At 37.7% G+C, this 72,089-nt stretch overlaps 1 protein-coding gene across 1 annotated transcript; it reads right to left on the bottom strand.

Moving 5' to 3' along the window:
* Positions 1-32,879: 32,879 nt before the first annotated feature.
* On the bottom strand, positions 32,880-33,635 carry LOC145052506 (uncharacterized). The gene has a single exon (XM_079000331.1). It carries the CDS (start codon positions 33,598-33,600, stop codon positions 33,133-33,135), a length of 468 nt encoding a protein of 155 aa, XP_078856457.1. The 5' UTR covers positions 33,601-33,635; the 3' UTR covers positions 32,880-33,132.
* Positions 33,636-72,089: the final 38,454 nt, after the last annotated feature.

Below are 72,089 nucleotides of genomic sequence, written 5' to 3' on the forward strand. Positions count from 1 at the left end.
CTAAGAGTCCCTTATAGCTCCATTAAAGTCCTTCTTTAGCCATTTCCAAGCTTGATTATGAATTAGGGTTTGTGGTAAGTTGATTAACCTTTAGATCTAGGCATGATTGAGCTCCAGGAGGTCGGATCTACTGCCTTTATGGAGCCATATTGCATGAAACCCTAGATCTACTCTTTTAGTGCATTTTGAGCCCTAAAACCTTCATTGGTGTTTATTTACACGTAAAGTTGGAAACTTTACGTGTTAATCAAGCCCTAAGAACTCAGATCTATGTATGGAATGAGCTGGATTCAAGCAAAATCGAGTATATAGTAATTGCATGTGAAAGACTCAGCGAGTCGTTCATCGGACTCGGCGAGTCGAGTCGCGAGTCCCCGAGTTTTCCCTTTTTCGTGTTTGCTGAGTGGGGTCGTGAGTCATGGGGGGGTGACTCAGTGAGTCGGAAGCCAGAATCACTCATGGAGGAAATCTTCTTGCCTCAAGAACAGACTCGGCGAGTTGTTCATACAACTCGACGAGACTCAGCATAGAATTTTCTTCGGATGAAGATGAACTCGACGAGTTGTTCATACAACTCGGCGAGTAGGATGAAGGACTATTGGTCATCAGTTTAGAAGGAAAACTCGTCGAGTCAATGCCTAACTCGATGAGTAGAGACGGGATTATGGTCAATCGAATGGATAGAGACTCGACGAGTTGGCGAACCAACTCGGCGAGTCGGGTCAACTGGAAGTTGACTTTGACTTTGACTCTTGGCTTGGTTAGGGGTAGATGGTCATTTTACACTGAGGTCGGTTAGTAGTATTTGACTAAGTGTTTTGTGGGAATTATAGCCAGAGGATTTCCGGGGCAGCAACAGCAGAAGGCAGTCAGTTCCCACGCAGATCAGCAACTATTTTGAGGTGATTTACCTTCCAGTAGCGGTGGGTCTACGGCCACAATGTCGGCCCACCAGTAGGGGTTGTATGATAGATGATAGTCTTTGTGATATTCATCTAGGGTTGCTACTACCTGTGATGTGTTTATGTTCTAGTATGATATGATGCTTGTTGTTAGTGACAGTAGGGGGAGATAGTCCCGAGATTACCGATCGATAGGACCGAAGGGGCGGTCATGCCCAGCCATGCTAGATAGATTATGTGATATGTGTTATGAGGTAGTAGTAGGGGGTGAAATAGTCCCCAGCATCCGGTCGAGAGGACCGAAGGGGAGACCAACACCCAGATATGCTAGTCAGCATCCGGTTGAGAGGACCGAAGGGGAGGCCAACACCCAGATATGCTAGTCAGTATCCGGTCTAGAGGACCGAAGGGGTACGTCGGGCACCCAGTTATGCCTGAAAATATATGTATGTTATGTGGTTATATGGTATGTGGTACAGTGGGGGAACTCACTAAGCTTCGTGCTTATGGTTTACAGTTTTGGTTTCAGGTACCTCTTCTTCGAAGGGGAAGGAGCTGGCGCGGTAGTTGCACATCACATACATGCTTTGTATTCCGCACTATGAGATCTTCCTGGGGATTTGTACTCTGACATTATTATGTTTTATAAAATGGTTTCCAGACACGCGACATCTTTTATGAAATGGTATGATCGGTGAATGTTTTATTTCTAATGTTTTGCAAAGTATATGTTTTAAAAATGAAATTTTTGGCTCGTATTTTTGGGATGTTACAATTTCCACTACCAACCAAGTTGAAGCAGAATTGATGATTGAAGATACGCATAGAAGAAGTCCTAGTAGAGTCTAGGGGAAAATTTTCTGATTGTTTGGACACATTTTCATGTGTTAAAATTGTTTTCTTGATGATAACTTGCAAAACTGCAAGACAATACTTGGGACGAGTATGAGTAGGTGTGAAAGGTAGTAGAGGCCTATACTACCGGAAGCACAGGACTCACACTTAGATCAGGGAAAGTCACAAGGTTACCAGGAAGCTAGTAATTTTGATTTCGTTTTATTCAAGTATGTCGTTACCATTGTTTCGGTAATAACTAAGAAGATTGTTGTTATCCCGACCCTAGTGGTCATATCACATTGAGTCCGACTACGATGAGTAGGTTACGTGATTCAGAGAACCAAGTTTGATGTAGCGTCTGACTTAAACCAAATGATTGAAATCAAGGCGATCAATAGAAGTATCATGCTCGTTGTTAAAGAAGTTGGTAGCTAGAAATGCTACATGTTAAAATGTGATTATATCACATTAGACCATGAAGGAAGGCATATTCCATTCTGGAATTTGACTCTAAGAGACCTGAGTCTAAGCGTTGCTACATACGATGATAGGTCATTAGAATTGACACATCGGTCAGTTGTAGTAATCAAATTAACTTATCCTAAGTTTGTTAAGAAGAAGGAGTCTCTGATAAAGAATGAGGTTGTGACACAAAGGTCATGATTGAAAGTCTAACGAGCAGGTGCAAGACCGAGCACCGCCTACAGTCAAGGAGTCCAAGAGTTAGATACTCCTTTGAAGCAACATAGAAGTTACAATTATTACCTAGGATGAAGAGATAACGTATGGAGTCATTATACAATCCTGTTTCGTTGATGATTACGAGACGTAATCATCCTAAGGAGGAGATAATTGTAACGCCCGTAGATCCGGGCTAGTCAATTTAGAGGCAATAAGTGTCAAAAACGAATTTTCGGAAAAAGATTATTTATAATAAATAGTCTTAACCAAGTTGTAGAATATGTCTCAAGGTTTCCGTACATATAAAGAACGCCGAAATCCGAGTTTTAACGAAGAAGTTATGGCCCGTCAAAGTTTTATGGCAAAACCAGCACGACGTTGGGAAGCGTAAATAGTAAATTTACGATGGAGCGAATTTTAGCCTTAGCAATCTAAACAAAAGTTGTAGTATATGTTAAACCGTGAACATACAAAAAAGAACGCCCAAATCTGATTTCGTATGAGGAGGTTATGAATTTTCTAAGATTTAGCATAGCAATGCACGGCCCGAAACTCGAATTTTAGGTCGAGCGGTTTTTGGCTTACGCGACCTAAATGAGAGTTGAATATCTCATTAATAGGAACTCAACGGTAAAAAGATAGACAAAAACAAAGTCCGTATGAAGGAGTTACGAATTCTTCGCGGTCATTTAGCAGTCTAAACTCCTTCTACTGTTAAATTTAAGATCGGTCGAGAATTAGCCGACGGAGTCTAAATGAAAGTTGTAGATCTTGTTTTTACCTACGTGTGAAAAAAAAAACATCGAAAACGGAGCTCGTATGCGAGAGTTATGATTTTTCTAAGTTTGAAGGCTGATACGCGATAGGGGGTGACGTCGCACCACCAGAATTGGACACGTGGCACCACCAAAAGGCTGCCACATGCCCCAACTCGGTGAGTAGGTCCTCCTACTCGACGAGTACATCAGTCAGCACCCCTATAAATAGAGGTGTTGGGTTGCCTCACTTCCTCACACCTTCAAACCCTTCTTTCTCTCTCTAGTTTCTCTCTCTAAAGCCCTAACCCCCTCCTAAAGTCTAGGTAAACCCCCTAGCACCCAAAGGAAGCCCCGAGGCTCCCGAAGCCTCGAGAAAAAAGCCTTTCGGCTCAGAAACTCTGCTCCGGCGGAGCCCGGTTTCCAAGGAAACCCGTTGTAAGTGAGTTGTTCCTATCCTATCTTTAGTATAACTTATGTTTCAATATAGTAAAGTTATTAGGACCTTATAAGGAGTATTTGGGCTATTATTATGGGTTATATAAGTATTGTTTAACGCTTATATAATAGTAATAATAGCTAGACTATTAAATTAGTCTCGTCAAACGTTAGACTAAACTCTAGTGGTAATGATACTAGGTTTCGTCAATAGATAATTGTTTTAAGAGTAACGAAGTGTTGTCCGAGTGCCGAGTCACCACCTTACCAGGTGAGTGCATAGTTACTTTCATCTTACACATAGATATGAAGTATTTAATATAAATTACGTGCTATGTGTGCATATTTTCTGAATACTTGCTGTCTATGCTGGGTGAGAGATTTTTATACATGTTTTAAATGTTTTAAACTGTATACGTATTTTTATATCTACTAAATATGTTGGGTAAAATATGGGTAGATGAAGGACGAGGGGTGAAAGCTGAAACAAAGGAATATTAGTGGTATGGACCTAGTGCCCTATAGGTGAACATTGGTAGCAATGGACCTAGTACCCCATAGTTGAGCATTGGCACCTGTGCCACAACCCGTAGATTTTTAGATCTACGGTAAGCGTCCTAACAGCTACGCTCTAAGGACAGTATCGGCAGTTGCGCCTAATAGGGAGCCTTATGACCAGGACAGTAACGTTTAAAGGTCAATACCGGTAGAAGCGCCTCATAGAAAATGTCCCAATTCTAGCAGCGGCGCCTAAGTGATAGAACTAGCAGCTGTGCTTGACAGTTGTGTCAATGACAACGATGGACTTCATACCTATTCCTTAGGAAAATCCTTGGCAATGAATGAACGAGAAATAACTGATTCTTAGGGTAGATCTTTAAGATTAAAGAAGATAATGAGGATCGGTAATTGGATTAACTGTTTGATGATTAAACATAATAATTGTATTATTATGGGTTGAAAACTCTAAGTACTCACCAGGTTTCCCAACCTGACCCACTCAGTTTATGTATATCACAGGTGTCGATATGAAGTCACATTAAACTGAGAGATTAAGGAGATATAGATCACTAGTGATAAATAATGTAAGTTCTGTTTATGCTTATGTTTCTGTATTGATGATGACATCCCAATGTTTTAAATGAATAAAAATACATTTCTTTGGAAATGCTTTGATAACGAATTTATCATGTTTCACTGTGAACAAATTCCGCACATTTTTATTAAAAAGAGGTACTCTGATTTTTATAAAGCATAAACAAAATCGGTCTTTTCTGGCCGTGAAAATGGGGATGTCACAGATCGGTTGACCAAGAGTACCCATTTTATATCGATCCAGGAGAGCATATCGGCCAAGAAGCTGGCCGACATTTACATTCGAGAGCTGGTGGCTCGGCATGGAGTGCCAGTCTATGTGATTTCCAACAGAGATGTGCGGTTTACTTCCAGGTTCTGGAAGAAATTCCACGACGATTTGGGTACTCGTTTGCAGTTTAGCAGCGCATTTCACTCGCAGACAGATGGTCAGAGTGATCGGACCATCCAAACTTTGGAGGATATGTTGTGAGCGTGTGTGCTAGATTTCGGTGGTAGCTGGGATGCTTACCTCCCATTGGCTGAATTCTCCTACAATAACAACTATCATTCGAGTATCGATCTTCCTCCCTTTGAGATGTTATACGGGAGGAAATGCAGGACCCCAATATGTTGGGGTGAGGTTGGCTAGAGGGTCATTGGAAGCACCGAAGTGGTGCTCAAGACGACAAAAAGAACTTAGCAGGTCAGGAGCAGGCTTCAGACTGCACATAGTAGGCAGAAAAGCTATGTCGACAAGCGCCGTTCAGACCTGGAGTTTCAGGTCAGGGATATGGTTCTCCTGAAGGAGTCGCCTTGGAAAGGCGTCATCCGATTCAGGAAGCGGGGCAAGCTGGGCCCCGGGTATATTGGGCCTTTTAGGGTTTTGGCCCAGGCAGGCAAGGTGGCATATCGGATGGATCTGCCAGCAGAACTCAGTCAGATCCACGACACTTTCCACATCTCCCAGCTGCGAAAGTGTCTGGTGGACGACTCGGGAGTAGTGCCCCTAGAGGATATTCAGGTTGATGACAGCCTGAATTACAATGAAAAGCCTGTGGCGATCCTCAATCGAAAGTCAAAGGATCAGAGGAACAAGAGGGTCTAGCTGGTGAAGGTGAAATGGCAGCACCGGAAGGGCTTAGAGTGGACGTGGGAGCCGGTGAACGAGATGATGGAGCATTACCCAGAGCTTTTCCATGAACGAGCAACAGACTTCTAGGACGAAGTCTAAAATAAGTGGGGAAGATTTGTAGCACCCGGTTCCTAGTATGTATTTCATTTAAGTATTTTTCATAATTTAGACTGAGACTCTGCGAGTTGATGGCCCAACTCGTCGAGTAGTAGCGACTTGGACCCGGGGGTTAAGTGGCGGACTCGTCGAGTCGGCGGCAAGACTCGACGAGTAGACTCTGGCAGGGCAAAACCCTAATTTTAGGGTTTGCACCCTATTTAAACAACCTTATACAGCCTCCATCGCCCCTTTATGCTCCTAGAACACTCCATTTCGAACCCTAGTTGTGTTGTGAATTATCTAAGGGCTTTTTGGTGGTTTTAGTGCTTTGTGGTGACAAGAAGGAAGGAAAAACCAAGAGGAATCAAGAGGAGACCAGAGGAGTCAAGCTTGTGCATTATCTACAGTCCTTGGAAGGTATAAATTCGACACCTTGCTCCTTCTTGTATTATATCCCTTTTTGGGGAGATTTAGGGATTTTATAAGCCATTCTTGGTGACCAACCATGATTTCAAGCATGGTTGGGGGTTAAGGCTTTAGATCCAGGCTCATTAAGGGATTAAAAGGCAGAAACGGACTGCCTTTGCACCCATGGAAAGCCCCATGCAACTCAATAGCTTCTTTTAGGGTCTTTTTAGCTCATAGTCCCATGCATGCACGTAAAGATCGTAACTTTACGTGCTAGATCGATCTTAGGAGCCTAGATCTATCATTTGGACAAGTGTTGTACACCAGTAATCGAGAAATGAGATTTGGACAATATAGATTTGGCGAGTCGTTCTTGGGACTCGGCGAGTCCAAGGCTTGATGTCCCCAAATCTGTTGAGGGTCAAGCGGACCCAGTTGAGTGTTAGAAAGGTTTTAGAGGGTCCAAGGAAGTGGCCCCATGTATTGGACTTAGCCATAGACCTGGAGTTCATAGGACTCGACGAGTGCATGAGCAGACTCGGCGAGTCCAAGGCAATCTCCCAGCTTTCAAAGATGAACTCGACGAGTTGTTTATACAACTCGGCGAGTCAAGGACATGACTTGTTCATAGGATGAGGATGAACTCGACGAGTTGTTCATACAACTCGGCGAGTCCGATGAAGGTTCATTCGAGGTTGTTTTAGAAAGAGAACTCGTTGAGTCGTTGCTAAACTCGATGAGTAGAAGCGTGAAGAAGGACAGATGAAAGGATAGGGACTCGACGAGTTGGCGGCCCAAATCGGCAAGTCAGGTCAACTGGAAGTTGACTTTGACTTTGACTTGGTCAAGGGTAAAATAGTCATTTTGCCCTAAGAGTAGTTATCAGTGTCTAATTAAGAGTTTTATGGATTTATAGCCGGAGGATCACCGGAGCAGCAGTCAGACATCTGTCGATCAGCTTTTTAGCACTCAGCCTTACGAGGTGAGTTACCTTCCAATTTAATTGGGTCTAAGGTACCAATGTCGGCCCACCGGTAGGAGTCGTATGTTAGATGATTGTCTTTTTGATATTCATCTAGGTTTGTTACTACCTGATATGTTATGTGTTGGTATGATATGATGTTATATGCTAGTAGCAGTGGAGGAGATAGTCCCCAAGATTTCCAGTCGATAGGGCCAAAGAGGGTAGTCATAACCAGTCATGCTAGATAGAATATGATCATGTGTTACATGTTATGTGGTAGTAGCATAGGGGTGAAATAGTCCTCAATGTCTGGTCGAGAGGACCGAATGGGAGGCCAGCACCTAGGTATGCTAGGCAGTATCCGGTCGAGAGAACCGAAGGGGAGGCCAACACCCAGGTATGCTAGGCAGTATCCGGTTGAGAGGACCAAAGGGGAGGCCAACACCCAGATATGCTAGGCAGTATCCGGTCAAGAGGACCGAAGGGGTAGGTCGGGCACCCATATATGCCTGACAGTATATGTATGTCATGTGATTGTATAGTATGCAGTACGATGGGGGAAATCACTAAGCTTCGTGTTTACAGTTTTCAGTTTTGTTTCAGGTACCTCTTCAGCAAAGGGGAAGGAGCTGGTGCGGTAGCTGCACATCATACACACACACGTTGGATTTCCGCATTATGAGATTCTTGGGATTTTACTCTGACATTGTTACATTTATGGTTTGGTTTTCAGACATGAGATATTAGTTTTATGAAATGATATGTCCTCAGTATATTTTCTTATGGAAATTTTATAAATCAGTTAATTAAAAATGAAATTTTTTGGACTTGAAAATTGGGATGTTACACTTAACTTGAAGCCTAATAGATATTTTAACTTAAGAGTTCCTTATGAAGAATTTGTTATGGATATCCTTTACCACCAAACCTGTAACATCCCAAATTTCAGAAGTTGAGTTAAGGGCTAAAAGTGTGAATTGAAGAAGGGACTCGACGAGTAGTTATACTTACTCGCCGAGTCGGAGCGGGTTTGGGTCGCGAATTAAGTGACCAACTCGCCGAGTTGGTGCTGGAATGAAAAAAAATCTAATCTTCGGGGTTGCACCCTATTTAAAGGACTCAATGTCCTCCCCTCAGCTCCCTTATCCCCCTTTGAGGTCCAGTAAACCCTAGCTCGTGTGTATAAGGTCATTGGAGGGAGATTGAAGCTTTGAGAGGTGTTCTAGTGGAAGAAACATAAAGATCAAAAGAGTTTGCATCAAGAAAGTAGTGTAGATCCAGAATCTACTGCAGCTTTGGGCACATCTTGGAGGTAATGAGATGTTACCTTTCCTTTGTTGCTTCTAGACCTATTCTCGAATGAGATTTGGGGTCATTTTGGTATGATTGAGATCCATTTCGGATTTGAGTTCAAATCTGAGGTTGCTACTCCAGATCTAGACTTATGATGACCTAGAATGTCATAAAGTATCATTCTTTGGTGTGTTGGTGAAGAAAGAGTACTTAGGAGCTTATGGTCGTAAACTCCTAGTTCATGGCCGTAAACTCCCATTGATGGTCTCTTTCGTGGTTAAATCCATTCCTATGCCTTAGATTAAATTTTAGCAACATTTCCCATGTGATATTTGACCATTTAACACCTTAAAACCCATCAACCATGAGTTCACGGCCGTGAACTCATGTGGTCATGGTCTTAGGGCCGTAAACTCCCTAAGGAGTTTACTCTTGAAGAGCAAACTCAATATCCGAGCCCTATACGTCTGTAGATGTCACCCGGGTCACTCTAAACACTTGATTTGAAGTGTTTTCGTGTCTTGGAGTGTATAATCATATCTAATTAGTGGTTTAAAGTCTAATTAGATACATTTGTATACCATTTCATATTACTTAGGAAACTCATGCGTTATCAAGCCCCAAACCGACGCTTAGCCTTCAAACTGTCACGTTTTCTCGCCTGGTGAGTTCATATCCCTACCCTTTTTCAATGTTTTTCATTGTTTTCAGGGGGAGAATACAAGCAAAGTACAAGGAATACTTGTACTCAAAACTTGTTTTACATGTGTTGTGTTTCATATTACATATGCTTTTAACATTGATAATCATATCTGATAACAGTATGAAATTGCAGAACACATTATCAAATTATTTGTGAAAAACATTATAAAATGTTGTACTTTATATTTTTCACAAATGGTTTTCCACATTTTATCAGTTAAAAGCATAACATTTGATCTTTGAACATGTAACTTAGTACACTGTATTGTCCTCGGTAACACTCCACAAAGATACGCGAGTGGAGGATCATTGTTTGTAACAGTAACTTTCAGTATTATTACTAGTAAATTTGTTATTCCTATAAATTGGAGACACGTCCTCGGAGAACACTCCACAGAGATACGCGACTGGAGGACCGCACCCGTAACCAGAATCTCTTAGATAGGTAGCGTGAATTGAGTGTATAGATCTATACGGGGCTGACAACCCCACACCTGGCTGCTAGCTACAGCCGAACCATAAAGGTTCAAGGGTGACGAAAGTCATAAGGTGATGTGGACTACTTATTGCCATATCTAGTCTATCGTATGGTAATGGAACTCAGAATTTGGATAACATAGATTTACTTAATAGTAATAATGAATAAAGTATCTAGTTTACTTATACATATTAGTTTTATATACGTGTTAAAACTAATACATTTCATAAGGACAACCAGGTTTTCAGTATACATCTTTCACATTTCGGATTGGTAACCAACTTTTAGGAAAATATGGGATTTTCCTGGGGAAACATTGTACATAACCAGATCCGTGTAACAAATCAGATAACTAAACCTTACAATTCACAAGAGTAACCATGTTTTCAGTGTACATCTTTTACATTACATTTTGGATTAGTAACCAACTTTTAAGAAAATATGGAATTTTCTTGGTGCATAACTTTTCAGAAACAGAAAGGAAACAAATACATTTTCAGAAAACAAAACCGCTTATGAACTCACCAGCTTTATGCTAATTTTCAAACTGCTTGTATTCTCAGGTCCACATTAGACAGGTACCCGATGATCCTTTTTGGTGAAGACGGAGCGCATAGAAGACACGTCTTACTTTTGTCCATATATATATATATATATATATATATATATATATATATATATATATATATATATATATATATATATATATACATATGTATCACACTTGTAATACTTTTTACCTTAAAACATATGTAAATTCTAATATGTAATGTAATGGTTGTTTACTTTGCTTACTATGTACATTGGATTTGATACTCAACGTGGAGTCCGCCCCGGAAATGTTTCCGCCTTGGGTTTTCGGGGAGTGACAGATTGGTATCAGAGCCCATGTTTATAGTGAACTAAGTATACCAAACCTTACATGGTATAAGACTATAAACATTAAGGGGCCTAAGTGCTCTGAACTAAAAGTATACTTTAAAATATAAGTATTTTCAAAAAGTATATAAGTATACCTAACCGTCGAGATCCGTAACTACAAGTAGAACAAAACATAAGTAAATGGGTGTTGTATGCTGCGGTTAAACGTGGGCAGTTATGTAGTCGTGTCTAGGATCAATATAGCCTGGCCAACTATATTCATTCGAGACACGGTCAACATGTGCTTGGGAGTGACTGTGATGTTCAGCATGCCGAAAACTTACCTTAATACCCCAAACATCGAATCATCATCATAAGGAATCATGAAATACTATGGGAGTATTTCTCGAGTCAATCCGTTGTAGAAATCCTCATTAATACGATACCCCTTGAACATTCCTCTAGCGATAAATTGTCTGTTTTGATAACTCTTTCCTGTTTTATCGCTTATTCGGAATATATATAACTGCCATATCTCTTGATTCAATTCGGAGGACTTATCATCCCCTCTTTACTGATCTTATTAGATCAAGATGCCTCCAAGAAAGAGACCCAGCACAAACACCAACAACCCTCCGCCACCACCTCCTCCTCAAATTGATCTTGTAACGCTTCAGGCAGTTGTTACTGCCGCAGTGACAGCCGCCATGTCACAAATGAACCCAGGTGGTTCAGGAGGTGGTCCTCAGCCTCAAAACCAAGAAAATAGCCAGGGACACCGAAAAGAAGGTTCCTATAAAGATTTCATGAACGCAAAACTCACGTCCTTTGATGGCACTGGAGGTGTCATATCCCTCACTAGATGGTTCGAGAAAATCGAATCTATCTTTGAAATTTGTGCCTGTTCGGAATCTGACAAAGTAAAATTTGCAGCTTGTACCTTTATTGATAAAGCCCTGACTTGGTGGAACGGTCGAGTCAAATCCCTAACCCTACCTGTAGCCAATGCCATGGGTTGGGAAGCCACGAAAGAACTTCTTCTAGCCGAGTACTGCCCTCGGGGCGAAATATAGAAGTTAGAGCACGAGCTCTGGAACCTGAAGATGAAGGGTTCCGATATTGTTGCATACACTTCTAGATTCGATGATCTAGCACTACTCTGTCCGAGATTGGTCACCCCGGAGAGTAAGAAGATAGAGAGATTCATATGGGGATTGACCCAACCAACCAAAGGAAATGTTTTATCTGCGAGGCCAGATACATATGACAGTGCCAAAAGCTTAGCCCAGACTCTGATTGACCACAGTGATGACCACGAGGAAGCAACCACTACTACTGAACCGACCAAGAGGAGTGGTGAGAAAAGGAAATTTTGGAAGAATAAGAAGGGTCAATAATCCCAAGGATCCTCAAAGAAACAGCAGACTGTAGCAGTCCATGCTGCTACTGTCCCTGTTGTTGTTGCTTCTGTTGTGGAATCCACAACTCAAACGCCTACTAGCAGGTATGCTGGTAACCTTCCCCAGTGTGAAAAGTGCAAATACCACCATAACCCCGGCCCCTGTCGTGAGCTGATATGTACCAACTGTGGTAAAAAGGGGCACACGGTCCGATTCTGCAAAGCACTAGCCCAATCTGCAAATCAATCTTCTGGAGTAGGTGTTGGTCAAGCCTGCTACAATTGTAGAGAAGTCGGGCATTTCAACAGGAACTACCCCAAAAAGATGACAGCTGATAATATCGGGAGAGTCCTAGCCATGGGACGGGAGGAGGCAGTCGCCGATCCCATTGTTGTTTCGGGTACGTTCCTTCTCAACAACTCTTATGCTAGTATTCTTTTCGATTCGGGTGTTGAAAGAGGCTTTGTTAGTCATACTTTCAAACATAATCTAAAACCTAATTCCCAACCATTAACCGAAACGTTTACTGTCGAGATGGCTAACGGTGAGAAAAAGAGCGCTAGCGATGTATTCATAGGTTGTACTCTTACCTTGAACGATCATTCATTTCCCATCGATATTATGCCGGTTTCCATAAAGAGCTTTGATGTCATCATTGGCATGGATTGGTTGAGTCCCAATCATGTTGATATCCTCTGTTACGAAAAAGCCATCCGTCTCAACCTTTCTTCTGGCCAGACTCTCATGATCTATGGCGATAAACTCAGCTCCAACCTTCGTATCATTTACTGCATCAAAGGTCAGAAACTCTTGCAAAAGGAATGCCAAGCATTCCTAGCCCATGTAATCAACGAGAAACAGGAAGTTAAAGACCTCGCGAGCATCCCCGAAGTCTGCAATTTTCTTGATGTCTTTCCCGAAGAGCTTCCAGGAATTCCTCCTGAACGTCAGGTCGAGTTTCGCATTGACCTAATTCCTGGAGCTACCCCCGTAGCCAAGTCTCCATATCGCTTAGCTCCAGCAGAAATGCAGGAGTTATCCAGCCAACTCAACGAGTTACTCAGCAAAGGTTTCATCAGACCGAGTTCCTCACCCTGAGGAGCTCCGGTTTTGTTTGTGAAGAAGAAAGATGGATCCTTCCGGATGTGTATCGACTATCGTGAGTTGAATAAGTTGACCGTCAAGAACTGATATCCTCTTCCGCGAATAGATGACCTCTTCGACCAACTTCAAGGAGCCAGCTACTTCTCAAAGATAGACCTTAGGTCAGGGTACCATCAGCTACGAGTTCATGAGAGTGATGTTTCCAAAACAGCTTTCAGGACTCGGTATGGACACTACGAGTTCGTAGTGATGCCCTTCGGTCTAACCAACGCACTGGCAGTGTTCATGGACCTGATGAACTGGGTGTGTCGTCCCTTCTTAGACAAGTTCGTCATTGTGTTCATAGATGACATACTTGTCTACTCTAGAAGTGAAGAAGATCACAAACAGCACTTGAGGCTAGTATTGGAAACCCTTAGATCTGAAAAGTTGTACGTAAAATTTTCCAAGTGTGAATTCTGGATTCAGAAGGTAACTTTCCTTGTTCATGTGGTAAGCGAAGAGGGTATTCACGTAGACCCATGCAAGATCAAAGCGATAGAGAATTGGTCGGCACTGAAGACACCCACAGAAATTCGTCAATTCTTGGGTCTCGCCGGCTATTATCGGAGATTTATCCAGAATTTTTCCAGAATCGCCAAACCTTTAACCACTCTGACATAGAAAGGTGTACCCTTTTGTTGGAGTGAAAAGCAAGAAAACGCATTTCAGACATTAAAGCGAGCCTTGTGTAGCGCACCGGTCCTGTCCCTGCCTGAGGGAACAGAGGACTTCGTTGTTTATTGTGATGCGTCTAACCAGGGCTTAGGCTGTGTACTTATGCAAAGAGGAAATGTGATTGCATATGCCTCGAGACAGTTGAAGGCACACGAGGTCAACTATACCACTCATGACTTGGAACTAGCAGCCGTAGTCTTTGCACTGAAGATTTGGAGACATTATCTCTACGGAACCAAGTGTACGATGTTCACTGACCATAAGAGCCTGCATCACATCTTTGATCAGAAAGACTTAAACATGAGGCAACGGCGATGGGTAGAACTACTCAGCGACTATGAGTGTGAAATCCGCTACCATCACGACAAGGCCAATGTGGTAGCAGATGCCCTTAGCCAAAAGGATAGTTCAAGCCGAAAAGTGAAGACCCTAACGATGACTATCTATTCTCATCTATTCATGCAAATCCGAGAAGCCCAATTAGAAGCCCTTAAACCTGAGAACGTGTCAAGCGAAGCCTTGAGGGTAATGGACAAGAAATTCGAGATCAGAGGTGACGGAGTTTACTGTTTCATGGACCGAATCTGGATCCCAAAGTCCGGAGGATTCGGAGAGATTGTCATGGAGGAAGCACACAAGACCAGATACTCTGTTCACCCAGGTTCGGACAAGATGTACTTAGACCTCAAGAGACAATACTGGTGGCCCAACATGAAAGCCGAGATCGCTACATTCGTGGGAAAGTGTCTGACTTGCGCTAGAGTGAAAGTCGAGTACCAGAAACCCTCAGGTCTGCTCCAACAACCCGAAATACCCGGGTGGAAATGGGAAACGATTACTATGGAATTCATAACCAAGTTACCCAAGTGTCCGAGTGGGTATGACACCATTTGGGGAATTGTCGATCGTTTGACAAAATCCGCTAACTTCATCCCGATCAAAGAATCATTCAAGATGGAAAGACTTGCGCGAATCTACATCCAAGAGGTAGTCCGACTGCACGGTGTACCTGCGTCCATTATCTCCGACCGAGATAGCAGGTTTACCTCAAGGTTTTGGTAGTCCCTTCAGAAAGCTCTTGGAACTAGGCTAGACATGAGTACGGCCTATCATCCTCAGACCGATGGACAAAATGAGAGAACTATCCAAACCCTGGAAGACATGCTTAGAGCATGTGTCATTGATTTCGGCAAGTCATGGGACACACATTTGCCTTTGATCGAGTTCTCGTACAACAACAGTTACCACACTAGTATCAAGGTTGCCCCGTTTGAAGCCCTCTACGGTCGCAAGTGCAGATCCCCTCTATGTTGGGCCGAGGTAGGAGACACGCAGCTAGCCAAGAGTCGATTCCCTGATAGTGCTCTCACTGGTCCTGAAAGCATTCACGAAACCACCGAAAAGATCATCCAAATCCGGGAACAATTGAAAGCTTCATGAGATCGCCAAAAGAGTTACGCTGATAATCGACGGAAACCTATGGAGTTCCAGGTAGGAGACTGTGTCCTGTTGACGGTCTCGCCCTGGAAAGGCATAATACGCTTTGGGAAGCGTGGGAAACTTAATCCAAGATACATTGGACCCTTCGAGATCCTCGCCAAGATCGGTCCGGTAGCCTATAAACTTTGATTACCCCATGAACTCAGAAACATTCATCCCGTCTTTCATGTCTCAAATCTCAAGAAGTACTTATCCGATGAAACCCTAGTGATTCCCTTAGACGAGATTGAGATCAACGAAAACTTGAACTTCGTGGAGGAACCAATCGAAATCATGGATCGAGAGATCAAACGCACGAAACAAAGTCGCATCCCGATAGTGAAGGTTCGCTGGAATGCCAAGCGGGGACCGGAATTCACTTGGGAGCATGAAGACTCGATGAAGCAGAAGTATCCGCATCTCTTTTTGGATCCATGATTTGTATCTTAATTCTGAATTTCGGGACGAAATTCCCTCTAGCGGGGGATAATGTGACAACCCAAAGTTCGTTCCATTATTTGTAACCCTTTTCGTTAATACATTCGTCGTTTTCAATTTCGTTTCCGTTTACGTCATTAAATTAAGTCATAATTGTGGGATTTCTATTATGACTTAATGGGTGTCCTAACGCGTTTAGAACTCATATTAACACCCCATTCTAGTAATCGGAAAAATTTTAAAATCGACCATATCGGGTTACGGCAACTTAATCGGGTGCGACCAAAAGCCACGTCTAACGTCGGTATCTGGTAGAATTCCACTGCGTCCCGAACTTGGAACATATTTAAAGTGGATTTAGCTTCCATTTGAAGCTTTTGCACTCTCTCACTACTCTCTCTCTAACCTCTCTCCTTAATCCAACTTAAGGTCCAAAAATCATCCAATTTCAAGCTCCAAAACATCAAGGTAATCACCCGAACTTGTTATTCAACCTTTTCAGCTTCCAAATCCGAGTTCAAACTATGATTTAGGACCATATTCATGAGTTTACGGCCCTGGAACATGCTTGGGCCGTAAACACACATAAAGGGGGGGGGGGGGGGGTTGAGCCTTAAAACCCTTCCAAATCACCTTTGGGACTTCGATATGACTTATTGGCCTATCAAATCGAACTTAGAACACCTTGAACATCATTTTTGAGGAGTACACATGAGTTTACTGCCCAAGAACATGCTTGGGTTGTAAAGTCATATTCATGGAGAGTAAACTCAAATTCAAGTGTTTAAATGCCACTTAAACACACCAATAGCCTTGGATTAAATTCTAGAACCAACCACAATCGACTTAGGGGCCATAAACATGATGAAAACCACCTCTTTGAGAGTACACGGTCGTAAACCCCCCAAGAATGGGTTCCTGGGCCGTAAACTCACAAACACAAGTCAAATGATGCCCTAAATTCATTCTAAGGCTTGTAAAATTGGTTTGAATCACATATGATTAATCTAGGGCCATCAAAGCATGAAAAGAAAGAGTACTTAGGAGCTTACGGCCATAAACTCCTAGTTCACGACCGTAAACTCCCATTGATGGTCTCTTTCGTGGTTAAATCCATTCCTATGCCTTCGATTAAATTTTAGCAACATTTCCCATGTGATATTTGACCATTTACCACCTTAAAACCCATCAACCATGAGTTCACGGCCGTGAACTCATGTGGTCATGGTCTTAGGGCCGTAAACTCCCTAAGGAGTTTACTCTTGAAGAGAAAACTCAATATTCGAGCCCTATACGTCTGTAGATGTCACCCGGGTCACTCTAAACACTTGATTTGAAGTGTTTTCGTGGCTTGGAGTGTATAATCATATCTAATTAGTGGTTTAAAGTCTAATTAGATACATTTGTATACCATTTCATATTACTTAGGAAACTCACGCGTTATCAAGCCCCGAACCGACGCTTAGCCTTCAAACTGTCACGTTTTCTCGCCTGGTGAGTTCATACCCCTACCCTTTTTTCAATGTTTTTCACTGTTTTCAGAGGGAGAATACAAGCAAAGTACAAGGAATACTTGTACTCAAAACTTGTTTTACATGTTTTGTGTTTCATATTACATATGCTTTGAACATTGATAATCATATCTGATAACAGTATGAAATTGCAGAACACATTATCAAATTATTTGTGAAAAACATTATAAAATGTTGTACTTTATATTTTTCACAAATGGTTTTCCACATTTTATTAGTTAAAAGCATAACATTTGATCTTTGAACATGTAACTTAGTACACTGTATTGTCCTCGGTAACACTCCACAAAGATACGCGAGTGGAGGATCATTGTTTGTAACAGTAACTTTCAGTATTATTACTAGTAAATTTGTTATTCCTATAAATTGGAGACACGTCCTCGGAGAACACTCCACAGAGATACGCGACTGGAGGACCGCACCCGTAACCAGAATCTCTTAGATAGGTAGCGTGAATTGAGTGTATAGATCTATACGGGACTGACAACCCCACACCTGGCTGCTAGCTACAGCCGAACCATAAAGGTTCAAGGGTGACGAAAGTCATAAGGTGATGTGGACTACTTATTGCCATATCTAGTCTATCGTATGGTAATGGAACTCAGAATTTGGATAACATAGATTTACTTAATAGTAATAATGAATAAAGTATCTAGTTTACTTATACATATTAGTTTTATATACGTGTTAAAACTAATACATTTCATAAGGACAACCAGGTTTTCAGTATACATCTTTCACATTTCGGATTGGTAACCAACTTTTAGGAAAATATGGGATTTTCCTGGGGAAACATTGTACATAACCAGATCCGTGTAACAAATCAGATAACTAAACCTTACAATTCACAAGAGTAACCATGTTTTCAGTGTACATCTTTTACATTACATTTTGGATTAGTAACCAACTTTTAAGAAAATATGGAATTTTCTTGGTGCATAACTTTTCAGAAACAGAAAGGAAACAAATACATTTTCAGAAAACAAAACCGCTTATGAACTCACCAGCTTTATGCTAATTTTCAAACTGCTTGTATTCTCAGGTCCACATTAGACAGGTACCCGATGATCCTTTTTGGTGAAGACGGAGCGCATAGAAGACACGTCTTACTTTTGTCCATATATATATATATATATATATATATATATATATATATATATATATATATATATATATATATATATATATATATATATATATACATATGTATCACACTTGTAATACTTTTTACCTTAAAACATATGTAAATTCTAATATGTAATGTAATGGTTGTTTACTTTGCTTACTATGTACATTGGATTTGATACTCAACGTGGAGTCCGCCCCGGAAATGTTTCCGCCTTGGGTTTTCGGGGAGTGACAGATTGGTATCAGAGCCCATGTTTATAGTGAACTAAGTATACCAAACCTTACATGGTATAAGACTATAAACATTAAGGGGCCTAAGTGCTCTGAACTAAAAGTATACTTTAAAATATAAGTATTTTCAAAAAGTATATAAGTATACCTAACCGTCGAGATCCGTAACTACAAGTAGAACAAAACATAAGTAAATGGGTGTTGTATGCTGCGGTTAAACGTGGGCAGTTATGTAGTCGTGTCTAGGATCAATATAGCCTGGCCAACTATATTCATTCGAGACACGGTCAACATGTGCTTGGGAGTGACTGTGATGTTCAGCATGCCGAAAACTTACCTTAATACCCCAAACATCGAATCATCATCATAAGGAATCATGAAATACTATGGGAGTATTTCTCGAGTCAATCCGTTGTAGAAATCCTCATTAATACGATACCCCTTGAACATTCCTCTAGCGATAAATTGTCTGTTTTGATAACTCTTTCCTGTTTTATCGCTTATTCGGAATATATATAACTGCCATATCTCTTGATTCAATTCGGAGGACTTCTCATCCCCTCTTTACTGATCTTATTAGATCAAGATGCCTCCAAGAAAGAGACCCAGCACAAACACCAACAACCCTCCGCCACCACCTCCTCCTCAAATTGATCTTGTAACGCTTCAGGCAGCTGTTACTGCCGCAGTGACAGCCGCCATGTCACAAATGAACCCAGGTGGTTCAGGAGGTGGTCCCCAGCCTCAAAACCAAGAAAATAGCCAGGGACACCGAAAAGAAGGTTCCTATAAAGATTTCATGAACGCAAAACTCATGTCCTTTGATGGCACTGGAGGTGTCATATCCCTCACTAGATGGTTCGAGAAAATCGAATCTATCTTTGAAATTTGTGCCTGTTCGGAATCTGACAAAGTAAAATTTGCAGCTTGTACCTTTATTGATAAAGCCCTGACTTGGTGGAACGGTCGAGTCAAATCCCTAACCCTACCTGTAGCCAATGCCATGGGTTGGGAAGCCACAAAAGAACTTCTTCTAGCCGAGTACTGCCCTCGGGGCGAAATATAGAAGTTAGAGCACGAGCTCTGGAACCTGAAGATGAAGGGTTCTGATATTGTTGCATACACTTCTAGATTCGATGATCTAGCACTACTCTGTCCGAGATTGGTCACCCCGGAGAGTAAGAAGATAGAGAGATTCATCTGGGGATTGACCCAACCAACCAAAGGAAATGTTTTATCTGCGAGGCCAGATACATATGACAGTGCCAAAAGCTTAGCCCAGACTCTGATTGACCACAGGGATGACCACGAGGAAGCAACCACTACTACTGAACCGACCAAGAGGAGTGGTGAGAAAAGGAAATACATTTCACAAGGACAACCAGGTTTTCAGTATACATCTTTCACATTTCGGATTGGTAACCAACTTTTAGGAAAATATGGGATTTTCCTGGGGAAACATTGTACATAACCAGATTCGTATAACAAATCAGATAACTAAACCTTACAATTCACAAGAGTAACCATGTTTTCAGTGTACATCTTTTACATTACATTTTGGATTAGTAACCAACTTTTAAGAAAGTATGGTGCATAACTTTTTAGAAACAGAAAGGAAACAAATACATTTTCAGAAAACAAAACCGCTTATGAACTCACCAGCTTTATGCTGATTTTCAAACTGCTTGTATTCTCAAGTCAACATTAGACAGGTACCTGATGATCCTTTTTGGCGAAGACGGAGCGCGTAGAAGACACGTCTTACTCTTGTCTATATATATATATATATATATATATATATATATATATATATATATATATATATATATCACACTTGTAATACTTTTTACCTTAAAACATATGTAAATTCTAATATGTAATGTAATGGTTGTTTACTTTGCTTACTATGTACATTGGATTTGATACTCAACGTGGAGTCCGCCTCGGAAATGTTTCTGCCTTGGGTTTTCGGGGTGTGACAGTGACTCAGTGAGATGGGCAGGATGAGACTCAGAAATCGTTGAACTCGACGAGTCGGCGGGATGACTCGACGAGTTGAGGCGTGTTATGATAGTTTCAGAATAAAAGGACTTGACGAGTCAACGAGTTGACTCGGCGAGTAGAGTCAGTCAGGAAGTTTGACTTTGACCAGGACTTTGACTTTGACAAGAGTGGACTTAGTTGACTTCTAGAGTCCAGTTTGGATCTAAGTGATATATATATATATATATATATATATATATATATATATATATATATGATATTGGTAGCTCGGGGTGCTAGTGGAGCAGCAGTTCAGAGAATTGTCGGACAGCAGCCAAAGAGTTATCAGCATAGTTCAGCAGTGCATGTGAGTTTCCTTCCAGTAGGAACGGGTCTACGGCCACAATTCCGACCCGTCTAGTTAGCAGTAGTTTCCGTACTTCGGTCCGATGCAGTAGTTCAGTGTGCTTGATGTCTTTGTGATTCATGCAAGTTTTTGTTATGTGATCCAGACTTCGATCCGAAGCAGTATGCAGTATATGTGTTTATGCTAGTTGATATGTGTTTTGCTATGCTATGTTCAGTGAGTCCGGGCTTCGGCCCGATGCAGTTAGCCGAACTTCGGTCCGATGCAGGGGGCAAGGCCCCAGTTAGTCTGAGCTTCGGCCTGATGCAGTTAGTCGAACTTCGGTCCGATGCAGGGGGCAAGGCCCTGGTTATTCCGGGCTTCGGCCCGATGCAGTTAGCCAGAATTCGGTCCGATGCAGGGGGCAGGGCCCCAGTTAGTCCGGGCTTCGGCCCAATGCAGTTAGCCGGACTTCGGTCCGATGCAGGGGGAAAGGCCCCAGTTAGTCCGGGCTTCGACCCGATGTAGTGGGCAAGGCCCAGTATGTGCTTATTTGTTATTGTTTGGTATGTGGTAGATTAGGGGAGCTCACTAAGCTTCGTGCTTATAATTTTCAGTTTTGGTTTCAGGTACTCGGTTTTCAAAAGAGGAGCTCGGGAAGATTGAAGTGCACACACCATAGCTAGCCAGCCTGGGATGTTTCACTCTGATAACAAGAATTTGTTTTGAATTAACACTCTAAACTTATGTTATGAATTATGATATGGTTTTTATAAATATGGTTTTAGCAATGTTTTAAAGAAAATTTTTGGACTGTATTTTTGGGACGTTACAAGTTGGTATCAGAGAGCCTTGGTTTGAGGGATTCGGGCACACCTTCGGGTGTGTCTGAACTCAAACTAAGGAGTTGATATAGGAATTTCAAAAAGGAAAACCAATTTTTGAGAAAAGAAAAAGAGTTTTAGAAAAAGCGAAAAAGAATTTTTGGAAAGAAAGAACTTTGAAAAGAGAAAACGGTGTAGTGCATGCAATCAGCCGAGCTCAAGTAAGTACTCCTAAATTACCCATACAAGTTTATGTTATGAGTTATTAGTTTCAGTTTCAGTAGAACAGCATGCTAGAATAGGACTAAGGGTCTAGGAGGATGCCTTATGTGTCTGCTATATGTGTTTCGGCTTTATGAGAATTACATACTAGTATTGAGTAAATAGTAGTAGGATAGCCTGTTTAGGTTATGCCTGATAATAGGAGCTTAGCATTGTATGCTAATACAGTTTTGCGTTATGAGAATAGATTTGCTTGAGTAGTTTCCTGTGTCCGAATGCTGCTTGCTTTGTGCTTTGTGGGACTCTGAATAATGGGAGTTAGCCATTAGGTGAATGTGTCACGTCACATGTGATCAGGGTTGAATAATCTCAGAGTGTTGGATTTGGCCCTATTACGCAGCTCTCGTTTGAGTCTAACCGTTGTAAGGACGAGTCTTTTACTCAAAGGATTATATGAGCCTCGTCACATGTGATGGTATTCAGGTGATGGCTAATTGGCATTACAAGGAGGCCTTTAGCAGCTAAGGATTAGTTTGGGTGGAGTCAGAGATTTTCCCTAGGGCAATCCTAGGATGAGAGAAGGAAAGATCAGTAGCAGTAGTAGTAACTTGGTGGAGTCGAGGCGGTTCTTGAGGAAAGTACGAATAGATGTGGAAGGTAGTATGGGCCCGTACTACTGAAAGCAGAGGATCCGTACTCGAATCAAGGAAGGTTGAGACGAGTCCAGGAAACTTGTAATGTGTGTATGCGATCCCTCAGCAGTGATGAGTATTCTGATGGTTATTGTGATATGTTTTCAGCATGGTGACGTTGCCCGAGATACCAGTTGGCAGTTCAGGTACCGAGGAGGGATCTGGCTCAGGCTCTAGAGCCGGACAGTTTGATGATCAAATGAGAGATGTCATTTCCGCAGAGATTATGTGCAACATCATTGATCAGACTCCTGTGATATTAAGTTCAGTTAGGGAGGCTATCGTGGAGCTTTTGGACAGTCGTCTTGGGGCCTTTAAGGCCGGAATAGTTTCGAGACAGTTTGAGGCTCATGTAGAGCCCGATTCTGATGGATCCGAGGGATCCATCAGGGAAGGGGATCCCATTTTTAGCTCTTGTCATCAGGGGTTGGGAGTGAGTGGGTCACCCTATCCCCAGGAGAGTCCCCTGTATGATTTGGTCGTTACGGAGGTTTCACGAGTCGTTCGCAAGGAGCTACCCGACATCGTCGAGAGGGTCACCGATAGTTTGACCGAGAAGCTTCAGGATCATTCAGCGGTTGTTGAGACGATTGATGGGGACGACAGGGTAGCGCATGAGCGAGGGATTGACCGGGAGTTAGAAAGGAAGAGGAAACCGGATGAGGTTTGATGGCCCACAGGTTCGGGTAAAAGAACCAAAGGGCCGAGTTCGAGATCGAGAGACTTTCAGAACCACAGCCGATGCGGGAAGTGTGGCAGGACACACTTGGGTGCATGTAGGAGTAGTAAAGGTGGTAATCCTGGCTGTTTCAAGTGTGGTCGGACAGGTCATTTTAGCAGAGGTTGTACTACTACAATCTCCCAAGGGCTTGACCCAGTATGTTTCTGTTGCAGTCAGAGGGGATACAAGAAGGCCCACTGTCCGAGTTTGTATACAGCAGGGCAGGTGCCAACTCCTGTCCCTGGGACTTTAAGAACCACCAGCAGACATCAGGGTCGGGCAAGGGCGCCCACGGCTCGGAGCAGAGCATTCCGGTTGGTTTCGGCAAGGATTCAAGCAGCACAGGATGTTGGAGGTCACTACTGATGCAGTAACGTGAGACTCGGTAGTATCTCACTACCTTCGGGACGGTGTAGTTTGGATATAGATCGGTTATATTCCAACACGAGGAGCACTTAAGGGAAGTGCTAGAGACTTTTAGCAGGGAGAGATTTTCGCAAGGAACTCCAAATGTGAGTTCTAGTTGTGCAAGGTGCAATTTCCTGGGTACCTTGTCAATTAGAAGGGTATTCTAGTCGTCCCGGCTAGGTTAGGGTCCGCGATACAGAGGGAGTTTCCGAGGTTTCCAATTGAGATTCGGAGATTCCTGGGTCTAGCAGGTTATCACCAGAGATGTATTCAGATTCTTGGAAGTGATGTGATCTTTGGATTGGATAGTAGTGACACGCTAGCAATGGCAAAACATGGCTTTCAGCAGATTGGTCATAAACTGGTAAGAAGGATTGAGAATCTTTCCAGCATTGCGTACTATAAGACGTTAGTTGAATCAAAGTGGGGTAGAATCATCTAAGGATTCAGAAGTAGGAGCAGTTTTGAAATTGGGATAAATTTCGCATCCTTATCAGAAAGGAAGACAGCCTAGGCAGCTGTGTGGTTTGAGGATAGTGTGAAATGGAAGTTGGGAAAACTTGCCAATAAGGAGATCGCATTCTCGTAATGTTTGCCAGCAAGCCTTGGGGAATCAGGTTGGTGATTCCAGTCAGGACATGGGTTCAGTCTTGAATGATAGGTCGTACATATACTCGTTGTCGGATGTATCCAGATCAGTAACCAACGAATGAGATAGTGTTAGAGTGGTGTAAGCCTGCGGGTGTAGTTGTAGCATTCACTAGCAGCCAGATAGTGTTAGAGTGTTGTAAGTCTGCTGGTGTAGCCGTAGCATTCACTAGCAGCCAAATAGTGAGTAGAGTGTTGTGAGACTGCGGGCTTAGCCGTGGAATACACTTGGATGGTAGGCAGCATGAGCGCGTTGTTAGGACGCGGAAGGAACATTAGCCCCCAGCTCAGGTGTAGCAGTGAGGATGTGGAAATCCACGAGGCGGGCTTCAGAATTATCTGGATGGATTAGACCTAGTTGAGCCAATGATAAGACTGTAGGAATGCCACTACAATTTTGAGATCGAGGAAGCAATGGATTGCTTCAAATTACTTGTTATATAAGGCTACATTTGGTCATGTAGCAATCACGTCTAACCACGGGTTGGTAACATCAGGATGCGACGATCGGATTAAATCTATTGGATCAGGAGGTTGTTAGAGCCTCAGTGACATGATAACTAGTTCCAGGGAAGGTTTTGTTCAGAGGATGTGTTAGGCGATTAAAATAGGGAGTCCTTTGGCTCCGCAATCGGGTTGGAACTCGATATTTCAGATGGTTGACGAATGAATTGAGACCAGGAAGGTCTCGAGAGATGTTGGAAAGCAGCTAAGTAGCAGTCAGTGTTTCAGGAAATTTAGTGTTCAGGCAGTTCAGTGTTTTAGACAGTCAGTGTTTCAGGCAGTTCAGTGTTCAGACAGTTCAGTGACTCGGGCAGTCAGTGCGTTAGGCAGTTCAGTGTTCAGACAATTCAGTGTTTCAGGCAGTCAGTGCGTCAGGCAGTTCAGTGTTCAGGTAGTTCAGCGTTTCAGACAGTCAGTGCTCCAGGCAGTTTAGTGTTTTCAGGCAGTTCAGTGTTTTCAGACAGTTTTGGGTCACCAGCAGTAATCGTATTTTGGATTTTCATGGATAGCTTGTGGAGTGACAACTCACTCATAGCACGATTGTCCGAGTTATGGTCAAGTATAAGTGAATCATAGGGATAAGTGGATCTGTGAATTCTGTGGTTCTACTGGGAACCTGGGGTAGTTAGTATGAAAGGAACGGATTCAAGAAGAGGGAAGAATGATTTCCAACCGTGCGAGTTGCTCGGGTTATCGTCATATATGGAAAAAAAGGAGGATAGTTTGACATTGGGAGAGGACCCAATAAATTTTGTAGTACATAAATTTTGTAAGTCACGAAAGTGTGTTCCTGCCAGGAAGGGGACAGTACCATCGGGTGATACTTGGTTGTTATGTGTTGGCATTGGGGCCGGTGGTCGTCCGGAGATATATTCACCAAGCAAGGGTGATGCGAATGGATTGCAGGACAATTGGCCATAGCGGACTTCGAGGACGAAGTCAAATTTAAGTGGGGGAGAGTTGTAATATCCCAAATTTCAAAAGTTGAGTTAACGGCTAAAATGTGAATTGAAGAAGGGACTCGACGAGTAGGTATACTTACTCACTGAGTCGGAGCGGGTTTGGGTCGCGAATTAAGTGACCAACTCGCCGAGTCGGAAGCTGGACTCGACGAGTTGGTGCTGGAATGAGAAAAACTCTAATATTTGGGGTTGCACCATATTTAAAGGACTCAATGTCCTCCCTCAGCTCCCTTAGCCCCCTTTGAGGTCCAGTAAACCCTAGCTCGTGTGTATAAGGTCATTGTAGGGAGATTGAAGCTTTGAGAGGTGTTCTAGTGGAAGAAACTTGAAGATCAAAAGAGTTTGCATCAATAAAGTAGTGTAGATCTAGAATCTACTACAACTTTGGGCACATCTTGGAGGTAATGAGCTGTTACCTTTCCTTTGTTGCTTCTAGACCTATTCTTGAATGAGATTTGGGGTCATTTTGGTATGATTGAGATCCATTTCGGGTTTGAGTTCAGATCTGAGGTTGCTACTCCAGATCTAGACTTATGATGACCTAGAATGTCATAAAGTATCAGTCTTTGGTGTGTTGGTGAAACATGTTTTCCCTAAACCCTAGCCCTAGAGTGTTTTAAGCCTATAGCTCCTTGGTTTCACGTAAAGTTTGCAACTTTACGTGAGGATTGGGCGTTAGAATTGTGGATCTATAGTTTGGAGCCCCTGCATGGCTCGAAAAGTCACTGTATGGATTAAGAACTGAAGCTACTTGATGAGTCACATGGTTGGACTCGGCGAGTTGTATGAAGATAGGCAGGAACTCGACGAGTTGGAAGAACAACTCGGCGAGTCTGTTGTAGATTGTTTTAGACTCGACGAGTTGGATCGCAGAACCCCAATCCTTCTGGTTAAGACTTAGATCGGTGAGTTGAGCGGTGACTCGGTGAGATGGGCAGGATGGGACTCAGAAATTGTTGAACTCGACGAGTCAGCGGGGTGACTCGGCGAGTTGAGGCGTGTTATGATAGTTTCATAATAAAAGGACTCGACGAGTCAACGAGTTGACTCGGCGAGTAGAGTCAGTCAGGAAGTTTGACTTTGGCTAGGACTTTGACTTTGACAAGAGTGGACTTAGTTGACTTCTAGACTCCAGTTTGGATCTAAGTGATATATATATATATATATATATATATATATATATATATATATATATGTGATATTGGTAGCTCGGGGTGCTAGTGGAGCAGCGGTTCAGAGAATTGTCGGACAGCAGCCAGAGAGTTATCAGCATAGTTCAGCAGTGCAGGTGAGTTTCCTTCCAGTAGGAACGGGTCTACGGCCACAATGTCGACCCGTCTAGTTAGCAGTAGTTTCCGGGCTTCGGTCCGATGCAGTAGTTCAGTGTGCTTGATGTCTTTGTGATTCAAGCAAGTTTTTATTATGTGATCCGGATTTCGGTCTGAAGCAGTATGCAGTATATGTGTTTATGCTAGTTGATATGTGTTTTGCTATGCGATGTTCAGTGAGTCCGGGCTTCGGCCCGATGCAGTTAGCCGGACTTCGGTCCGATGCAGGGGGCAAGGCCCCAGTTAGTCTGAGCTTCGGCCCGACGCAGTTAGCCGGACTTCGGTCCGATGCAGGGGGCAAGGCCCCGGTTAGTCCGGGCTTCGGCCCGATGCAGTTAGCCGGACTTCGGTCCGATGTAAGGGGCAAGGCCCCAGTTAGTCCGGGCTTCGGCCCGATGCAGTGGGCAAGGCCTAGTATGTGCTTATATGTTATTGTTTGGTATGTGGTAGATTGGGGGAGCTCACTAAGCTTCGTGCTTATAGTTTTCAGTTTTGGTTTCAGGTGCTCAGTTTTCAAAAGAGGAGCTCGGGAAGATTGAAGTGCACACACCATAGCTAGCTAGCCTAGGATGTTTCACTCTGATAACAAGAATATGTTTTGAATTAACACTCTGAAATTATGTTATGACTTATGATATGGTTTTTATAAATATGGTTTTAGCAATGTTTTAAAGGAAATTTTTGGACTGTACTTTTGGGACGTTACAAAACCACTCAGATAATGTTTGTCCCGTTGCATCATCCTGTTATAGGATTCAAACTAGAATATTCATTTGCTTTAAACAACTAAAATAATGTTACAAAATACATTTTTTTGGTAAGCCTCTTTATGGTCCCATTAAGAAATTAACGCTAAATCAGACACATTCAAAGCATTTAGTTCATTAATTTTCCACATTTGAATAGTTCAACAAGGCTCTGATTCGCTCTGATTTGTATGGGGCGATGAATGAAAAAATAGGTTGTCTTGCCCCTATGCTCTAATACATCGGCTCCCCCTTTCTTGCTTCTTCATATGCCGAAAGAAAAGCATGTACTATACCCACTTCCCACATCCGTCCTCATCCACCGTTGTTTGCCTCCATCGTCGACACCACCCTTACTTAGGTAAGAATCTTACTTTTTGAACTTCGAATATGCAAAATCTAAACTTCGAGTTTGAATCTTCCATTCGTACACACCTAAGGTTTCATATTATGACAAACTATGCTAAAATTGTTCCTTGTAGTAACATGATCGCCATTGCACAATTTGATGTGACTTGGAGAACAATTGGTCTTGTATTAACATAAAATTTGTGTTCTATGTTCTTGAGAAAATTGGCTTCAATTAGATGGAATGGTTGTCATTTCGGTCTAAGTAAAAGTGAACCAGACTCAAGACAAGAAGTCTAGAGGTAATTTTTTTATAGTTTGGCATCACCTATAACATTGCATGGTCGTGTACTTTTCAAAATAAAATTTACACGGGTCATTTAATATTTTTCATCAAAGCTATAAATCTTTTATTTAAAGTTTTATAATCATCCAGTTGCTTTTAATTTCTCTATGAACATGTTATTATTACATACAAGATAAAATAATTTAAGTATTGGTGCTAATTTTAGTTAATCATATATGTATATGTGCATCTTAATCCCGAAAACACATGTAAAAGTCTTTGGGGTATGGTATACACATTTGAAGTGAGTACATACTACTTTAAGCACTTGTTCATATAATTCCAAAGTACTTTCCAACCATATAATAATTGATGAATGATGATTATCGAGCTGATTCATTTCCACATATTTCTCGTGTTTCTTATTATGTGTCCGGGGTCAACATAACAAATAATACTTTACCTACTTGATTGCTTCCAACATCGGACCAATTCCCATCGGGATGACTTTCCCAAACATTTGGTTTTCAATTAGAATATAAATATGTATGTAACCGCTCGCCTATTCCCACTTTAGATTAAAGGATTCACAACAAAAAAACATCACCATATTGGAAGATGAACCAATAAAACTTACAAATATTGTTTGTCGTTATCATCATTTATTTGCATAAAAACATTTGTTTGAGAACATTATATTTTCCAATGTATCTGATTTGTTTCTAAGCTTAACTTGGAAGCCACCAAATAACCAACCATATAGAAGTTGATATCAAAAGACATATCCACACCATAATATGTGTACTTTGATGTCATATATTACATGATATTATGTAGCATCTGAATCCTTGAGGTACTTAATTTATTAAATTCTCACATTTTGTAGGAGGGTCACGACGTGAGCAATAGTGGTTACGACATGAGTGACCATTGACCATTTGACCCGCATTGTTGAAGTCTCACGGCATGAGCATGAGGCCTCATGAAGTGAGCAAGGCCTAATGACCCAAAACCCTAATTTTCGAGTATTTAATGAAACAAGAGAGCTAGGGTTGCCCATCCTCAGCCTCTCTTACTCTCTAGCCTCCTGAAAACCCTAGATTCAACCTCCTTGAGACCTTTGGCCATTGTTGGTGACCTTGAAGAGCTTATTTGGCGATCTTTGGTCCATTGATGTGGAAGAGGACTCTTATGGTGCTTCATTTTGGCAATCTAACTTCGACCTCTTGGTCTTTTTGAGCTTTTGGACCTCTGTAAGTCATAAACTCTTACCTTTTTGCCTCTTGCATGCTAGATACAGGTTTTGGAGCTTTCTTTGCATGGTTGGGTTGTATAGCATGCATAGGATCCATAAATTTGGAAACTTTACGGATCATTGAAACATCTTCTGTACATGAGGCTTTGGATATGAGTTTTGCTGTTGGTTTTAGACTCCAAGCATAAGTCTTGATCTTATTACCTTTCTTTTGAGCTAGTTAGGTTCTAAGTCATGCATTAGACATGTATGACTGAAAAGCTATGATTTTTATATTCCTTAGGGTCGAGGAAGGTCCTCTAAAAGGCCCCAAAGAATATATTAAATGATTAAGAGCTTAATGCTCAAAGTTGGTCAAAATAGGTCTCATGACATGAGAAATAGGATCTCACGACGTGAGAAATGAGCTTGTCTTGATCTGAAAATTTTCGTTGGATGTGTTGTAACTAATTCAAATCATTGAGTGGGGCCAGGTCGAGTCCATACTCACAATGTGTCCAGAAAGCAGGTCACAACGTGAGGGTGAGCTGATGGGAATGTTGACCGTTGACCTTAGGTGTTGACTTTTGAACAGAGTTGACTTTTGGTTAACTCTTGTTTTTGAAGGGTAGACTAAGAGTTTGCCTTGTATGATTATCTAGGTGTGGTGTAGCACTGATGTACCTGATCGTGAGAGCAACGGAAGTTGATTATCGATCGAGAGGTGAGTTTGCTCACTATATTATAGGACACTACAATATGTTATGTGGTTGTAGTCTTTGTGACTCATGTTGTATGTGTTATATGCATGTGTGCCTGTTTGCTATATGTATGTGGGGTGAAATAGACCCGGTACAACCTTGTGTTGACATATGAGTTGAAATAGACTCGGTGGTGAAATAGACCCTGAGGTGAAATAGACCCAGTACGGCTTTGGGCTGACACATAAGTTGAAATAGACTCGGGGTTAAAACAGACCCGACATAGCCTTGAGCTGGCATATATGTATGGTATGTGGTATTTTGTGGAACTCACTAAGCTTCATGCTTACGGTTTTCAGTTTATGTTTCAGGTACTTCCGGATCAAAGGGGAAGAACTAAAGATGATCGCATCACACACACCATGATTCCATTTTATTGACCCTAGTGTGTTGAGATGATTGATTGATATACTCTGATTTTCCTTTATGGTTTTATGAACACATCTTGGTTAATGGTTTTACTATTATGAAAACGAAATTTTTTGTTTTAAATTTTGGGACGTTACACATTATTGATTAGCTCCTACAAGCCTCTAGTACAAAGAGGGACTCCAAAAAAAAAACATATCAAATGAACTCATTTTAAACAAGAGAAGTATGTATGGAAGGAGTTTGAGATAAACATGTTAAATCCTTGATCCATATATAATGAGAAAAACATAAAACTATGAAACCTATGTTGTCTCAAATGAATTTAGTTTAAAACTTTGGAATGTCTAAAAGCCCAAAATTTTGGATTATTGATTATTACGTGTCACATAAATGCATCTGAAATATACGTTTCAAATAAAATAAGTTTGAAATGTACGAAATGTCTAAAGGTTGTATACCACACCACTTTACGTCACATATAACTAGGGGTGTTCAAAAATATCCGTATCCAAAGATTTGATCTGAAAAATCCGAAAATTTGATCTCAAATTATCTGAAATTTCAGATATCCGATTTTTCGGATTCGGATAGTAGTTTTGTTAAATTTCGGATATTTCAGGTATCTGAAATCTGATTTTGTTTATATATTTTATTTGTAATTTTAGCCCCATATATATGTTAATAACTACAATATATTCATAATACACTTAATTAAACATCTTTACTACACATATGCCTTTGAATTCTCGAAATGTAGTAACAGAAATGAAAATGGAAGCAGTGGCATATGATTTTGTCTTTAATTTTGATATATTATATTACCTAGGAATATAACAACTATAATTTAGAAAGGTGGGTATAGACAACGGCGTTATTGGATGTTATTGCATGTTATAACACGTGAACACCGTCCCCTTTCTCCGTTATTAGGTGTTATGAGACTGCGCGTTACTCCCCGTTACCACCATAACACGTTATAACGTGTTTTTTTTTGTTGTTTTCTTAATAACGTGGTTGCCTACACCTACCAGTCTTAAAGATAAAATGAATGAGAATGTCATCTTTTTCTACACATAAAAGACAAACTGTCCCAAGTCGCAACTCACATATCATATCGTAGATTGAAAAAGTTAGTTCAGAGTTTAGTTAACACAAAATATACCATTTAGGACATTAGGTGTGCTTTTTTAAATATGACATTTATTCATAACTATTACATTGGCTTCTATAATAGAATCGATTTTAATTTTGGACCAAAATCTAAAATTTTCTGGATATCCGATTTTGGTATCCAGATTTTTGAATATCGGGTTTTAAACACCCATACATATAACTTGTCAAACTATCATTTCAAAACAAAATTAAGATAGTCCAAAATGCAAATATTTCGGAGAGGGTCATTTGGTAACTCAGCATATTATTTACGTAAATGCTAATAAGCATACTGACATATTTTTTAGTATAACATAAATTAAAGTTTGGTCGAATAAGTTGTTACATTTAAGATATATTGAAAAACTTTATTAGTATAAGATATTTCCTATTAGAATATATGTTTAATAAACAATACATTTACTTTTGGGCACTTGCATTCTTTTGAATTTGAACAAGTCATGTTCTTCAAGAATCTAAACTGATAGTCTTGTGGCCATGCATGCAATTCTCGATCTTTTTTATTTAACCAATATCTTTATCACCAATATTTTATATTTTTAGAAACCAAAATTTCCGTTCTTTTACCACTTAATTTTTGAATATCTAATCATCGTATTTGTATTTATAAGATAAAAAATACTGAAATTTAGTTTGATTTTCAACTTATTATTTGGAAAGAGTAGTTGAAAAAAGACGTTCTTCAACTGAACCCCGAATAAACTTGGATTTATTATCAAAACTAGCGATGAGTTATACTGCTTTTGACTACCCATAATCGCTAACAAACGAACGAATCTATGACAAAATGACAAAAATACCCAAAGATCACCACTCAGAAAACGAGTCACTGAAAGTTACAAATTTTCATATAACAACATTCGAAACCGTATCACCAAAACGGTAATTTCTGAATCACTAGAACAGTAATTTAGTAAATTACCGTTCATGTGGTGGGCTCCAATCAAACTTTGCCACGTAACCAGGAAAGGGGCTAGCGCGTGGAGACCTCATGGGAAGCTCGTCTCTACGGTTGCCATCTCTATCGTAATAGATTACACCGGAGAAATCCAACGGCTGACATTTATCACCCATCAGAATCTCCTTCTGCCACACACCATCGTCTGCAACGCCGTCACCTCTCGTGTTTCCTGATTCTCCGGTTCTGCTTTTCCGGCGGCCAAACTTCATATCCTTGTTGCTTATGGTGGCGATGAGTTTCTTCGGCCACTGAATCATGCGCGAGTCTGATGAGATCTTTGAGTTATCCTTTAGCTTTCGAGAAGCTATGATAGCTCGTTTGGCGCAGATCAACCATAGAGCTGTAATTGATCGTAAAACTCCGGCGGAAATTTGCTTAGTCTTGCCGCCGGGGGAGTCGTGGCGACGAAGTGTTATACTCGTCATGTTGGACGCAGGGAGCGATTGCAAATTGAGGAAGGAGGATGTGAATTGGGATATATATAAAGGTGAGAGAGATTGATAAAGGTGACTGGCAACAGCCGGTGAACATATAGGGTTTGACTGGCTCAAACTAACATTAATATTTTTATTTTTCATATATCTTTTCAGTTGTATTACATCATCAAATATATAAGTCGATAAGCTCATGATTTATTTCGTCTATATAATAGTTATCATGCTTTTCTTTTCAATTATTTTATGTATAATTCATTATGTCATGTATTATTCCATGTTGACTTCTATATATGCGAATAAATATCGTTCAAATTAATTGTTGATAAAATATTCGTAATCGTAATATATATATATATATATATATATATATATATATATATATATATATATATATATATATATATATATATATAGGGTTAGGTTCATTTGAGATCACCTATATTTTGTGAGACCGTGAGACGTATTTTTTTTATTTTCATTTTTATTTTTTTTAATTTTTTTTAATTTTTATTTATTAATTCAAGTTCTGAAAATAATATTTAAAAAAAGAATTTTTGGATTTTTCTATTTATTTTGCATTTTAAAATTATTTTTTAGAATATGTACAATGTAATATTCTATTATAATATTTCACGTATTTTTCAAAAAAAATGGAATTTATTTTTATTCTTTTTTAGTTAATTCAACTTCCGAAAATAATATTTAAAAAAAGAACTTTTAGATTTTTCCATTTATTCTGCATTTTAAAATTATTTTTTAGAATATGTCAGTGTAATATTCTATTAGAATATTTCACGTATTTTTCAAAAAAAACGGATTTTATTTATATTTTTTTTAGTTAATTCAAGTTCCGAAAATAATATTTAAAAAAAGAATTTTTGGATTTTTCCATTTATTTTGTATTTTAAAATTATTTTTAGATTTGGTCTCACGGTCTCACAAAATTAGAATGGTCTCAAATTAACCTGAATATATATATATATATATATATATATATATATATATATATATATATATATATATATATATATATATATATATATATATATATATATATATATGGTTAGGTTCATGTCAGACGGCTTAATTTTGTGAGACCGTGAGACGTATTTTTTTTTTTTTTTTTTTTTATTTAATTCAAGTTCCGAAAATAATATTTAAAAAAAGAGTTTTCTGATTTTTCCATTTATTTTGCATTTTAAAATTATTTTTTAAAATATGTACAATGTGATATTCTATTAGAATATTTCACGTATTTTTTAAAAAAAAAGAGATTTTTTTTTTAATTTTTTTTAGTTATATCAAGTTCCGAAAATAATATTTAAAAATAGAATTTTTAGATTTTTCCATTTATTTTGCATTTTAAAATTATTTTTTAGAATATGTCAGTATAATATTCTACTAAAATATTTCAGGTATTTAAAAAAAAGAACGGGATTTTTTTTTAGTTTTTTTAGTTAATTCATGTTCAGAAAATAATATTTAAAAAAAAAATTTTTGGATTTTTCCATTTATTTTGCATTTTAAAATTATTTTTAGATTTGGTCTCACAGTCTCACAAAATTAGAATAGTCTCAAATGAACCTGAACTTATATATATATATATATATATATATATATATATATATATATAGAGAGAGAGAGAGAGAGAGAGACAGAGAGAGAGAAAGAGGTGGGTTCAATTGAAAAAATAAAAAAGTTTGAGAATGAGGAATCATTCTCAGCCACTCATTTAATTAGCCTCTAAATATAAAGGACACGGTGGCAAACTTGTAAATATGATATAATAGCCTTCAATCACAAATACGTAAGTGTAGAGAATTAAATAATAGTTGAAATTCATTCTAATCGATCGTTTATCATCCAGATTTCTCTTCCAACCTTCAACAATCATCCAGATTTCTTCAATTAAATCATCGATCAACATCATCCTGTGTTAATCAATCATCGATATTCGTCAATAACACGTGTTGACAACAAAAATTCGTTTTTTGCTCTTTCAATCTAACCTTCAATTTTGCTTGAATACGAACATATCTTCAACATCTACGATTAATTATACTCCTAGCATCAGTAGAACAACATCATCGATAATCAACAAAAAATTCAATTTGTATCATTCATTCAACATCGATCATCAAATAAAACATCAAAATTAAGGTTAGAAAAAGATCAAATGATTTTTTGTTTGAAAATTTTCATATATTTCTCTACCAATATACTATTTTGTAATATTTAAATAGTCAAAGTATCATATTTATCACATTTTTAAAAAAGTTAACTTGTATGCACTCCAACTGTTTGATGAAATGCATAAACTAAATTACCATGTTATATTCACATATGAATATGTTTTTTCACCTGAATCAATATGTGATTATTAAAACACAAAACAAATATGCAAGTCTGTATGTTATTCATATGTGAATAACATATAAAAATTATATATATTTCTAAAAACACCTTGTAATATTCATATATGAATATATTGTGCAATATTCACATATGAATATACCAACTATTATTCATAAGTGAATATATTCACAAGTGAATATACTATGTACTATTCTCTTCTGATATATCATGTAATATTATATAATATTCACATATGAAAATAGCATCTAATATTCATAAGTGAATATATCATCTAACATTCATAAGTGAATATACTATGTAATATTCATAAGTGAATGCATCGTCTAATATTTAAATATGAATATACTACGTTTATTATATGTTATATTCACATATGAATGATACTAAACTGTAAAAAAAATTAATCATACTTTTTACTCATAAGTGAATAACGATATACTCTAGTAAAAAACTGATTCGTTTTTATTCACTTATTAATAACGAAAGCTGAAACTATAAAAAAAAAATTATTTTATTTTAAAACTATATCAATATAGATGTCTATTTATAGAGAATAAAAAATTATGAATTTTGATATATTTACAATTATTTTTCGATAAAATTAATTCCTTCAAAAATAAAAAATAAATAAAAAAAAACTATGTTTTTTTATATATTAAGGTAATGATTAGCATAGTTTAAGGAAACATATTTTGTTGGAAAACACATGTGCATTCATTTCTCATTTCCGCCGGTACGTTGGAGGTTTTTATGGCAAAAATAAATGATTGGCTGATAATGATTCTCCGTTCATTTTTTTTTTCTCAATTGAACTCTCATATATATATATATATATATATATATATATATATATATATATATATATATATATATATATATATATATATATATATATATATATATATATATATGGTAAAAAATATTTGATAGGTAAGATAAGAAATACATAATTTGTCTTTAGATAATGTAAAAATATTATGATTTGTAAAAAAAATTCCAAAAATAATCTTTTTCTATTATTTATCTTAAGGCAATTTGATATTATAAATATAATCAAATATTGTTTGTGTTCTACATAAAGTTTAAGGTTGTTTTAAAGTGAACATCGTGTAAGTTATAAGTCACTTTATGTCCAGGGACGATAAATGTGGTGTTTGTATGTAAAATGATGATTGATGACCATCAAAAAAAAAATGTTGAATGGGAAGTTATCTAATAATTTCTTATTATTTTAACAAGTTTCTATCGAAGTTAATATCATTTAAGTATAAATATATATATTTTTTAATATTTTTGAACCATTTATTCTTACCAACCGGATAATTTTATATTGTGTTATAATATTTTACCACTGTCATTTTAATTTTATTTTTTATTTGATTTCTTTTTTTTAAGCATGTTAATTATATTTTAAAAGTCTAAATTTTGTTATATTTTACTAAGGCTATGTTTGGCGTATTAGCTGAAAAGCTAATTGGTAGTTGATAGTTCAAAAATTAGCTGTTAAATAAAAAGATAGATGATAGCCGATAAAAAATGATGTTTGGTAAAACTAGCTGAAAACAGGGGCGGACCTAGGGGTGGTCCACGGTGGCACCGGCAACCCTAACTTTTCCGGCCGCAGTGGAAATTTTTTTGAAAATTTTCAAAACTTTTATTATTTTCTTCTACCGTGCAACCCCTAACTTTCCCATGCAACCCTCACTCTCCCGTACAACCCCTACTGTAAAATCCTGCGTCCGCCCCTGGCTGAAAAGCTAGTTGAAAAATATGAAATGACATAAAAGGACATTTAAAAGAATGTGTTTTTTATAATTAATTAAGGAGTATACTTGAAAATTTAAAAAAAAAAAACCTTCTAAAAAGCTAGTCTAAGTATCTTTTTAAAAAGCTAGTTTATAAGCTACTTTTTGGCTTGCGAAATACGACAATTTAAAAAAGCTTGAAAAATAAGTGTGACATTTCCATTTTCACGGCCAGAAAAGATCGATTTTGTTTATGCTTTACAAAAATCAGAGTACCTTTTTTAATAAAAATGTTGCGAAATTTGTTCCTAGAAAAACATGATAAATACGTTATCAAAGCATTTCCAAAGAAAAGTATTTTTATTCATTTTAAAACATTTGCGATGTCATCGTCAATACAGAAACATAAGCATAAACAAAACTTACATTCATTATCACTAGTGATTTATATCTCCTTAATCTCTCAGTGTAATGTGACTTCATATCAACACTTGTGATATAAATAAGCTGAGTGGGTCAGGTTGGGAAACCTGGTGAGTACATAGGGTTTTCAACCCACTTTAATATAATTATTATGTTTAAACAATCAAACAATCAACCCAATTACCCATCCCCATTATCTTCTTTACTCTTAAGGATCTATCCTAAGAGTCATCTATCATGCATTCGTTTATTCCAAAGTCCCTTGCTTCCAGGGTTATAGGACTGGCACTAAATCCATAGCTGCCAATGCTCGTTCGTAAAGCACTAATTCCATAGTTGTTATAGTCTATTCATTGGTTACTAAATCCATAGCTACCAATGTTTATCTAATAAGTACTAAGTCCATAGCTACCAATTCCTAACAGGTACTAAGTCCATAGCTACCAGTGTTTATCTAGTAGGTACTAAGTCCATAGCTACCAATTCCTAACATATACTAAGTCCATAGCTACCAGTGTTTGTCCAATAGGCACTAAGTCTATAGCTGCCAATGTTTACTCACATCATCTTTTATCTTTCATCATTCATATACCCATGTCATGCCCAACATATTTGTATATATAAAATACATATACAGTTTAAATCATTTAAAACATATATAAAACATTCATCCAGCATAGACAACAAGTATTTAGATAATATGCACACATAGCATGTAGTTTATTTAAAATACTTTGTATCTATGTGTAAGATGAAAGTAACTATGCACTCACCTGAAAAGGTGATGACTCGGTACTCGGACATCACTTCGTCATCTCAAAACAATTTCCATTGGACAAAACCTAGTATGATTACCAGTAGAGTTTAGTCTAATATTCACCGAGACTAATTAATAGTCTAACTATTATTACTATTATATAAGCGTTAAGCAACACTCTTATATAACTCATAATAATAGCCCAAATAATTATTTTAAGGCCCTAATAATGTTAGTATATCAAAACATAAGCTATACTAAGGATAGGATAGGCGTAGCTCACTTACATCGGGTTTCTCTCAAAACCGGGCGCCACTGGAGCAGCATTCCCAAGCCAAAAGGCTCTTCTTCTTGGAGCCGTCGGGCGCTCCGGGGTTTCCGCCTCGTGCTAGGGAGGTTCCCTAGGCTTTTCGGGGGGTTTCGGGGCTAGAGAGAAGTTCTAGAGAGAGAGGGAAGTTATGGGAGGTGTGAGGAATGAAGAGGGCTTCACCTCTTATTTATAGGTGGCTGGAGGGTCACTCACATCGTGAATTTTTTATATTCACGTCGTGAGCCAAGCTGGCTACAGCCAGCCACAGCCTGGTGCTGACACGTGGCATCGCATACAGGGTGGAAATCAGCTGATTTTCAAAAATACATAACTTTCGTATACGAAGTCCATTTTCGACATTTTTTGTGTCCACGCGTAGGTAAAAACAAGATCTACAACTTTCATTTAGACTCTGTTGGCTAATTCTCGACCGATCTTAAATTTAACAGTACAAGGAGATTAGACTGTTAAATGACTGCGAAGAATTCGTAACTCCTTCATACGGACTCCGTTTTTGTATGTCTTTTTACCTTTGAGTTCCTGTTAATGAGATCTTCAACTCTCATTTAGATCGCGTAGGCCAAAAAACGCTCGAACTAGAATTCGAGTTTCGGGTCGTGCACTGCTAAGCTAAATCTTAGAAAAATCATAACTTCCTCATACGAAGTCAGATTTGGGTGTTCTTTTTATGGACGCTCTCAGGTTCACATATTCTACGACTTTCATTTAGATCACTAAGGCTAAAAGTCACTCTATCGTAAATTCACTATTTACGTCTTCCCGGTGTCGTGTCGGTTCTGTCGCGAAACTTCGACGGGTCATAACTTCTTCGTTATAACTCATATTTCGGCGTTCTTTATATGTACAGAACCCTTGAGACATATTCTACAACTTGGTTAAGATTATTTATTCTAAATAATCTTTTCTAAAAAAGTCATTTTCGACCCCTATTATCTCTAAATTGACTAGACTGGATCTACGGGCGTTACAATAAACTAGCTTTTCAACTAGTTGTGGCGCGCCAAACACAACCTAAATGATTTATTTGGTTTAACCAATTTTCAAAAATAGTTTTTTATTTGTTGAATAAGAATTTCAAACTGTAAACATTATTAAAATTAATAAATTATTATATGTTTGTGTTTCTCTACAATATCTTTGTTTTGTTATATTAGACCATATGGTATATTTGTATCGAACCTCCTTGTGGTCTAGTTGGTCACAAACCCACAAACCGCGAATGTGAACACCACCCCAGATGTTTGTGGTAGTTAGTGCTTGCAAAGTTTTGTGGTCATTTATGGTGGGGAGCACTAACCACCACAACCCACTATCTTCTTTCTCTCTCTATCTCTCTATACATTTTAAGTAATAAAAAATATCTATTTTAGTGGTTGTGTGTGGTGATAGGGTGACACCCGCCACATGGTTAGTGGTAGGTACTCAGTATGACCTTATGTACCCATGACGAGAACACCATAAAATCTTCACCAAACCTTAACCCATATCTATCTATCATTGTCTATGCAGATTACGTGCCCACACCGCCTTCTCCACCACGTTTTAAAACCACAATCAGTATCAGGGCCAACCATATGTACAAATGAGTAATGGTAGGGCTTATGGCCCCCAATTTTAAAGGGGACCCACTTAATTCCAATAATCCAACTTCACACGTTCACAGTTCACACGCATGATTCCCCAAAAATCAAAAAAGTATCAATTCTTTCAATTACAATCGACGATTACTCTTATGTTCTTCTTCTCAATTCTCGTACGGTTACACTAATGTTCTTCTCCATTCTCGAACTCTGATTCTCAATTCTAGGCTTCTCCAATCTAGATTCTTCTACACTAAAAGGTTAAACCGCTAAAATACCTTTTTTTCTTCGGTTCTTCTTCTTCCTTCTTCATTCTTGATTTCTCCATTGTTCAAAAATCATTGATCATTCAAGGCTTTCACTGGACATTGAAACGGTAATGTGTTCATGTTTTCACTTTTCACTTTTGATTTTTTCATTAACAGATTATCTAGTTAGGGTTAATATCCAATTAGGGTTAATCTTTTCAATTATATTTTTGATTCTAGATTCCATTGTTCATTGTTGATTGATTACTACAGACGTGAATCAAGTTGGAACAAAATTTGAGTTTTCAATTTTCCAGATTTGAGTTTTCCATTATCTCAGGGGCGGCATAATCCTAATCTGTATCTTCAACACTTATACTAGTTGTCTTGGTGATTGTTAATTGACTCATTGTTATTATTGATCAAATAATTAATAATCATGTCAAATAGAAAATATGAATCATGTGCTTCAAAAAGGAAACAGAAAACCGAACAAGAAGCTTCTATAGGTTAAAAAAAAGGGACGTATTTAAACTACAAACAAAATGTTGATAATGAACAAGAACAAACTAATGTTGATAATGATCAAGAACAAGCTAATGTTGATAACAATGATCATGAACAAACTAATATCGAAAATGATAATGAACAAACTAATATTGAAATTAATAACGGATAAACTAATAGTGAAAATGATAACAACCAAAATAATAGTGAAAATGATAACGAACAAACTAATATTGAAAATGATAACGAACAAACTAATATTAAAAAGGATAGCATGCATTTAAACATATATGATCCAGGTAGATGAAATATTATTAATACTAATTTAAGAGATTTAATCGAAGAAAAATTTCCTATTAAGATTTATGATTTTAAATTTCCAAGGGATCAACATTTAAGAAGCTTTAGTATATCTCTTTATATGCAAAAAATACCAAATGGAGAAAAATACGAACGAACATGGTCGGTTTATTCAATAGATGTAGATAGAGTTTTTTTTGTTTTTATTGCAAATTATTTAATGTGAATATATATATATATATATATATATATATATATATATATATATATATATATATATATATATATATATATATATATATATATATAGACACACACACATACATGTTCATTGACACATAAAGGTAACAATGATTGGAATAATATTTCTAGTATACTAAAAAGAAATGAAGCAAGTAATAGACACATTCTTAGTATGGGGTCATGCATTGACTTACAAACTATATTTGCAAATAATAAAACAATTGACAACCAAACACAAGAACAAATAAATAAATAAATAAATAACAATGGAAAGTGTGCTAATAAAAATCATCGTTGTAATAAAAAAATTAGGAAAAAATAATTTATCATTTCGTAGAACAAATGAAAAGATTTATGAAGAAAATAATAGTAATTTTTTTACTATAATTGAAATAATTGCGAAATTTGGTCTAATTATGCAAGAACATATTAGGCGAATTAAGGACAAGGAAATTCATAATCTTTATCTCGGACACAATATTCAAAATGAACTTATTAGTTTATTAGGAGAAGAAGTGCAAAGTAAAATTATTAAAAAAGTAAAAGAAGCTAAAATACTTTTCAATAATACTTGATTGCACTCGTGATACAAGTCATAAGGAACAAATGTCTATTATCTTATGATGCTTAGATCTTTCAGCAACTCCTATACTTTCTAGAATGTTTAATTATAGATAATACAACCGGTAAAAGCTTATATAATGTTATACTGGATGAAATTAAAACTATAGGACTAGATATAAATGATGTTAGGGGTCAAGTTTATGACATTGGATCAAATATGAAAAGAACACATCAAGGCGTACATAAATGATTATTAGATATTAAACCTAGATCACTCTACACTCCATGTGGTTGTCATAGTTTAAATTTATTAATTTGTGATATGGCTAATTCGTATGATAAAGCTAGTGAATTTTTTTGGAGTTATACAACGTATATATTCGATATTTGCTTCATCAACTAAAAGGTGGAAAATATTACAAGATAATATACCAAACCTAACACTTAAATCATTATCGCAAAGTCATTGGGAAAATAGGGTAGAAAGTGTAAAAGTAATTAGATTTCAAGCACCACAATTAAGAAATGCACTTTTAAAATTATCCAAAAATTGTGGAGATCCAAAATTAAAAGTGAAGCTAAATGTTTAGCTACAAATGAACTAGAAACTATGAATTTTTATTAGGAACTATTATTTAGTATGATGTTTTGTTTGCTATTAACAATGTTAGTAAAAGATTGCAATCAAATGATATGTGTATCAATGATGTTATATATTAACTAAATGGACTTTTTTATTTCTTTGAACAATATAGAGAAAACATATTTGAAAAGGCTTTAGATTATGCAAAAGAATTGACTTTATAAATGAAAGTAAAAGCTGAATTTCATGAAAAACGCATCATTCAAATAAATAAACGTTATGATGAAAATGTTGCTAATGAAACTATTAAAACTCCTCTTCATTTATTTAAAACTGATTACTTTATATATATATATATATATATATATATATATATATATATATATATATATATATATATATATATATATATATTAGATAAAGGTATTACTTCACTTAAAAGTATATTTGAGAAATTTAATGAGTTCAAAAATATTTTTTGTTTTCTATTTAGTTTAAAATCATTTAATAAAAATACTTTAAAAGAACATTGTTTAAATCTTGAAAAATCTTTAAAGCATGATGATAGCTTAGATATTGATGGTTTAGATTTGTTTCATGAACTAAAACTTTTAAGACATATTGTACATTTAGGATGTGATATAATTACTAATATACTTAATTACATTAAAAAGTTTAGTTATTTTCCAAATGAATATGTTGCCTATAGGATTATGTTAAATATTCATGTAACCGTTGCCTCAACAGAAAGAAATTTTTCTAGATTAAAATTGTTAAAAAAAAATTATTTAAGTTCTACTATATCACAAGAAAGATTAAATAGATTAGCTATTTTGTCAATTGAAAAAAATTTTGTAACACCCGGTTTCTAGTCATTTCTTGATTCAGGATCATGGACCGAAGGTCGATCATGTAAAGGATTGGGCCTTAAGGAAGTAAAGTTTGGACATTTTGGGAGGTGATAATGTTAGTTGTGAGATCTAATCCTTGGATTGTGTGTTGGACCGAAGGGTAGAAAGGGGAAAAGTTATAGACCGAGTTTATTGCATGAATTAAGGATTTTAGTTTGAGATGTTTTTAGTCCAAAGTAACTAAATAATATTGTGGGTCTCTTCGATAACTTTCCGTTCATATATAGAACGCCAAAAACAGAGTTGAAACGAAGAAGTTATGATTGTTTGAAATTGAAGTGGAAATTAGGGATTTTTGGATTACGCAGAGTGTAACCAAAAGTAACACAAGGTGTAATGGGCCTTTAATGAATTACGTGGAGTACAATTAATAGGTACGCAGGTCGTACTCGACCAGAGTGCAAACCCTAAATTCATGGTTTTGATCCCTATTTAAACAATCTAACCTCCATAAACCTCTTATGTTCTTTGCCTCCATCTCTCCGAACGACTCCCTTGAAACCCTAACCCCTTATTTATGCCTTGTGAGCTAAAAGTGTGTTTTAGGTGCTTTTGAAGGAGGAAGAAGTTTGTATTGTTGCTCGGAAAGCTCCAAGCTTTGTAGATTTGGGATTTTCACCTCTCAAGCATTCTCTAGGAGGTATAAAGTTCTGAACTTGGTAAATGATTTATTAGATCCTGTTAATCTTTAGTTTTATGTCCTTTTGCCTCATATTCTTGGTCTAGTTGAGTATGAGCTATTCCAGACCCTCCAGACCCCATGAGTAGCATTTTTAGACATCCTTGTGTTCATGAATCCATAAAAATGTAATATTGATTCTTTCCTTTCACCCATGCAAGAGAAATGAAGCTTGGATTGTGTAATAAGTTAGAGTTTTGGTTTTGGGCACCTTCTAGCCATACAAAGTCATAAAGTTGGAAACTTTATGATTTAGGATGTTATTTGGGAATATATATCAGTTTTGGATGAAAGGTCTTTAGGGAATAAGTGCTTAATCAAGAGTGTAAATTCGGATTGAGTACGCAGGGCGTACCAAAGAGGTACGTTGCGTGTACAAGGTTTGAGTCTGATACGTTATCCATAGAGATGGAGTACACAGGGCGTACGCAGCCTAATGTGGACTTTGACTTTCTTTAACCGTTAATTTTTTGACCAACTTAAAGGTTTTGGATTGTTGATTAAGATTCTATTTGGTTTTGGTGTTATTGGATTCACGGGAGCAAGCAGTGCAGAAAGGGGAGCGCGTCATAGTGTTTCTGGGTTCTTCGATTCAGGTGAGTTTTCCTTATTGTACCCATGGGTTGAAGGCACCAATGTCGGCCCACTAGTTTATGTTATCATTTGGTAGAATGATGCCCTAGGGACTGTATGTAGTCACGTAGGATAGACTGAGGACACTTGATCTAGGCTTTCTTGCTTGTTCCTTGTTTGGTTGTGGCTCTAGGGTAGGATCATATGTCCGAGTGTCTATCTCACCTGTGGGTACCTATGGTTATGCATCACTTAGAGTATTGGGTGTGTATCCTTATGCGTAGGATGTTGTTGTGATGTAGTGCTCTGCTAGATTTATATACATATCCTTGTGTGTTAGGATGCAACAGTAGTGGTATAATGTTTAGAGTACCAGTAGGCTAGTTATCATCTAGTGGAGTGCCCTAGGGGCTATATATAGTCATGTAGGATAGTCTGAGAACTCTTGATCTAGGCTTTCTTGTCTGTTCCTTGTTTGGTTGTGGCTCTAGAGTACGATCATCTGTTCAGGTGGCTATCTTACTGTTGGATTAGTGTCTAAGTCCATAACTATTTTGGTATGTACTTGAACCGATTATGAGCATGGTCCTTTTGGGTTTCCTTCACCATAACAATATGTAGAATGAATTAAGGAGAGAAAGGTTTAATTATGATCTATTAATATATTATAAGAATAATATATTAAAGGAGAAATCATATTGTTTAATTAATATTGGTCAAGAATTAATTAAGAATTAATTTTTTGGCTAAAAGAGATTAATTAAACTTAAGGGACTTATTGTGTAATTATAAGATAATTACATAGATGGGCTTATGGACTCCATAGAAGTGGAGTGGATGAATTCTATGGGGAAACCCACTAGAAATCGTCCAAGGCTTCTAAAGAAGGAGTCCATGGGCTGCTTAGGGCTTCAGCAGTCAAATTAGGGTTTCCTTGTTAGATAACCCTTATTGCCTAAGTATATAAAGAGCCCTTAGGCACCAAAAACGTGGCTAACACTTGGATTAGGGTTTCCAACCGTTTTTGGTGCCTCCCCTCTCTTCCCTCTTCCTTCTTGTTGCTTAGTGGTGTTTGTGACTCCATTAGAGGTGCAACACTTGAGGCACTAAGCTTTCTGAAGCCAAGGATTGATTGTTATTGCTATATAACAATAAAAGGTTAGATCTAAACCCTATTTTATGTTAATATGATTAATTGTATGCTAGATCTAGGGTTTATGGCTTTGGATAATCAATTGCATGTTCATTAGACAAACTAGATCCAAAGCTATTAGGGTTTGCATGTACACCATATGATTGATGTATTGATCGAAACCCATCACTTACCTCTGGGTACTTATGGCTATGTATTCCATGAAGATTAGCTGGTAGCGGAGCAGTATACTGTGAGAGGTCTAGTAGACGGTAGTGAGCTGATGGTATTTTTCTGTATTATGTGCCTACTTGATCCTTGATTGTTTATATGTCGACATATGATGGTGAGTTAGGTTGAGGCGGTCTAGATGTGTGATGTAGGCCAAGATGCCTAGTCCAGGCCGGCTGTAAGCTATAGGCACAAAGACTTAGGAAGAGCGGTTGGGTTGAGGCAGCATGCCAACATACCTAGGGTAATCCAGTCCGATGACTGTGGACTAAGTATGGATTTTTGTATATGTTATGTTGTGTGTGGTATTTTGGGGGAACTCACTAAGCTTCATGCTTACACAGTTGCTATTGTTTTTCAGGTAGCATCGGTTATCATATGAAGGCGAATGTGTGACTGTACACAATCATCAGCAGCAATAAAGATTCCACGTTTATTATATTACTTTTATTTTTAACAACTGTAAATTAGAACAAATGGATTCCTCAACATGGATTTTATAATTGTGAAGTTTTACCATAATAAAAATGAAAATTTTTGATTGTGAAAATGGGACGTTACACATTTAGTAAAAGAAATTGATTATGAAAACTTCATTAAAGAATTTGCATCTAAAAGTGCTAGAAAAATTAACTTTATATCTTAAATCTATTCACAAATAACATATACATAATAAAAAAAATTAACTCCGCCATTTATAAGTTTTTTAGTTTATTATTGTCGGTCCCAAGACCAAATAAAGGACGAGGGTTTATAACATTAACTATAATAAATGTCAAATGGCCCCAAATTTTTGGTTCGCTTAGAGCCCCCAAACTGGTTGAGCCGGCCCTGATCACAATTGAATTTCATCGGCATGACTTCCTTATAAATCACTACAATTTATACAGGTTGTCAAAAAGACACAAAAAACCCTAGGATATATTAAACATTGAGATGTGTTGTAAGGTTTTCATGTTTGAATCCATAAGAACAGTATTATATGAATGTTTGTAGTTACTTAGGAAAAAATATTCCATGTTTCTACTAAGTTGATTGGTTCTTGATTTTCAACTAGATGTTTTAAGGGAAATCTCCTGAAAAGTCCTAATATTTTACCATAATTTACAAAAAGTCTCAAACTAACATTTGTTTACGAAAAAACATGAATTGTTTGTAAAAATGACGATTTGACCACTTTTCCCGGTTTACCGGTTTCATTACTTACTCGGTTCAATTAAAATCTCATTATTTTACCCTAATTTACGAATAAGTCCTTAACTAAAAATTTAGTGATACTTAATTAGTCATTTTCTCCATGTAACATACATTATACTCGTTCATTGTTGAACTAGACACCTAGTCATTAAATCAGCTGATAAGATGGATACAATATGTTATATAATGCTACGTTTATAGTAAAATTTGATATCCATCTCATCGGCTCATTTATGACTATGTATCCAGGTCAGCAATGAAACCAACAAAACGTGTGTTTTCGGGAAAAATGGGTGGGAAATAAGCTAATGTGATGAGATGGATATACCACGCTACATATGATTAGATAGACAGTTTGAAATTGCTTCTAAACTTAAAAAATAACAAAGTTGTTGCTAGTTTATGTAATTATTGTAGTCTTCGTCGGATGCATTTTATATTCCAAAAAAATATACAACACATAAGGATATCAAGTTTTATGGTAAAGATAACATTATATAACCCAACATATCAATCTCATCAGCTCATTTAATGACTAGGCGTCCAAGTCAACAATGAAACCGGTAAAATGTATGTTACCGAGAAAAAATGGTCCAATCATCACTAAATTTAGTTTGGAAATTATTGATAAATTATGGTAAAATAATAGGACTTTAATGGAACCGGGTAAGTAATGAAACCGATAAACCGGGAAAAGTGGATCAAATCGTCACTTTTACCAGTAATTCATGGTTTTTCTTAAACAAATTTTAGTTTGAATTATTTTCGTAAATTAGGGTAAATTATTATGAATTTTCTGAAAATTTCCCCTGTTTTAGTTAGTCTTTTTTTTGTGACATTTAATCTTGACTCTTCTTGGTTGCTTGATTTTGGTTGTTTTTAATTAAACTTCTTTAGGAAATTTGTATGCACGTCTTCCCATGTTTTTCATTGGTTCATTAATACTTTACTACTAAAAAAGATACTATTATAATTGATAAGAAATAAAGAACTTTAAATTGAAGGTTTTAGCCAATTACGATTTTTATCCAAATTTTGGAATTTTGAGAACTTTTAAGTATTTAAATTTCAAAAACTAAAACTTTTAAGTTTAAATTTAAATTATGAAACCTAAAGGGTCTTATGTGAAACTTTTTCAAATTTACTAGGTTAAATATTTGAATCAAAATAATACTGTATTATCCATATTTAACCAAATCCACCAATTTTGATAAGGATATCCATACCAATCTTAATATAATAATAAAAATAAAAACGAATTTAGGCAAGGAAAAACGAGTTTTGGTAATAATCCAAATCAAAATTTGGCCAGAAAAATCGAAAATCCCGGCACCAGAGCCCTGAACTCGTCAAGTCCACTATGGAACTCGTCGAGTTCATGCAACTCGTGGAGTCCATACATGGACTCCTCAATTCCATACATGGACTCGTAGAGTCAGCCTTTCAGACAACAAAATTTTCGATTTTCTGATCTTTTGGCAGTTTACTTTTGCACCTATATAATAGAAAAACAACTTAGGCTCTGATACCACTATTGGGTTTTGAGCAGTGTTGCAAATATCGGCCTAGGCGGCCGATTAATCGGCGCCTAGGCGCTTGGCGGTCCTCCACTGCCGATGTTTATAGCTAATCGGACCCTATTATCGGACATGGTCAAAATCGGTCAAAGACGGAGATTATCAGGTCTAGGCGGGCCTAGGCGCCCTAATCGGTAAAAAAAACTTTAAGGGAAAAAGTTTTAAATTGTTAGATTTATTGTTAGGGTTCTTCTCACTCCATCGCATTCATTTCTTTTCTTTTTTGAAATTCTCTCTATAGTCTGAAGGAACGAAAGAAAGCATGAACTGATGCTTCTAAAACGATGTCATATTCTTCTTCAATACCATTTATCCCTCCTCCGACTCCGTCTTTTTCTTCCATTCACGTCATCGCAGTCCGTCAGTCGTCATCCTCGAAGCTAAACCAGTCTTCGCCTTCTGAAGCTTCAACAACAGTCGCCGCCTCTTGTGTGTTATATAGCAATAATCATGATCGAATCATCGATCATGGAATTCCCACATATCCACAGCCTCCTGCTATTGAATTCCCTTAACATTCACAAAGTTCCAAATGCAATAGACAACAGGTTGCAGGTCCACATCTCTTCCCGATGCTATTGGAACCCATTGTTCATAACACTTTTTTCTCCACATTTTATGCAGAATTGGATCCAAATGCAATTGTTGGTTATTTAAATCTGATGTATTAGGGATCAAAAGGGTTTTTGTAATCATAGTATCATGTTATAATGGTATATTTATTAATTTTTAGTAACTTTTTAATAGATATAATGTTATATTCTTAGGATTAATGTTTTATTTATTAAATTTTTAATAATTAATGGTCCCCGATTAATCCCCGCCTAGCCGATTAATCCCTTGACTCTAGTCCACCGCCGAGCTACCGTCGAGCGATTTCTGCAACCTTGGTTTTGAGCATAACATCATTCCTATGGTGTACATGCACCCTAATTGCTTTGATCTAGGTTTTTCTAATTTGAACATACAACACTGAATACCAAATCAATAACCCTATAACTAGCATATATATATATATATATATATATATATATATATATATATATATATATATATATATATATATATATATTCGAAATTGACATATGATTAGGGTTAGAGACTTTACCTTTCTTGTTATGTATTAATAACAAGTTTTAATCCTTCTAGATATTGACTTCTGAAAGCTTAGTTCCCCAAGTGTTGCACCTCTAGTGGAGTCACAAACACTCAATGCAAGAAGATGACTTAGGAGATAGGTGAAATTGGCTAGGGCAACTCAAAGACGACATAAGGCCGATTTCCATATGCTAAGGGATATATTTATAGTTGAGGCTATTAGGGTTTTATGGTGGAAACCCTAATTTCCTTGCTTAGGGCTTAAGCAATCCATGGAGCCCTTCTAGAAAGCCCCTTGGATGAAATCCTTATGGGCTTCCCATAGATTTCGTCTAATCTCTTCTATTAGGAGTCCATAGCCCAACCAACAACTAACAGTTAATTGCAATATCAGTCCCTTTTATTTAATCAGTCTCTTTTGATCACCAAATTAATTCCAAATTAATTTCAAATCAATACTAATTAAATAATATGATCTCCAAATAATATATTAATCTTGTAATATATTAATAAAACCATTTTGAGTATGAATTTATTATTCATATAATAAATTCTACTCTCTCTCCTCTTATCATCTTATCAAGTTGCATGAGAGAAGGCAACCCGAAAGGACCATGCTCATAATCAAATCAAGTACATACCAAAAAATAGTTATGGGCTTAGACACTTAATCCAACAGTCTCCCACTTGGAAAGTCTAATAACTATTATTGCGTATGACTTCAGAATCTGATTAGCAATCGTAGTTTTCAAAAGCTGTTGTCGAACTCTGATCTTATGAGTAACGCGTCCTTTAGATAATGGATCATATATTCCTCCATTCTCAAGATATCATATAGACAAAAGACATGGATTATAGTCATTTTCTCTGTCTATGTGTTGTTTCCCGATTTCTAATTTAAGACGACTGACTAATTAAACAAATCAAATCAGTCATGGCTTGGCCAAGCACTTAGGGTTGTCATCACTAAATCATCGAGGGGCCCACAGATATCGCTTTTATACCACTTTGGGTAAAAGGAACGGACAAACTTCGACTCATATGCTTGCACTATTTACTCATCAAATTACACACAGCAATATGATTTATAACACCAAGTTACTGGTACGTTTACATATTATCAATGAGAAACCGACTTGTAAACAGCTACTATATGTCTCCGTTTCAAGAATATAAGATATTATCGTCTCACAATCACCCGTTATAAAATCCATGAAGTGATTCACGTGAGCGTGAGTTTAATCCCATACACAAATCTTATTTCAGGAGCACTCATGAATACTACAGCAAACTTGTGCTATGTCTAAACACTTAGACAATATACAGTCAGATTCATGACAATCTTACCTCATTACCTACTTCCAAAGTATGATTGACTGTGGATGTTTGAATAACCTAGTTATTCGGGAAGTTAAAACATGCAAAGTGAAACACAAGAATAATCAAATCTAATATGGCCTCAACACTTTGAGTATAAATAAAACACCTTTTATTTAATTTTCATATCGATTACACATTATTCATTATATAATGTTTCGATTGATCAACTTAATACTTGAATTGAAACAATAGTCATCCCATGCTCCAAGCATGCGCACTGTGTTTACCTATGGTCCTTGCTTTGTGAAATAGATCAATTGAACACATTTCCAATGATTCCTATTCCACAATTCCCAATCCTTACCATAAGTGTAAGAATACCAAATTCTTGCTATGTGATAGATTCTATCATTTTACTCAATGATGCTTTTGTAATGACATAGCACCAAAGTCACCAAGACTTTGTCAATGATATTACAAAGTGCTCTATTGGAAATTGTTACAAGACAACTCCATAGACATGAAGTCTCAAATTCAAAGTACATTCCTTTGAACATCCTTCTTGCATAAAAGTTTCTAATCCACATAAATTCTTAATATCCAACTCTTATTATGGAAACATTTCCATATTTGCCATATGAAAACATAATCTAAATATAATCCTATCTATTCATAATAATGTCAATATGGTCCATCCATTTCTATACTTCCAACTGCCCACAAGTGGCCAATCCTTGGCGAACCTTAGATTGTACTTTACAGTTGTTTAACTTACTTTAGTCATATTTAATTCTTTTTCTTTTCCCTCTTAACGCTCTAGGCATTTGGAATAGACAGAACGATCGAATATTACAGCATATGCAATCGATCCTACACCCAAAGCGTATAGGATACGATACATAATGTCTTACATAAAGAAATGATACTTTACCAATGTTCTGCTATAATATTGTCATATATAGAATTCCCTTATGTTGAATCTTTTCAACATAGCATTCATATATGTCCTCTGACTAAATTTGATTAAAATTTCTCGATCTAAGCTTTAGATTTGAAATGAAGTGTAAATTTCTCTCCCTTAATTCTAGCAAAACAATTTTTCCACCTCTGCAACCTTGCAAATTGAAACTTCTGTTTTATATAATTAATATTGCTAACTTGCAACATAATAATCATGCTCCCACTTACATGATAATTATATCCTTACTAGCATAACACTTATGCTCCCACTATCTTTGACGTATACTCAAAAAATCAGCTGGACTTCTAGAAATCAATACCTTTTGACTTTCTTTCACTACTAGAAAAACAGCCTTTTACAACGTGTAATGCGTGTCGTAAAACACTCAAACAACACGCAAATGTGTGTCAAGGAATACCCTGTCATAACGAGAGACAACACGCTTTTGTGCGTTGTCTATAGACGAGCGCAGTTACGACACACATTTACAACGCGTACGACACGCAATGCGTATCAAGGAAGGTCGTATAATAAAGGAAGACGACACACATTTGTGTGTCGTAACCTTACGACGCGCGTTTAGGACACGCATTGCGTATCATTATAGCCCCTGTCATAAATGAAGATGACTCGCATTTGCGTGTCATAAACTTCAAAAACCATTTACAATATGCATATACGACGTGCCTTTATGATACTCTTTTACGCATAATACAACAACATAGAAAAAAATATATACCAAAACAATCAATTTCATCCAATAACATCATATCAAAAATTGTAATACATTGATATTAAAGGGATCTGATTGTACATTGCTATTAAGAGGCTCTCCCTAACTGTATAACCTAATACTACATTGCTATAAAGGGACACCTTCTTGTTTCAGTAACTCATCATTAAGCTGTCTAAAGAAGCTCTGAAACCCTTCACAAACACTTTACTACCAAAATGGATCTTTATTAATTCAACAACACTCTGTAAGAAAGAAAAACAAGATAAGAAAGGAAGTCCAAAAAGCAATGTAGACATGCAGTTTCATCATTTAATATAGAAATCACTATAGCATATATATTTGAATGACAAAGATCAGATACCTCTTGATTAGAACAATAACCACCATATTGCTTAGTGACTTCCCAACTTCATACCTTAGTTGATCAAGCAACAAACCTAAGTTCCTACTTGCTTCAATTGATAAATCACTAACATTAAGTATAGGATCCCCTCTATGAAGCCATGTTATGTTAAATTCACCTGGCATCTCTACAGCACAAGTAATCAGACAAAAAAACATCATTAATACTCAATTACCATGCAAAAGAACATATAACTTATTGATAGTGGAGGATAAATACCTCCAAAAGTTTGATCTTCAGGTGGTTCAAAAGAGATACTTGGATCAGCTGTATATAAAAGAGTTACTGCTTCAATGAACTTAAGTGCAACCAACTTTCTCCGATCACTTTCCGGCTTGCAAAATATTCAGTTATGTTTGTACATCTAGCTATGAAAAGTTCACGATCTGTAGTTACCGTCTCATCAAAATGCCAACTGACATTATTAGAATACCCCAAATCGTGACACTTACTAACTGAATTCTAAAAGATAAAATATTGAAGGTCAAATAAAATACTAAAACTTGCCATGCTGAACTTGCATATCTCTACTCACATCTTCCATAAGATTCATATTTTCTTCTTTGATCATCTAAAAAACTGACAAAATGATTTAAGAATCCCACAATAAGAAGGTAAAACATATAAATGTCAAAGAAAACCTAGATTACAATACAATAAGTTTAAGGCCTCAAAATTTCATGTTTAAGAAGAAATATTAAAAAGAGAAATTGGGAACAAGTAAAGACAACACACAACCTTAGACACGTTACCATTAGCATGTATGTTCAAAAAAATACATGAAATGCCTCCTGTCATGCTAATTTCACCATTGATATATGAAGTATACTTTAGTAACTTACAAAGTCGTGAGCAAAGCATAAATTGAACCTCTCTGTATGAAAAGCTATATAAGGATAAATTATTAATCACCAATCTTTCTAGAAAACCGGTAATGTTAAGTCGCTGGAGAGAGTTTTCAGGCTCAAATTTGGAGTGATTGAATCTGCAAGATTCTCCATATTTGCAATGACCAATTTGGTAAAACTACAACACAGTTGGATAAGCATGTAAATACCATATGGATACACAACAGTGAAAGAAGATAATATCAATAAAGCAAGAAGCAGATACTAGCAATACAAGTTTGTAGGTTCATTAGGCACATTAATTTACTCTGCAGGTTCCCAAACTAGCCCTACTGATAGGATGTAGATCTATAAACACTGACATAGAGACTACATATTAGGTCATGAGACTCACATGTCTCTTGCTACCCAATACATACGGTGGATTGATATGAACACTATCCTACCAACACTTTTCTTCTTTTTTCCTTTCTATTGCTAAGTAGATTGATTGTTCACTCATAGTGACAAACAAGCTACTTTATTGATGAAAAACTCACTTGAAACACTCTTTCGCGTGCCTTGGTTCGAAAATTGTCAGCATCAAGCACAAATAATGTCTGAAAATGTCACACCCCCAAACTAAGGATGGCGGAAACGTCCGGGGGTGGAGGACTTCATGTATAGTATCATAACAACAATTGCAATAGTGATTAAAGTAAACACAACCAAAATAAATATAATTGAAAGAGTTACATCATTGTATGAGTTTACATGTTTCCAAATCAATTACATTATGTTGACAAAAATGAAATGTTTGACGCCTTAACGTCCCATCCTCAAAAGCACTTGATTACCTGTTTAGTGATTTCCTGAAAATACAAGTTGTTTTGAAAAAGTGTCAACACGAAGGTTGGTGAGTTCATAAGCATTTGTATGTAGTTATGAAAACCTTTTCTTATAAAAGTAGTGTTCGTTCCAGAAAATCCAATATTTTCCTTAATACATAAAATGTAATCTTAAAACCTAAGACCAGAATGTATAAGTAACATTCCATACTTATAGTAAATAATGTAAGTTTAAATCGACATAAACTCGTTAAATTTAGAATTAAAACCCGTAAATCTTGTGTTTGTTAATACCACATGTGAGTTACTATAACCATACTATGACTCAGACGGCCTCGTAATACGACATTCTTCAGGCGTCACAAGTTAAATGACACTTGTCACCTTAGACCTGCCGGTCTAGTTATTGCATGCAGCTCAGGTGTGGGTTTGTCAGACCCAATATAGATCTATACACAACTATCACGTTCTCCCTATAAGAGACTCTGGTTACAATTTACAGGACTTTTTGTAACGCCCGTGTTTCTGGGCTTGCCATTTTTAGCAATGTAATGGTCTAGGTTAACCTTTGTAACCCAGTTGAAGTAATAAGAATGTATTATTTGAGTATTATGTGTTTTGTGCTTAATTGTGTGTCTTAATTTAATTAAGAATAAAAATAAGCGTCAAAATGAAATGTTAGATAAAGTCGATATCTATGGATAATGTTGTAGTAGTTGAAACGAGGTTTCCGAATATCTAATGAATGCCGAAATCCGAGTTATAACGAAGAAGTTATGACGTGTCGAAGTTTCGCGACAAAACCGGTGAGGCACAGCATGACGTAAATAGTGAATATACGAAGGAGTGCTATTTAGCCTTAGTGATCAACACGAAAGACGTAGATAATGTTGAACCGAGAGCATGCATAAAAAGAACGCCTAAATCTGACTTCGTATGAGGAAGTTATGATTTTTCGAAGTTTCAGCTTAGCAGTAGACAACCCAAAAGTTCGAATTGAAATCGAGCAAGTTTTAGCCGAAACTTTCTAAATGAGAATCGAAGATCTCGTCAATGCTAGTGCAACGACAGAAAGAGGGACGAAACGGGAGTCGGAAGAAGAAGTTATGAATTTCTAACGAAGTTTTTCTGTCCCGGCCTACTAAAAATAAATAATAAAAAATAAAGTCAAAACTAGCCGACGGAGTCTAAATGAAAGTTGTAGAGTATGGTCTGACCTACGCGTAAATATAAAGAACGTCGAAAACGGAGCTCATATGCGAAAGTTACGCAATTTAGAAGTTTGACGAGTCAAATTACGTCGAGCGTAATTTGAGTACGCCCAACGTACTCAGAGGGGTGCAAGTTGTCTGACCAATACTCGAGTGCCACCAAATGACGCATGCAGTGAGGTCAAAGTACGCCCAGCATAACCAAATTACGCCCAACGTACTTGGAAATTACGCCCAGCGTAATCCCAGACCCAGCAACCTATAAATAGAACTCGAGATCAGCCATTTTCCTTGCGATTTTTCTTCCTCTCTCTCTCTCTCTCTAAGTTTTGCATCGTTTTGCGTGCCAATCATATCCCGAAGCCCCGGTATCATTCTCAAGCCCCGAAGCAAAGTTCCGAAGCCCCGAGGATCCCGAGAAGTGAGATTTCCGAGCCGAAGCCCTGCCCGCGAGGAGCCCGGTTTTTGTGAAGATCTTCCAGATATACCAAAGAATACTACTTCTGCAAGTCGTAGTGTTGTCCGATCATCTTCTGATCAAGTGAGTGTATAGTCCCTTTCAATACACGATATTATACAAGTAATCATTGAATGTATTTAAGAATACGGGTTGTGTGAGGGTATTATTATTACCTTCTAACACATAGACTTATATGACTCTCCTTGAAATTTCTTGTTATGTGTTTATGTATTACTTGCTCTTTGGATGAGTATTGAAAGAGCATGCTATACAGTTTTTCTTTTAAAAATTATGTATAAAACATGTATACTTTTATCTACTAATATGTTGGGTAGAACATGGGTAGACAGGTGGTGTGCAATGAAATAAATTGATGAGAGACCTCGTTGTTGGTGTTATTCTAGTCATTCAGCGGAGTATGGATGACGACCACGGACTATTCTAGACAGTCCTGTGGAACGCTAGCAGGCTCATAACCTGTAGGTGTTGTGAACGATGTGTTCATCGGTGTACTCTATCCCCCACATGGTTGCCTTTAGGACACTTATTGTTGAGGAAGCCCCTCTGCATTAATGTCCGTCCCGATGAAAATCCTAAATTAAGTTCCTTATAATAGATGTTGTTTTTAGGGACGTAAAGTGAGGATAACGGGAATGGGTAATCGGGTTATTGTTGATTGTTGAAATTAAATATAATTCTTTATTGTGGGTTAAAAACCCTATATGCTCAGCAGGCCCCCAAGCCTGACCCACTCAGTTTATTTGTATTACAAGAAGTGGCGCAAGGGCATAAGATGGATGAATCATCAAGTTGTTTTGTTTACAAGTCTATATATGTATATATTTACTTGTAATGTTAACGTTTATGCTTTATGGTCTGTATCGGAACATGACATCCCGAGTTTTGATTATATAATGAAAATGCATCTCTTGATGAAATGCTTTGATAAATATTATTTTATCAAGTTTTGTTTTTGGGAACAAATTTCGCATCTCTTTTAAAAATCAAAAGGATTTACTCTGAAAATGTTTAAAAAGCATAAATGAAACCGGTCTTTTCTGACCGAGATTTTGGGGATGTCACAGTTGGTATCAGAGCATTAGTTTAAGCGAACTAGAAATTTGTAGGAATTCTAGACTTAAACTTAGAATGCTAAGTAGAGATTGTGAGATGTGTGTCTGTGGTATTTTAGACACGAGCACTAGTTTATTTTAGGAGGTTGCCTAAAATGCTTTTATGTGCTAAATGTTATATGTTGCCATATATGATAATATTTGTTCGGATCTATGCTCTGTTGCCGACCGGATCTGGAAACCTTATGTGTGTAGGATTCTAAGCGTATGGTTACGATATTAGAACTAACATGTAAACGTTTCGGAGTGATAAGGATGATTTGAATATCTATCGTGAATGAGGATCTAATTTCGCCTTATTCGGTGTATAGATCAAAAATGGTGAGAACGAGGAGTGGAGTAGGAAATGCTGATGAAAACAGGAATCAACCACCAGTGATCGAGCAAGTACCTGTCGTAGAAGCAGCACCTGAGCCGATAACAATGGTTGGCGTAGAAATGATGATTCAAACGATGTTGGATCGTCAGATGGAAGAAACAAAACGTCTGCTTAGGCAGAATCGTGAAGAATCGTCAATTCAAGTGGAAGAGCCCGAGGAGAATGGATGGCAGTCTGAAGGAGGAAACTTTAGTGGGATCATTGGTCAAGACAACCCACCAGTGGTTAGACGCAACAACCAGTATGGAGGAAATGATGGGCGTGGGTGCAAGTATAAGGATTTTAGGGCATCCAAACCATCATGTCTATCCGGAAGCCCGATGCCGGTGCAAGTTATGGACTGGATCTCCGAAATGGAGACAATGTTTGAAAGTTGTGAATGCAGCAACAGGCAGAAGACCGCTCTTGCGATCCCTCTGCTAAAATATGGCGTGTTGAGTTGGTGGAAGTTGTTAGCTGACTCTATGCCCGAGGGAGAAGCAAGCAAAATGTCTTGGAAAGACTTTGTGGAACAACTAAAACTGCAATACTGCTCCGAGCATGACTTTCTGGAAATTAGTAATGAGTTTCAAAATTTGAAGAAGGGGAAATTGAGCGTTACTGAATACGCTGCTAGTTTCACAGAAAAGATGAAGTTTATCCCATATTTGGTACCAACAGAACTCTCTAAGGTCAACAAGTTTACCCTCAGACTACCAGCGGACTATGGTCTAGTGGTTAAGCAAGCAACCACATTGAAAGCTGCCATCTGGGCTGCTAAAAATGCTAAGACCTAGATCAGGGAGAAAGCTCTGGAAAGGTCAGAAGTGGGTGAAAAGAGGAAAATCGATGGATCTTCAGGGTCCAGCAAGAAAAGTAAATTCTCAAAATCTGGTTCGAGAGGAAGTGGAGGAAAGGTAGAGGCAAAATGGTGCGACAAGTGTAAGAAGAAGCATCATGGGAAATGTGACGGGGAAGTGGTCACATGCTTCAAATGTGGAAAGCCAGGGCATTATGCCAATGACTGCACCCTCACCAAGAAAGTTTGTTATGGTTGTGGTGAGGAAGGGCACATCTCGAGAGATTGTCCAAAGAAGAAGGAGGCAGCAAAACCCAACATCCCACCAAAGCCAAAGGCGAGAGCATTCCAGATGACACTGGAAGCTGCTAAAGATGAAGCTGATGTCGCTTCAGGTACCTTTCTCGTTAACAAATTTCCTGCCCAAATTTTATTTGATTATGGAGCCAACTACTCCTTTATTTCGCATGAATTTGGTAGAAAACTAGCTTTGCCTGTCAATAGACTAGATAATGCTTTATTAGTCGAAGTTGCTAGTGGAAAGTTTGTACCTGTTGGCCATCATATGAAAAACATCTTAATTGACTTGAATGGGAATAAGTTCCATGCGGAATTATTGCCTATAGAACTTAATGGTTTCGACATCGTGTTGGGAATGGGTTGGCTTAGTGCCAATGACGCTGAGATATTGTGCAGAAAGAAGATAGTCAAAGTAAACCCGCCAGGGAAAGATTCGTTTATGGTGTATGGGGACAAACACAGAGTAAGTTCTGGGATCATTACTCTATTGAAAGCCAGAAAGTGTTTGGCCAAAGGATGTACATCATATTTGGCATTTGTGATTGATGCAAAGAAGGAAAAGAAGGTGATGCAGAATATTCCTATCCTATGTGATTATCCGGAAGTATTTCCCGAAGATTTTCCTGGATTACCGCCTGATCGGCAAGTAGAATTTTGTATCGACTTGTTGCCCGGAATGACGCCTATAGCAAAAGCACCTTATCTATTAGCACCGACGGAGATGAAGGAGCTGATGATGCAACTTCAGGAGTTATTGGACAAAGGTTTCATTAGACCTAGTTAATCGCCCTGGGGAGCTCCGGTGTTATTCATGAAGAAGAAAGATGGAAGTATGAGAATGTGCATCGACTACAGAGAGCTGAACAAGGCAACAATAAAGAATAGATATCCGTTGCCAAGGATTGATGACCTGTTCGATCAACTACAAGGTTCAAGTTATTTTTCAAAGATCGGCCTGAGGTCAGGATATCATCAGCTAAAAGTAAGAGAGCAGGATATAGAGAAGACTGCATTCAGAACACGATATGGACACTACGAGTTTTTGGTTATGTCGTTTGTACTAACCAATGCTCCAGCAGCATTCATGGATTTAATGAACAGTGTTTGTAATCCGTTCCTTGATAAATCTGTGATAGTGTTCATAGATGACATTCTAATTTACTCGAAAAGCCAAGAGGAGCATGGCAGACACTTGCAAGAAGTGTTGAAAGTCTTGATGAAGGAGAATTTGTACGCTAAGTTCTCCAAATGTGATTTTTGGATTCAAGAAGTCCAATTCTTGGGTCACATGGTTAACCAAGAAGGTATAATGGTTGATCCAGCAAAGATTGAAGCTGTAATGAAGTGGGAACAAGCAAAAAGTCCCACGGAGATCCGAAGCTTTTTGGGATTAGCCGGATATTACCGAAGGTTTATCCAAGGCTTTTCTTCGATCGCTAGTCCATTGACAGCTTTGACCCACAAAGGAGCTACTTATGCTTGGAGTGATAAGCATAAAGAAGCATTCTAGAAGCTAAAGAAGAAGTTATGCGAGGCACCGATTCTTTCTCTACCCGATGGAGTTGAAGACTTCGCTGTTTATAGCGATGCGTCTGGAGTTGGATTGGGTTATGTTTTGACCCAAAGAGATAAGGTGATCGCGTATGCATCTTGACAGCTAAAAGAGCATGAAAAGAACTACCCGACTCATGATTTGGAATTGGCAGCGGTAGTTTTCGCTCTAAAAATATGGAGGCATTAACTCTATGGCACGAAGTGCAAACTTTTCACTGATCATAAGAGTCTCCAATATCTCTTTAGTCAGAAGGAATTGAATATGAGGCAACGACGCTGGCTAGAATTACTTAAAGACTACGACTGTGAGATACTTTACCACCCCGGTAAGGCTAATGTTGTTGTTGATGCTCTCAATCGGAAAGTCAATCTTGAAAAGAGAAGGCCAAGAGCGTTGAGAATAGAAGTTGTCTCGACTATTGTGGAAAGTATTAAGAAAGCTCAATAGGAAGCTTCTGAGAAGAATGACCGAAATGAGGAACGTTTGGGCAAGACGTTGGTGTTCGGTATAAACAGTCATGGACTAAAGGTGTTCCAAGATCGGATTTGGATACCTAAGGCAGGAGGAGTCAGAGATCTTCTGATGGAAGAAGCTCATAAGAACATGTACAGGGAGCTGAAAACCTACTACTAGTGGCCGACGATGAAGCTTAATGTTGCAAAGTTTGTGGCCGAGTGTGTGACTTGTGCGAGAGTCAAGACATAACATCAAAAACCATATGGGAGTTTAGAACATTTACCTGTACCTATAGGTAAATGGGAAGACATTGCTATGGATTTTGTCACTAAACTGCCCAGAACAAAAAGTGGTCACGGCATGATTTGGTTGGTCGTTGATCGATTCACTAAGAGTGCGCATTTCATAGCAGCCAATGAGAAATGGTCTATGGAAAAGCTTGCGAATTCTTACGTGAAGGAAATTGTGAGGCTTCACGGTGTTCCGTTAACGATTGTGTCAGATCGTGACAGTCGTTTCACCTCATGATTTTGGAAAAGTCTACAAGAGGAATTGGGTACCAAGTTGTGTTTAAGTACAGCTTACAATCCGCAGACTGATGGTCAGAGCGAACGGACGATACAAACACTTGAAGATATGCTAAGAGCAGGTACCCTAGAATTCCAAGGTAATTGGGATGGACATTTACCTTTGGTAGAATTTTCCTACAATAATAGTTTCCACTCGAGCATTAAGAGGGCCCCTTATCAAGCTTTGTACGGAAAAAAGTGTCGTATGCTGTCTTGTTGGCTTGAGGCTGGGGAAAAGCAGTTTATGGGGCCGGAGATAGTCCATCAAACTGCTGAAAAAGTTGAAAATAATTTGGGAAAGAATGTTAGCTTCTCAGGATCGTCAGAAGAGCTATGCTGACAACAAGCGTAGACCGATGACTTTTGAAGTTGGAGATTCATTTTTGCTTAAAGTCTCGCCGTGGAAGATACTTATAAGATTTGGTAAAATAGGAAAATTAAGTCCAAGGTTTATTGGACCATTTAAAGTTCTTCAGAGGATTGGGAACCAAGCTTACAAGCTTGAATTACCTAAAGAGCTGAATGGAATTCATAACACTTTTCATGTGTGTTATTTGAGGAAGTTCACGGGAGAAGTTCCCGACATGATTCCACTTTCGGAGTTAAGAATCAATGAGAACAAAAGGTTGATTGAAGAAATAGAAGCAATCGTTGACCGAAAGACTAAGAAGTTGCGACGTAAGATGGTTGAGTTAGTGCTTGTCCGATGGAAACATGCGAATGGGCCAAATCTCACCTGGGAGACGGAGAGTGACATGATGAGTCGCTATCCGCATTTGTTTGCTGATGTGTGATTCCGGGGACGGAATCATCCTTAGTGGGGAGAATTGTAACGCCCGTGTTTCTGGGCTTGTCATTTTTAGCAATGTAATAGTCTAGGTTAACCTTTGTAACCCAGTTGAAATAATAAGAATGTATTATTTGAGTATTATGTGTTTTGTGCTTAATTGTGTGTCTTAATTTAATTAAGAATAAAAATAAGCGTCAAAATAAAATGTTAGATAAAGTCGATATCTATGGATAATGTTGTAGTAGTTGAAACGAGGTTTCCGAATATATAATGAATGCTGAAATCCGAGTTATAACGAAGAAGTTATGATCTGTCGAAGTTTCGCGACAAAACCGATGTGGCACAGCATGACGTAAATAGTGAATTTACGAAGGAGTGTTATTTAGCCTTAGTGATCAACACGAAAGACATAGATAATGTTGAACCGAGAGCATGCATAAAAAGAATGCCTAAATCTGACTTCGTATGAGGAAGTTATGATTTTTCGAAGTTTCAGCTTAGCAGTAGACAGCCCAAAAGTTCGAATTGAAATCGAGCAAGTTTTAGCCGAAACTTTCTAAATGAGAATCGAAGATCTCGTCAATGGTAGTGCAACGACAGAAAGAGAGACGAAAACGGACGTCATAAGAAGCAGTAACGAATTTCTAACGAAGTTTTTCTGTCCCGGCCTACTAAAAATAAAGTCAAAACTAGCCGACGGAGTCTCAATGAAAGTTGTAGAGTATGGTCTGACCTACGCGTGGATATAAAGAACGTCAAAAACGGAGCCCGTATGTGAAAGTTACGCAATTTAGAAGTTTGACGAGTCAAATTACGCCGAGCGTAATTTGAGTACGCCCAACGTACTCAGAGGGGTGCAAGTTGTCTGACCAATACTTGAGTGCCACCAAATGACGCATGCAGTGACGTCGAAGTACGCCCAGCGTAACCAAATTACTCCCAATGTAATCCCAGACCCAACAGCCTATAAATAGAACTCGAGATCAGCCATTTTCCTTGCGATTTTTCTTCCTCTCTCTCTCTCTCTAAGTTTTGCATCGTTTTGCGTGCCAGTCATATCCCGAAGCCCCAGTATCATTCCCGAGCCCCGAAGCAAGTTCCGAAGCCCTGAGGATCCCGAGAAGTGAGATTTCCGAGCCGAAGCCCTGCCCGCGAGGAGCCCGGTTTTTGTGAAGATCTTCCAGATCAACCGAAGAATACTACTTCTGGAAGTCGTAGTGTTGTCCGATCATCTTCTGATCAAGTGAGTGTATAGTCCCTTTCAATACACGATATTATACAAGTAATCGTTGAATGTATTTAAGAATACGGGTTATGTGAGGGTATTATTATTACCTTCTAACACATAGACTTATATGACTCTCCTTGAAATTTCTTGTTATGTGTTTATGTATTACTTGCTCTTTGGATGAGTATTGAAAGAGCATGCTATACAGTTTTTCTTTTAAAAATTATGTATAAAACATGTATACTTTTATCTACTAATATGTTGGGTAGAACATGGGTAGACAGGTGGTGTGCAATGAAATAAATTGATGAGAGGCCTCGTTGTTGGTGTTATTCTAGTCATTCAGCGGAGTATGGATGACGACCACGGACTATTCTAGACAGTCCTGTGGAACGCTAGCAGGCTCATAACCTGTAGGTGTTGTGAACGATGTGTTCATCGGTGTACTCTATCCCCCACATGGTTTCCTTTAGGATACTTATTGTTGAGGAAGCCCCTCTGCATTAATGTCCGTCCCGATGAAAATCCTAAATTAAGTTCCTTATAATAGATGTTTTTAGGGACGTAAAGTGAGGATAACGGGAATGGGTAATCGGGTTATTGTTGATTGTTGAAATTAAATATAATTATTTATTGTGGGTTAAAAACCCTATATGCTCACCAGGCCCCCAAGCCTGACGCACTCAGTTTATTTGTATTACAGGAAGTAGCGCAAGGGCATAAGATGGATGAATCATCGAGTTGTTTCGTTTACAAGTCTGTATATGTATATATTTGTTGAATGACTTGTAATGTTAACGTTTATGCTTTATGGTCTGTATCGGAACATGACATCCTGAGTTTTGATTATATAATGAAAACGCATCTCTTGATGAAATGCTTTGATAAATTTTATTTTATCAAGTTTTGTTTTTGGGAACAAATTTCACATCTTTTTTAAAAATCAAAAGAATTTACTCTGAAAATGTTTAAAAAGCATAAATGAAACCGGTCTTTTCTGGCCGAGATTTTGGGGATGTTACACTTTTGACTTTGCTACATGGATGTAACACGAAGCAAGTGTCTCACAAGGTTTATTGGACCGTTTATTGGACCGTTTAAAGTTCTTCAGAGGAAAATTAAGTCCAAGGTTTATTGGACCGTTTAAAGTTCTTCAGAGGATTGGGAACCAAGCTTACAAGCTTGAATTACCTGAAGAGCTGAATGGAATTCATAACACTTTTCATGTGTGTTATTTGAGGAAGTTCACGGGAGAAGTTCCCGACATGATTCCACTTTCGGAGTTAAGAATCGATGAGAACAAAAGGTTGATTGAAGAACTAGAAGCAATCGTTGACCGAAAGACTAAGAAGTTGCGACGTAAGATGGTTGAGTTAGTGCTTGTCCGATGGAAACATGCGAATGGGCCAAATCTCACCTGGGAGACGGAGAGTGACATGATGAGTCGTTATCCGCATTTGTTTGCTGATGTGTGATTCCGGGGACGGAATCATCCTTAGTGGGGAGAATTGTAACGCCCGTGTTTCTGGGCTTGTCATTTTTAGCAATGTAATAGTCTAGGTTAACCTTTGTAACCCAGTTGAAATAATAAGAATGTATTATTTGAGTATTATGTGTTTTGTGCTTAATTGTGTGTCTTAATTTAATTAAGAATAAAAATAAGCGTCAAAATAAAATGTTAGATAAAGTCGATATCTATGGATAATGTTGTAGTAGTTGAAACGAGGTTTCCGAATATATAATGAATGCTGAAATCCGAGTTATAACGAAGAAGTTATGATCTGTCGAAGTTTCGCGACAAAACCGATGTGGCACAGCATGACGTAAATAGTGAATTTACGAAGGAGTGTTATTTAGCCTTAGTGATCAACACGAAAGACATAGATAATGTTGAACCGAGAGCATGCATAAAAAGAATGCCTAAATCTGACTTCGTATGAGGAAGTTATGATTTTTCGAAGTTTCAGCTTAGCAGTAGACAGCCCAAAAGTTCGAATTGAAATCGAGCGAGTTTTAGCCGAAACTTTCTAAATGAGAATCGAAGATCTCGTCAATGGTAGTGCAACGACAGAAAGAGAGACGAAAACGGACGTCATAAGAAGCAGTAATGAATTTCTAACGAAGTTTTTCTGTCCCGGCCTACTAAAAATAAAGTCAAAACTAGTCGACGGAGTCTCAATGAAAGTTGTAGAGTATGGTCTGACCTACGCGTGGATATAAAGAACGTCAAAAACGGAGCCCGTATGTGAAAGTTACGCAATTTAGAAGTTTGACGAGTCAAATTACGTCGAGCGTAATTTGAGTATGCCCAACGTACTCAGAGGGGTGCAAGTTGTCTGACCAATACTTGAGTGCCACCAAATGACGCATGCAGTGACGTCGAAGTACGCCCAGCGTAACCAAATTACGCCCAATGTAATCCCAGACCCAACAACCTATAAATAGAACTCGAGATCAGCCATTTTCCTTGCGATTTTTCTTCCTCTCTCTCTCTAAGTTTTGCATCGTTTTGCGTGCCAATCATATCCCGAAACCCCGGTATCATTCCCGAGCCCCGAAGCAAGTTCCGAAGCCCCGAGGATCCCGAGAAGTGAGATTTCCGAGCCGAAGCCCTGCCCGCGAGGAGCCCGGTTTTTGTGAAGATCTTCCAGATCAACCGAAGAATACTACTTCTGGAAGTCGTAGTGTTGTCCGATCATCTTCTGATCAAGTGAGTGTATAGTCCCTTTCAATACACGATATTATACAAGTAATCGTTGAATGTATTTAAGAATACGGGTTATGTGAGGGTATTATTATTACCTTCTAACACATAGACTTATATGACTCTCCTTGAAATTTCTTGTTATGTGTTTATGTATTACTTGCTCTTTGGATGAGTATTGAAAGAGCATGCTATACAGTTTTTCTTTTAAAAATTATGTATAAAACATGTATACTTTTATCTACTAATATGTTGGGTAGAACATGGGTAGACAGTTGGTGTGCAATGAAATAAATTGATGAGAGGCCTCGTTGTTGGTGTTATTCTAGTCATTCAGCGGAGTATGGATGACGACCACGGACTATTCTAGATAGTCCTGTGGAACGCTAGCAGGCTCATAACCTGTAGGTGTTGTGAACGATGTGTTCATCGGTGTACTCTATCCCCCACATGGTTGCCTTTAGGACACTTATTGTTGAGGAAGCCCCTCTGCATTAATGTCCGTCCCGATGAAAATCCTAAATTAAGTTCCTTATAATAGATGTTTTTTTTAGGGACGTAAAGTGAGGATAACGGGAATGGGTAATCGGGTTATTGTTGATTGTTGAAATTAAATATAATTCTTTATTGTGGGTTAAAAACCCTATATGCTCAGCAGGCCCCCAAGCCTGACCCACTCAGTTTATTTGTATTACAGGAAGTAGCGCAAGGGTATAAGATGGATGAATCATCGAGTTGTTTTGTTTACAAGTCTGTATATGTATATATTTGTTGAATGACTTGTAATGTTAACGTTTATGCTTTATGGTCTGTATCGGAACATGACATCCTGAGTTTTGATTATATAATGAAAACGCATCTCTTGATGAAATGCTTTGATAAATTTTATTTTATCAAGTTTTGTTTTTGGGAACAAATTTCACATCTTTTTTAAAAATCAAAAGGATTTACTCTGAAAATGTTTAAAAAGCATAAATGAAACCGGTCTTTTCTGGCCGAGATTTTGGGGATGTTACACTTTTGACTTTGTTACATGGATGTAACACGAAGCAAGTGTCTCACAAATTGATTCATTAACAGATTTACGTGAACGGGGAACCTTTGGTAAAGAGTTTGAAATGTAATGAAACATAAACTATATTGATTATAGTTTATTATAATCGTTTATAATGTATAAGCAACGTAAACTATACTTCCATAGTTTATCAAATATTTGTATGCAATGGACATAAACTTTGTTTATAACAATAAACTAATTACCATTCTTAAGAATGTAAAGATCCAATTGACTACTGATGTATGTCTAATTACCCAAACAAAATGACATATAATGTAATAATATATATGATCACATAATGATATACACCTTGCTCAACAAGTTACAAGGTGGAATGAAATTGATAGCATTTTTCGTTTGTCAACATTTTCTATTGCTATTCTTAGAAAATTTATAGAAAAATTATCAAAGGTCAAATCAGAATCCGTAAACTCTGAGAGTTTGAAAAATGAGTCTAGTTTGTTTATAAATTTTATTATGATTTTTAATGACCTTCAACTTATGTGAAAAAGTCCATAATCACAGACTGGTCCAGATTCGTTCTTGAAATGATAGGCAGTTTTGTAAAAATCACCATAAATTATAGAAAAATCGTATGGATATGAGAAAGTAGTCATTTTAAATATAAGAACTTGAACTATTTGCACCTAGTATATTTTTGAAAACTAAAATGTTTAAGTTGTCCAAAACAGTCCGTGAATGGAGTCCAACTTTTCTGATGAAATCTGTTGGAAGAGTTTAGTTGTGTTCTTGTTGTTTTAACTTGTATTCCACCCCTTAAAACTTATGAAAATGTGGAAAGATATGGGGTATGAACTCACCTTATGTGTTCTTAGTGGATGGATGTTGAAGAAGAGAAGTGTTCAACTCAAGAACACTTGAAAGATGTCTTGAAGAATCGAGAACCTGACATGAAGGTGACGATGTTTGTGTGAGATTTCTATGATTTTGAGTAGAAGGATGTGTAATAATCATAAGAAAGATGATGATACTTACCAAATGAAGGAGAAAATCCTTGGAGTATGCCTTGAAGTTCTCGAAATTGAGAGAGAAAGATGAGAGAGTTTGGAGTGTGATTCTTGGTGGAAAATGAGAGAATGAATGAAGTGTGAGGAGAGAGGGTGGATGTTCCAGCTCTAAGAACGTGGGAAATGGCTGGAAATGATGAGAAAGTACATTGACATGACCTAGGTATGGTGAAAGGAGTGTGGCTGGTCATGGAGTGGGTGTGGGTGGTTGCTTGTGTCACAATCTAAAGGAAAGTCAACACTCCACCTTTTGTACTTCACCTACTCTTCTTGGATGAGGTTTATCCCCAAAAACGTGATTAATTAATAAATATGGGGCCTTATAGGTTAAAATAAAGTTTTGGGTTAAAATCCCGCATTAACATGATGAAAAATGGGCTTAAAATGAAGTAGCAGACGAAAACCGGGAAGTTGAGGCGAAGCTGCGAGGCTTCTTGCATGAAGGAGCGAAGGTGCGAGGGTTCGGTCCCTCCTGGTGCTGGACCTGAAGGCGAAATGGGCTAGGAAGCGAAATGGAGCAAAGCTGGTCGAAAGCGAAATGGACCGAAGGGTTCGGTTCGCATGCGAGGTTCGGGCCCGAGAGGAGGCTTCGGGTTTGGTCCTGGGGCTTCGGTTCTCAGCAGTTCGGTTCCTTAAGAGGACTTTCGACCATAACAAGGTTTGCCCCTAAAGAGTGGGTTTCGGGTCCTTAAGGCTATTTTACCCGTTTTTTACCCCGTTTTAAGTGATTTTTGACCCGGTTAAGGGTCGGGATGACCCGAATGATTTCAAAAACTTAAAGGAACTTTTGAGAGAGATTTGGGAGAGATTTTTATTAGAGAGAGATATAGTGAAAAAGATCGAGAGAGGTTTCGTTTGTGATCTTTTTGAGTGTTTGGCTTCGCAACGCAAGGTCCGTAAACCCCGTTAAGCCATGTTTTTGTGTCGCACACACTCCCGATGAGTGTGCAATAGTGTTTTATCGCTTTGGTTCATTGTTTAGCACTATTAAGGCTACGGAAATTCAAACACACGAATTTTCCAATTGATGTTTTCTCATTAAAATAGCGAATTGTTTAGTAATTACATAGCGTAAACCCTAATATACAAGGGTTGACTAAGTTGAACGGTTTGACTTGTTGACTTAGTTTGACTTCGACTTGACCAGAACTTGACGGTTGTCACAGAAAATGATGAAGTTGTGTAGACATCTATGTATCTCTTCACCTACATGAATATTTGAAAAAAAAAAGAATGGCTAGAATGTAATTTTAAAAACTTTAACTTTAAATTTTGAAATATTCAAATTAAAATTTTACTTGCCAAGAATTGACACAAAATACTTTTGCATAATTTTGCATCCATTCTTTGACTTTTTGGTGACTGAGGCCTTTTTCAAGATTCTTCCATGTTCCAGCTACTAACCATATAGCATTGGATTAACACGACCAATGTTGTTTCAGTAAAAAAAACAACAAACAAGCTTAATTGGTGAAATAATAACTTCATATGTAATAATGATCAAATTATATAAAAGTTTATATCATTCATACCTTCCATAAGGAAAGGGGATCCCAAGTAATGCTGACACTGTTGCAGCAAAATCAAGTTGTAGAGTTTAATTAAGTTAAGATTTGCGTTGTAACCAAAACTAAAAATCATTATATAGAAAATCCAATGTATGATATGCAATTATGCATTAAGAATATAGACAATCATACATGTTCAATAAAACTAACACAAACCTTCCTTCCATCCTGTGAACACAATACAAAAATGGGTACTGTTTATAATAATAGTAGGGGTAATGTTGTCAAAAACAATTATTTCAGACCAGTGTTTGTTGCGTGCATATACTCTTCCTTGTTCCTGATTGATCCATTTGGGCCTTCTGTCTTTGTTTTAGCATCACAAGTCCCTGCATCATGCCATCTGCATCCCCCAAAAACTCCTAGTTATATATCAAGAGGATTACAATGAATACACAAATTCACATTATTTAACAGTTAAAATCACTGCTACATTTGCACCCATTAATGCTTTGATCATTTTGTTTCTTCTGCAAAAAAAAAAAAAAAAAAAAAAAAAAAAAAAAAAAAGAAAACACATCAAATCACTCACTAATTCCATTTACCTTAGTGTGTATAGTATAATCACCCATGATAGGACTAGCACTGTTATTTCGTGCATTTCTACCATCTGGACCACTACAATTTTGCTCAACTCAGAATCTCGGTTGCAGATGAAACAAACCTGGTGAAACATCGCTTTGTTGGGGACGCTTTTTTGCACCATTACACACAAGCTCAATATCACTGTCAGAATCATCCCTTCAAGAACAAGTATCACCAATCTAACGAGCAAGCTAGGAGATAAAAATGAGAATAAGAACAAAATAATAATAATCCCTAACCAGGCAGATAGAACATGCAATTGCAAAGGCAGATCCCTAAAATCAACAAGCATGCAAAAGCACATAAATCGAACCAATAAAAATAGATCCCACGATGAAATTAAGAAAAAGGGAAAAGTACCCTGTAAGAGGAGCTTCTGATTGGTCTTGTCTGGATCGATGGAACATTTTTTAAGCATTGCATATATCTCATCTTCACTGTTGTGATTACTTGTGATCTCCTTGATGTTCTGGACCGTCTTCCTTACATTGTTTGGAATGGTAACCCTTCCCCCACTCATCGTTTT

The sequence above is a fragment of the Lactuca serriola genome, chromosome 5, assembly GCF_051521515.1.
Source record: "Lactuca serriola cultivar US96UC23 chromosome 5, Lser_US96UC23_V15, whole genome shotgun sequence".
NCBI lineage: Eukaryota > Viridiplantae > Streptophyta > Magnoliopsida > Asterales > Asteraceae > Lactuca > Lactuca serriola.

Coding starts and splice junctions, on each gene's coding strand:
- LOC145052506 (XM_079000331.1), bottom strand. CDS start 33,600: ATGACGAGTATAACACTTCGTCGCCACGACTCCCCCGGCGGCAAGACT.